The sequence below is a fragment of the Bombus vancouverensis genome, chromosome 10 (assembly GCF_051014615.1).
Source record: "Bombus vancouverensis nearcticus chromosome 10, iyBomVanc1_principal, whole genome shotgun sequence".
Lineage (NCBI taxonomy): Eukaryota > Metazoa > Arthropoda > Insecta > Hymenoptera > Apidae > Bombus > Bombus vancouverensis.
Genome location: NC_134920.1, coordinates 5,885,351 through 5,957,439, shown reverse-complemented (window position 1 = coordinate 5,957,439; position 72,089 = coordinate 5,885,351). Strand labels below are relative to the sequence as shown.

At 38.9% G+C, this 72,089-nt stretch overlaps 3 protein-coding genes and 2 long non-coding RNA genes across 9 annotated transcripts; 2 read left to right on the top strand and 3 right to left on the bottom strand.

Moving 5' to 3' along the window:
* Positions 1–17,777: 17,777 nt before the first annotated feature.
* Positions 17,778–27,648, bottom strand: spz5 (spatzle 5 Toll-1 receptor). 2 transcript variants are annotated; one of them, XM_033336033.2, is made up of 7 exons: positions 26,839–27,648; positions 24,499–24,653; positions 19,701–19,790; positions 19,099–19,251; positions 18,848–19,009; positions 18,456–18,701; positions 17,778–18,287 (listed from the first exon to the last, which is right to left on the bottom strand). In XM_033336033.2, the coding sequence occupies exons 1-7, from the start codon at positions 26,866–26,868 to the stop codon at positions 18,116–18,118; spliced, it is 1,008 nt and encodes a 335-aa protein (XP_033191924.1). In that variant the 5' UTR covers positions 26,869–27,648; the 3' UTR covers positions 17,778–18,115. The 2 variants fall into 2 exon arrangements, with proteins under 2 accessions (XP_033191924.1, XP_033191925.1); XM_033336034.2 differs by lacking the exon at positions 26,839–27,648 and adding an exon at positions 25,755–26,121.
* Positions 27,649–29,023: 1,375 nt separating this feature from the next.
* LOC117157778 (endoplasmic reticulum transmembrane helix translocase) lies at positions 29,024–35,263 on the top strand. The gene is made up of 18 exons (XM_033336031.2): positions 29,024–29,542; positions 29,757–30,022; positions 30,101–30,329; positions 30,397–30,550; positions 30,728–30,877; positions 30,960–31,142; positions 31,204–31,341; positions 31,421–31,541; positions 31,614–31,768; positions 31,857–32,032; positions 32,105–32,344; positions 32,421–32,636; positions 32,717–32,906; positions 32,974–33,222; positions 33,305–33,641; positions 33,716–33,887; positions 33,970–34,113; positions 34,191–35,263. The coding sequence occupies exons 1-18, from the start codon at positions 29,279–29,281 to the stop codon at positions 34,296–34,298; spliced, it is 3,492 nt and encodes a 1,163-aa protein (XP_033191922.1). The 5' UTR covers positions 29,024–29,278; the 3' UTR covers positions 34,299–35,263.
* Positions 30,752–38,621, bottom strand: LOC117157783 (uncharacterized). 2 transcript variants are annotated; one of them, XR_013059434.1, is made up of 3 exons: positions 38,429–38,621; positions 30,997–37,209; positions 30,752–30,881 (listed from the first exon to the last, which is right to left on the bottom strand). It is a non-coding gene; the product is annotated as an uncharacterized LOC117157783 (long non-coding RNA). The 2 variants fall into 2 exon arrangements; XR_013059435.1 differs by lacking the exon at positions 38,429–38,621 and adding an exon at positions 37,813–38,403.
* On the top strand, positions 37,087–44,611 carry LOC117157780 (sodium-coupled monocarboxylate transporter 1). 2 transcript variants are annotated; one of them, XM_033336032.2, is made up of 15 exons: positions 37,087–37,225; positions 39,356–39,558; positions 39,672–39,831; positions 39,905–39,970; positions 40,242–40,293; positions 40,366–40,433; positions 42,069–42,220; positions 42,302–42,442; positions 42,530–42,754; positions 42,827–43,010; positions 43,090–43,176; positions 43,473–43,642; positions 43,824–43,982; positions 44,047–44,158; positions 44,226–44,611. In XM_033336032.2, the coding sequence occupies exons 2-15, from the start codon at positions 39,371–39,373 to the stop codon at positions 44,259–44,261; spliced, it is 1,800 nt and encodes a 599-aa protein (XP_033191923.1). In that variant the 5' UTR covers positions 37,087–37,225; positions 39,356–39,370; the 3' UTR covers positions 44,262–44,611. The 2 variants fall into 2 exon arrangements, with proteins under 2 accessions (XP_033191923.1, XP_076478515.1); XM_076622400.1 differs by lacking the exon at positions 37,087–37,225 and adding an exon at positions 38,417–38,434.
* LOC117157782 (uncharacterized) lies at positions 44,605–49,832 on the bottom strand. Of its 2 annotated transcripts, none has more exons than XR_013059437.1 (3): positions 49,643–49,832; positions 48,103–48,296; positions 44,605–47,940 (listed from the first exon to the last, which is right to left on the bottom strand). It is a non-coding gene; the product is annotated as an uncharacterized LOC117157782 (long non-coding RNA). The 2 variants fall into 2 exon arrangements; XR_013059436.1 differs by having other exon boundaries at positions 44,605–47,304.
* Between the last annotated feature and the right edge of the window lie 22,257 nt (positions 49,833–72,089).

The following is a 72,089-nucleotide window of genomic DNA, read 5'->3' as shown; positions in this document are numbered from 1 at the left end:
TGAAAAAAAATTATTATTCCACCGCGTTACTACATTTCTAACATTATACGGTCATTTCCAGTTTATCCAAACAACATCAACTTCTTCACAGGGGACAACAACACAGTGTCCGTTCCTTACGGTCGAGCAGGTCACACTGAGGACAGCCGTGCGAAGGGTTAATCGGGATTTGGTAACCCAAATTTCGGAACGAATGCCCAACCACAAAGCAGACGAAAAGGACACGGGGCGTTTATCACGTGTCGAACGCGCGACACCTCCTTTATCTTGGTAATTTTCGGGTCGAGTGCGACGAGGAAAATCGAGCCCTGAAGGAGAAGGGTTGTAGCTCGGCTGTAGGACCGAAAAGTCGTTGATATCGAATCGGAGAGGCACGTCGAAATAAATCGTTAGCGACTAGAAGGGGAAACAGAGGAGAAATGTTGTATACCGCCGCTGGGATTGGCCGGAGCAAGTTCCGGGATAGCGAGACCACGTTTTACGAGCATTTTTTACGAGTCCCAGAAAAGAAAGTCGGTAGCCTCGCAAATGGAAGTCTAATTCCACGGCAAGTACATCGATAGCGAAATTATTTCCGAGAAGACTAAGACAAAATAACGATTCACGAGTGTAGAGAATCTTCTCCGTTTGTTTTCGAGTTTGGAAGAATTCTTAGATGGGATGACCGTGTTAAGCAGTTCATGAGGGTATTCGCTGTTCGTTATGGTGCAGTTAGATATTTGTCCAAGGTGTCGGCGTGGTACAGGCTGTGCATACGGGCCGACTTTTTTTTAACAAATACCCTTGTGACTCGTGATGGGTGCGGGTACATTCAAGGATTTTTAAACGTGCTAGTTGATAGAGACGTCGTTTGATTCTAACGTATAGCCTGTGCCGGTTACACGCGATCCTTTTTACAAAGTACTCGATGTACTTCGCCTATGGATTCAGACAAAAAAGTCGCAAATGTTATCGAGGCCAGGATGTTATTGAACCTTTTAATGAAACATTGAGAAATCAATCGGGCGCTATATCTATACGTTTCGTTTTAGTTTGCCATACTTTCCATAAAAATTCTATTTATATTGTGTTTGAACGAGTACACTGTACCGGAAAAGGGTCTACATCGCGCCTGAGGTTGTTTTTTTTTCCGATATATACAAATTCTGTCGATGGGGTCGCTATGACTGAGTTTCCTGATGGATACTGTCAATCTAAACGGAAGAAGTCCTCGAACCGTTCTCAATACGAAAAGTCCTACCAATCGATCCAGCAGAGAAATTTCATAAATTACATAAATCCACCATAATATTAAAATCCATTCTTCTTCCACAATATTTTCCTCCCTCTTTCTACTTGAAGGTTTTCAATCTTGGTTTGATAGATGCGTCGTGTAACAGCAATCATGACGCATTTAATTCCCCTTCAAATTGAGGTAATGCTGAATTGTCGAAACTCGAAAGGGTTGAACATCGTCAACTCCATAGAATTCTTTTAAAAGCCACCACAAACAAGGAAAAATCGTTTAGCCCTTAACGTTAAAGCGCTTCCAATCGAAGATTATTTCTGACGATTTTCCCATGCGAGAATGTCCTTCGTGGTAAATGATGGAACGCAGTTAATCGAGAGTACTTCATGCATAGGACGCAAAATGTCTGTTCAAAGTGAATGACGCTGGCACCCCGCATGATTAACATAATAATGCTCGGCGTATGCAGATATAAATTAATGCGTATTCTTCTTGAAAGGGTCGACGACGCGATGGCTTCTACAAACTGACAGGAGATGCATCCTTCTGCTGCCGGTGGGTCCCGTGAGGATCTTCCGTTTCTCAGGCAGCACGTTACTGTTAACACCAGCGTTACATCGTAAATGGGAACATGTATTATATCGTAGCAAGTATCGAATATGTTTACCATTTCATTATCATATTTTGGATAATAATTTTTCGCTCCGATATTTCATTTTTCTAATAAGCACGAAACAGTTCTTTTATTAAGTTTGCAAATACATAGATTTGCGACCTCGGAACCAACGAGAAGGTTATCTGTGTGTTTTGCAAAATGAAGCTTAAGTAGAAAAATGCTTTATCTATTAAATAGTGTAAAGGGTATTGTACTTTGAATATTTTATAGATTTTTGCATATTCTATGGACTCTTGAGTATTCTTGTGTCTTTGAATTTTCCATGATTTCATAAAAATTCTCAATTTAGTAATCATAATCGTCTGAATTATAACAGATCGTACTGTAAGAACTATTTCTGTGGCTATTGATGAAACTAACGTTAATCATACGCTATACATTAAAATTTCAAACGAAACCGTAATCTCAGGATATGATAATATCGAACCTATATTTGCTAATATCTACCTATCCTCTTGTTCTTGCAGTACAGAGTACTTACATATGTTCGCAAAATTCAGTGACAAAATATCGAGTTTCTACATAACATCGACTCCACGAAAACAACATAACGTTTCCACAGTTATTTATATACCCATAGAAAAACGGCTTTGAATCCAGCCGGTATACTTGATCGACGATATCGTGATAAAAGAAGCCGAAAAGACAAAAAGATGAAATAAGGCGGAAGAGGTAGAAAGAAGGATGTGAAAGGTCGGAACGAACGGTGTATATTTCATCGAAGTGTGCGGAGGTTTCGGCAATGGCACTGGGAATCATGGACTTCGCTCGGCTACGAAATTCGCCGGCACAGATGCGACTTTGGCCCGATACAATGATGTCGAAATAAATCAGTTTATCGAGACCAGGTAGGTGGGGACGTTCCGTTGTACCTACAATGGTCTACGAGGCATTGTGTGTTGCATCCGATCAGTGACTCTCAATCGTGCCGAATGAATCGACGAGTGAACGAGCCAGAAAAAATAAAAGACAGAAGAGGGATGGAACTTTTAACGCATGATAAATGCACGACTCATCTTAAAAGCGTTCCTTTGTACGGGAAAAAGAGCTTCTGTCTCTTCGATGCTGTGCTTTACGACGAAGAAACTCCGCTTCAAAGAAACGGTATTCGTTTTTGTTTCCCGTAAGTGCTACTGTACGTGGAAAACACCGGAGGTAAATGTTTCTCTTGCGTATTCGCTTGGGACAAACTGATAATCGGACTTGCGGATTTTTCTTTCACATTGAAGAAAGAATAGCCTGTTTTCTTCTACTTTTTGCTGTTACGTGCATAAGAGCACACGTAAGAGGGTATTTAAATATTTGTTTCGTAGGCTCTTGTGTTAGGAGATGACAGGTAGATTGATGCGCGCTTTAAATGTTTAAAAAGATAACAATACACAGAGAGAAACCCTGACGCGAGATTCGGTTTCGAACGTCCACCTGATATTTAGCTTCGACTAGTCCGATATTCGCCGTACGACGAAAATCGACAGACCGATCTTATCTATCCCCTGGATTCTTTCCAATATCGATCCGAACGAATCGTGAAGTAGCAGCTGCTGAGCTCATCGCAAACTTCATTAAGATCGAGTATCATTTAATAAGTTAGAAAGCGGCAGAATCACCAGTGCGTTGTAGTTTGCTTCCTTTCGTCGATAACTATTGATATCGACTTTATCAAACGTATATTGACCTATGGACAATCTAATACGAAGATTTCACTTTTCGTCCCGAAAGCTTCGTCCACGTTCCTATGTGACCAGGTGCTACTCGTGAATAATTTGTCGGTTGTTTGTCATCTAGTTGCATACCGTTTGCAAATATGTTCATTGAAGTGTCTCCATCAAAGTTTCTGTTATTGAGTAAAGCAGTGTTACAGTGGTTGCAAGATGTATTGGCACATACCTTTGAATCTTTTTTCATCAGATCTTACATTTCACTAAGAAGTGATTAAATAGATAATTACATTAAATAATATGGAATTTTATATATTAGTAATCTAATTATTAATTATCAAGTTATTAATGTAAACGCAATGTATATTATAATATAAATAATACATACAATGATGTGCCAATACTTCTTATAGCCACTGTAAATCCTCTGCAAGAAGGTATCGAAATTCCCAAGTTCAAAGTTTCTATAAAAGGTGCAGCCCTGCTGTGGAAATTCAGGCAATCTCCTCGATTTTTAATTCTTGCACTCGAGGTTGCTCCTTTGGATATTGCGATACATGTTCATCGCCCCGTGTACCATGTGTACAGCACAAATACAGTGGCAAAAGCAGCTGCAAGATCGTGACACGCGTTTATTGTCGGTATTCCGTGGCATCGAGACATGAAAAATCGCCTCCCTACCCTGCAGTCCTTTCCCTTTACGACTGGCCCTGTCGAGTTCTCGTTACGTTGGGGATGCTCACCTGGACCACGACGTATAGACGCTTTTTGGGAAAAGCCAAACGATAGCGAACTCCGAGGACAAAAGTGGCAACTTTCCTTGTGTTATGCGCATTCTGCCTGCATCACCGGCCCGTGTGAACCGTTCTCGAATTCCTTTTCAATTTGTATCCCGTTTACGCAATCATTGAATTAAATCGTATGGATGTAACGAGCCTTCCTGATGCTGATGTTTCATTTAATTTAACATCGATTCATAATCGATTAAATTTATCAAGTACGCGTGTAATCAGTCAGTATACGATGTACATAAGCGCGGATCAATCAGTCGAATAACGTCGGTTTCCCGACTTTGGTGCTAGAAAATATCATAATTTTTTCAGAAAACAAATTATGTGCGCGTACATCAATATCGATACAAGACGACGCGTATATGATAATAAATTTTCTACTTTGGTTATTTTACATATCTTTGCATATTACATGCATTCCATGCATTTTTTAAATTTTCTATAGATGCGTGAAAATCCATAGTCCAGTTACAATCAAACGAGGCTCCTCGTAGAGACTAATCGATTTGCCGATGCAAACATAACGGAGCAAGGGTATCAAACCGAACGGCAAACTCGTCGGATAGCAGGCTCATCGACATGAGCCGAATGACAAGAGCCAGATAACCGCGAGGCCGACGACGGTCGCGGTCGTTTCACCTAACCCTCGGTTGATTTTTCACCGCAAAGGGTGGTCAACGGCTCGCTACTGGAAGAAAAGAGCATTTAACCCCTTTCCGATAGGGCACCGTGGTAATTCAGAGAGGCAGGCTACTTGAGTGAAGAGGGCACGCGCTAGCTATCCGGGTGCCGACGGGACCCCCGTTTCGGGCGTACACCTAAAGCTAACCCCTGCACCCTCGCATCAGGGGCATTCCGTCGACGAATTCAGTGACTTTTCACCGGTCACGACACCCTCTTTCTTCACCCCTTGACGCAAGGTGCCTGCACTCGATGTTGTTCCGACGGATTAACGAAGAATGTTGCTATTGTGCACACCTGATTAACTTGCGGGTTCAGTTCGGAACGATGGAAGATCGGCCGTGTGAATATTCTAATTAATGAATTTTCCTGTGAAGGCAGAGTCATATTCTGGTGGAAAAATTATCGTCCCATGATAATTAACTTCTCATTCGATCACGTAATTAGTAGAGCGCAGGTTTTTACAGTCTCGTAGGAAATTTGAAAGTATAAGATCTTAGAAAATACACGTAATATGAACAAATTTGAAAAATATCTAAAGTAAAGTGCTTCATATGATATTTTCTGGGTAGAACAATCTTCCGAGGTTCTACTTTGTTTTAAATGTGTTCTGAAAAATATGAATCTGTATTATCAAATTCGCAGTCTAGTAATTAGTTATACGATTACAAGTTAGGGAAGAAAAATGTATTCTAATTAGGTGGATTTTAGTTCTCACATATGTAAATACGATATAAAGTGACATGTAATAAAATAGAAAATCCACGGATAAAGAAATTATTATGTTCAGAGGTTGAAAATTTGGGGACGTATCAACTCGTCTTTCTCGGATAACAAACTCAATTTCTATTAATATATTTTTATAGGGAACCTTAAACACCGACATATTTTTCTGCCAATTGTTGCATTTTTCTTTTTTTTTTTTTTTTTTGTATATAATATAATCTAACGGAAATTTCGTTTCGATCGCTTGATCTCGATCGTATACTATTAAAAGTATAATACTAAAGTTGCTGTATAATACCGAAGTTTTTATTCTTTTCTCACGAATGACGGCGCGTTTGTACATTCGAGGTCTATAAAGAACGATTCGAATCTGGCGTCGTCGCATTTCAGGTTACAATTAATGCCACCGGTCTGTAGTATCAGGATCAATATTTTCTCATACTTAGGCCGGCTCATCGTTCAACGGAAACATCTGCCGTGCCCGTAGCCTACGGGGCACATGCAGCCCGTCTGGTCGCGAGACAACTTCTGTGCATTGTTCCATCTTCGATTGATGTCCGTCTTCGCTTCCACACCTTCGTACATCGAGTTATCTTTCTCTACCTTTCTATCGAACAAGTAGTTGCAGTTAGTGCTTGATTAAACGAACTTTTTCCGGATAAACCCATTTACCTGAAAGTAAACTTCTACTATATGAACGAAAAATCATAAAGAAGGAGGGATCGTTGGACTTTCACAGGAGTTCATTGAACTCGTGACATTGAAAGTTCATTCGTAGTTAAATTCATTCGAACGAATGAATTAAACCACCAGGCAAAATAACTAAAATTTGTTTCAACCTAAATAAAGTCCACGTAAACGCACATCTACTACACACGATCGTATTCTCGATACAAATGATCAGACGAAATCTTTTCACCTTTTCTTTTCCCACGAACAAATTCTAAACCAAAAGAATCCAAAGCTATAAATTCCAATAAAATCTACGATTTCGAGCAAACGTGAATAATCGCGAACAATTTGGGGCGCGATTGTTTCACTGTGGCGAGAGAAGAATGGTTCGTCAGTGACAATTTTGTCCGGGTTTTCACACACGGCTGCCATGGGCAGGTATCCCCTAAAATTAGCCGTCTAGAAGGCCGAGGTCGATGATTTTTCAGGGTTCCCAGTGTGTCAACAGCTGTTCCAAATTTCCCTTCTCTTTAGCTTTTAGTCTACTGTTTGATTTTTCCCGCCCAAACCGTCCCCTTCTCCTATGCCCGATCGGGCACGCGCTCAATCCTGCAAAAACTGACCGACGGAGACGAGATAATCCCCGAAGGAACCCCAAGATCATCGACTTTCCCGCTTCGCGGGCCTCCCTTTTCTTTTCCATTTTTCCCTTCCTTCTTCTACTTCTATCTGTTATACCAGATAGAACCGACATTTCCTATTCGAACAGAGCGTGACATCTGGAAACTGTGCGCCTATTGGATCGTTTTAGATCGTTGGATCACAAGACGCAGTGTCTTGTTTCGATAGAAGGGAGCGCAGATGCGAGGAAGTCGCTCCTGGTGAATTATTGGCTGAGAGAAGAACGCTGCTATTTGGATATCGGTTTGCAATGCGTTTCCTCCGGCTGTGTATTCAGTCAGGCGATAATCGCGGTTAATTGCGGATGTGTATGGCGTGGATTGACGGAGGGAATTCGTCAGGGGGTGATCACAGGAATAGCGCTAACCGCTTCTGTAAGAGAGTATGTTTCTAAGTTTGGAAATTTGACAATACGAGAAAGTATGGCTAAGAAAATGAAAATAACTGAGATTTCGATGTTACGTGATTTTTCGAGCTGATTCGATTCTGTAAAATCGACGTGCTGGATGATTGAACGGTGGCCCAGTAAATCCACCATGGGGTTGAAATCGACACAAGACTTTCCACCTCTGTTCACTCCCCTATCCGTTTCCGTGAAATATAGATATTAACCTTTTGCGGTTCGATGAGCGTTTCCCTTTCCAAGAAATCGGAATAAATTAATCGGCAAAAACGTTTGTAGCCATACGCTCCCTCACCAACCCTACTGTAGCAAATATATATATGATATTGAGAACAATTTCTTTTATCAACGTACATAAAAGTAACTCTATCTACTTTCTCGTAATACAAACTCCTTCGAACGTAAACAGTAAGATTTAGATTGTCGTTTAAAAAGTATGTAGAAATTTTATAACATACACACGACGCTAGGAAAAATCCTAAGGACTCCTATAGCCCCGCAAAACACCAAACACCATACGAATTCCTCCATAATACATCGTTACATAAATTAAAAATAGAATTGAAAATTCAAGTAAAAAGTACTAAAATCAACTCGGTAACCTTCCGTAACCGTACACCAATTTCTATTTCTTCCTAATCATCTTCTCTTTACTCGCTAGATACTTTTACGTCGGTTTACATTTTTAAGCTATAATTGCGCGAGCAAATTTGAAATATTAATGCCTTAAACATATTTACAAGTTTCAAACTCTACCGATACGACCCTGATAAATCGAGTCTCGATACAGTGCTAATAAAATTTCAAAATGTTACGTACAGTAACGTAGTTTAGCTGTAGTACATTGATCACGAAAGAAGCGTGAAAATTTTCGTTGCCAAATACGGGTTAAGCGAAAGCACTGAAAAGAGAGGAGAGCCTGTAACGAAATAGATAGAAAACGAGGAGGAGGCAAAAGTCGGTTTGTACAGTAGCCAGCCAGCTAGGCGAGTCGCGCACATACATCATCCCCGAGCGCGTATCTCTTTCGTGCGTGCGTTCGTGCGTGCGCGCGCGCGCGCGCACCTACCTACGTCCCTTCTTCTCCGTCAGGAGGTTCGTCTCTACGCACTCGACTCGACGCACCGTCGAGCGGGAGTCTGCGATCAATGCGTGGCACTGGCACCGGTCGTCATGGTAACGGTGCGCGCCACGCACAGCGAACGAACGATCCGCCTCGATCGTGCGTAAGTGCGTGCTCGCGTAGCCCCGCTGGCCCCTGGTGCGCTCGCGCTCAACCACCGCACCGTCAGGGGTGTACACGAGCGGCCGTGTGTGCGTGCGTGCATGTGAGTTCGTACGCGAGGGGCACGAGTCGCGTCGTGCTACCTACCGCCGCTTTATGTGCGTAAGGATCCAGGTTGAGGTTTTCAGAAACACACTCGAGCCTCTAGGAGCTGGCGGAAGCTGCGAGAACTCGCAATCTGCGTTTCGCGAATCGAATCGTACCACGGCTGACATTTTTTACCGAAGTACCAGACTATTGCCTCTGCCGTTTCGTAACATTTTCATATCGCTCTTGTCGTATCGAGTTTGATGGATGTCTCGGAATATCTAAAGTCGGGGAGCATTTCTTGGAAATTTTTAGATGAAGATTTAAAGGACTGGGAGTTTGGAGGGGAAGGCAGAAATGGGAGGTTGGTACCTTGGTTGTTGTAACTTGATGTGGTTCTGACAAGGAACGAAGGTTTTACGCTTCTTATTGAGATATCAGCACGCCTTTGCACGATAATTTACTATATACGCGCGTAATAATATCGGCGAATTGACTAGTGGCAAGTTGTTGGTTATAGACACGTTTTCTATGACTTCATCGGTCTTCCTTAGGTAGGATAATCGGGTAACTTATAATTTGTAAATTTGCCAGGGAATCTTGCAAATCAAATGTTAGAACAGTCTCTGTTACGAACCATTTACTTTGGTTTTTTTTTAGAAATTCTAGAAATTTTTATGGTAAGATGATCTTCCAGTACAAGGTAAGTATTTGAATAAGCAAGGTATAAAAAGTAGACAGGAATCGATATTGAATTTTTCTACAGTCAGATACGCTGTTAAATATACTTTTAAAATCACTTGGTATTACGACTTTTCCTTTGTCAAGCAATGAAATGCATATAAGAAGAATACACATATAACGATGTACGTTTACACACACGCTACATCCTGTCACTTCCTACCTACGATCATACTTCGTCTCTAAGAGGACATTTACGTAGAGGGAATTTACGTATTTTAACTAAAACAACCCTCGAGATATATGGCTCAAATTAAATAATCAACTACCTACGAGAATTTTTTAGCAATCATGTCCCGAAACTTCTTAAGGGTATTACAAGAAAGTTTGCCTTTGGTATAAGAACCTTGACTTAAATTTCATGCGAGAAGCAATCACTTGAAAAAAGAAATTACCTACGCATTCGCAACTTAGCTTAGAATTGTTCATTTTCACGAACATGATAATTTCTTAAAACGAGAATATCGGAATGCTATATTTCTTAGCAAATATAAATCACCACACTATCCATCCCACAATCAACGATCGTTCGAGAAAACAATTTAACATTCGCCGCCTTATTTGCCTTACAATTAATTTACATACCTACAATTAACTTTAATTTCCTTGAAACCAGGACACTGAACACTTACGTATCTCGTGATCCGATCTAAATAAAACTCGATAACAACGAACATTTACTTGCAAATACAAAATCAAGAATCTAGGTCTACAGTCAGGACTCTGCCTTGACACATAGCTCGGCCAGAGCATTCTATAAATAAAAAAGAAAAAATCCACCCTTTTCTGCACGCGTGAAACGGCGCAACGATGGCCACTCACACACCGTCAGGGTGCGTAAGCTTAGTTAGGTGTAGGCGTGCACGTGCGTAAGCACAGAGGCGCAAGCGTACGGGGCACGCACACAGAAGAGGCTATCCTACGGGCCACGAGGAAAGTCGCATAGGACCGCGTGTACATGGCGCGGCGCGGCGGGCCGAGGCAACGATCGATGTCCCGCAAACTTCGAGCGGCAACGAGCACGTGGCACTTGTGTACGTACTCTATATATATTGCCGAGCGTACACCTCCACGCGGCCGAGGAAAAAACCGGAGAGGGAGAGAGAGAAACGGAGGGCAGGGGCATGCTTAGCTTCCGGGTGCTGGCATACTCCATCCGGGGTCCGTGAATTTTACTAGAAATTCGCTTTTACAAGAGCATCGATAGTTTGTATTTTACGCGTAATGATACGCTAACTAAGTTCCGTTTAAGTTTCAATTTTTATGATAGAATATCATCTTGCACTCGAATTTTCAGAAACCAGATAAGGGTAGAATTTAGCTTTTCGAATTTATATCGGTAAATTCTTAGACATTCGTGCGGGTTGGATTTTTAAGAAGAGTAAGGATGAAAGGGATGTTTCTGGATATCGTAAGATATGTGTGTGATGTCAAAGAGATTGGATTTAGAGTGGAATTGGAATAAGTAGTAACGCGTAACAAGAGACGAAGCGGGAGGATGTAGATCGTTTCGTGTAAAGTTCTGTAAGAAGCTCATAGAAACGTATAACGTAAGAATAAAGAATTCATCGAGCAGGTTTTTGGCAAATCAAATCAAAGTTCGCAAAATACGGAACTGCATCGCTTTTCTTTCCTATGTCCGCGCGAACGATATTGGAAGGGTCGAGGGCAGGCGGGACGATCGTCGAAACGCTGGGTGCAGACGATGTTCACGGGGTGAGACCGAAATGGCATGCAACGGAAGGGTCTGTGTCGGAGGGCGAACGTCGGAGGTGAGGAACAAGAGGCGGGAGGACCCTACCTAAAGCAAAACACAAGACCGCGGGATGTTTCGGCTAAGCGGAAAGGGTTTATGGAGAATTGGGGTATCTCGTAAACTTGACCTATCTGACCACGCGCTTAGGACATTGTGCAGCAGTGTCAGGCAAGCGGAAGTGGGTCAAATTAAATATTAACCAAACTCCGCCGAAACTCTGTGACCATGCTGCCTGTATAGGTATGTAAAATGACGAAATTTCTGACCCACGTGAGATCTAGACGCAAACGAGACACATTGCTAGTGTGCTTCTGTGAAATTTTTAGGCAACGCGCGTTTCTCTGTCAAGATGAGAGGAACAAGCAGAACGGGTATTAAGCACTTGTGAATATTTTATGTATACAATACAGCATCTACGTTTTTCTTATGTTTCAGCGATGACTCGAGTAGTACAATGTATCTGGATTTACAACGGCATTAGATGATTCGTGCAAACATTCGTGTTTCCATTCGTACTCGTAGAAGAATTCTTGGAAATGTAAGCATAAATTACGACCAGTGTCACGATCGTTAGTGATCGTAATAAACGTGAGTGACAATCTGATGGATTAGTCATCCTCGTGGTATACTTAGAAGTTTTATAGATCTCAGTTTATGAGGCCGAAAATTACTTTGAACGTGTTATTTCCTCCTCTAAACTTCCTTATTATAAACTATTCTATTTCATTAACTGAATCCATACAAGTATAAAGTAACCTACGATGTAATTATAATAAAATATCGTTCGTCGTTAGTAATTAGAAAACTCCGCAATGAAAATCGTTCGGAATCGATTGAAATCGATCTACATCTCGAGTAGGAGGTAAAAGGGAGGTGAGTACGAATTCCGTTTCCGGAAAAATCCGGTTGAAGGTAATAAAGGCCGCGCGTCGACGCGCTGGCAGAAGCGGCAATGGGTGAACGAAAGGGTTAGAGGTTCGAGATTAAAAGGAAGTCACCCCCTCTGCCCCACCCTGCCCCTTCCCCCTCGTCTCTCCATCAATCACAATTATATCCTCTCTCTCCCCAGCTATCGTTCATAATTACTGCTCGTGACTTTATCCCGACGCTGAACGTCGCTGGACCGGGGCCGTGCCGTCCGCTTCGTTCCGCTCCAGCCGATCAACGGGGATAGGTGATAAGAGCGAACGAAAGAAAGCCACGAATCAGAAAGGGACGACCCGTCGACTCGCGTTCAACGTTCAACCACGGAAACCCAGCAAGTATTTTCATCCTTCTTCTATCTGGTCATTTTATTTTTAAGATTTTGCGATAAGTAATAGTATTGAGAATTTCCAATTGGAGAAAGAATGGAGAACTTTGTGGATATTGAATACGTTGGGAAAACGATAGATTGATATTCTTGTCGTTTCTTTTCTTGTCCGTATCGATCTTCTTAAGATCTTGTGAAATATCTAAGGTAATAACATCGAACGTTGTTATTCGAGGAAAAGGTGGAGAAGTTGGTGGATATCGGATGCGTTGGTGGAACGTTTTCTCGTTTCTTATCGAAAATTGTTATTAGAGGGAAAGAATCGAGAGCTTGACGGATCCTGGACCCGTCGGAAGAGCGCTTGGTTGGCGCTTCGATCGAGAAGGTTTAAAGCGAGCGTAGGCGGATGCGAGGGTGAGCCGGAGTTCTTACAGGTTTGATTAACTGTAAATTCTCTCGTGGTATCTTGGTTGAAACTTGGTTTAAGAGACAGAGGTATCCTATAAAACGATGATTTCCATTCTCTGTTGATATTGTGATTAAAAACAGACGATAATATGAAAAATAATTTGCAAGATAAAATTTAATATTTCCGATTAGAGAAACGTATCTTCTACGTCTAAATTAAATCGTGCTCGTATTCCCTCCATTTGCTAGTAAATTTCGTAATATCGGGATGTAAATCGAGACACAGTTTGTAATTTCTTAACATTTCGTCTTTCCTTGAAGTAATAAATTTTCCAGATCGCAGGAAATTTATTTTGACGACGAGGATTTGTTGTTTTCGAATCGGTGGAAAGCGTTCGACAAAAGTTGAGTGTAACGAGTTCGCCGGATGTTCGGCTATAAAAATCGTTGGATAGAATTTCCGGCATCGCATAGAGTTTGATGCCGCGCAGTTTATTCCTTCGCCCGTTGCTGGAAATAACTGTACGTCTTACTTTCATCGAGACGTTGCGGTATAATCGAGCCCGGAGGAAAAGGAAAGGAGGAAGGATAAAAATCGAGCCGCGCTGTGAGACTGTCTTACTCGCCCTCCTTTTTCTCTGATTGCGTGGCAACGAGCAAACGACAAAGAGGAAGAAAGTAGAACAGGGAAATTGAGGATTAACGATGGAAGTAGAAGCGCAGAACAATTGAACATTTTGTAATTCGTTGTAAACAGCGTGCGCGGGAACAGAATCTTTCAGGTGAAATTAAAGTAGGGAAATTAAATTATGAATTCATTTTGGGGAGGGAAAAAAAGAAGAAGAGGATAATAATTCCTATTTCGGTGTAAAAATAAAATATTCCAAGCGCAGACCATAATTTATAATTGTAAAATATTAGACGAAAAAAAAAAATATATATATGTATATAATTAATGCGTATAATTAAATTATATGTAAATAATATAATTAATAATAACAATCGGATTGCAGGTAATGTTTTTGTTTGTATCGGTTAATGTTTGCCGCGTAATCCTCGAAGAACGATAAACAAACAGAAACACAAAAGACCTATTCCAATGACCCCCGCAGGGAAAGAACCTGAAGCTACCTACCCTCTAACCATAAGCCCAAAAGAACCGTCAAAACAGGTGTCCAACGTCATTTCTCACCTTTTCCCCCTATCTTACCCATTCCACCCTCAAAAGACAACAAACCTTCATTCCCAAAGGCTAACTATTTTACAGCACCCAACAAAAGTCATTCTTAAATACAAGCAATTTCGTTCTCCGCCAAATGCAAACTTCACTCTCCAATGGCAGAGACAATCGTTTTGAGTTCTTCCAACGATACGGAAGAAAATTTAGCTGAACAAAAAATCCCACTTCTACCAAAGTTCTTCAGACGATCTTAACTAAAATTAAACTGGACGAAATTAATGGGAAAAATTAGGAAAAACGGGTTTCTCTGGGGCAGCGGAAAGTCGCGCAGCAGCGCGCAGGATAATTGCGTGCGCCGATATACAGTTGGCCTATTACCACCGTGAACAGAGGAAGAAGGAAAGGGAGAGAAAGAGAGGGTGAATGTAATATATACTTTCCTCCAGCAGGCGATTTCAGCCCCCATTGGTCTGTCCTGCTCCGTTCCCGGTCGGCCGCTTCGTTCGCCCTTCGGAGCTGCGTGCGCGGAAGCGCGCGCCCTTCCACGCGGGGTGCGTGCGCGCATATAAATGGAATCCCTTCAAGTAGCCTCGGTGCCCGCGTTGCCATCCACCTCGTGTGCGTGTACCTCCCTCTGTACGCGCTTCTGGATTACCAAGGGGGCGGACGGGGGTGGCTCGGCGAGGGCTGCCTCGACGACGATAGTGCAACCCGATGGCTAGCCACGCTCGTTCCCTTCCCTCTCAATTTTACTCTTAGATTTGGAAGAATTTTGGCAACTTTAGGGTTTACGGTAATTGGAAGGACACAGTGGGGGTAGGTAATGAATGTAGATGTTATTAGGGAACGTATGAGATTTTGCACAAATAGCTTTTGTTTAATTAGCGGGAATTTTCGGATGAAAATTAGGCAGTTGAAATTTTCGGGACATTCGAGTAACCGGAGGTATGAAGGTTTTGAGGAGGACGTAGAGATTTTTTGCAATATTTTCGGAAAGTAAAATAAAGCAAATAGTTTCAGTTGGAAGGTAAAGGATGAAGTTGTTTCAACGACATATAAAGCCTCTTTGCGATCGTTTCAGAAATTTAGACGAAAAGATTAAAAGAAGTTAAACGGGGTTTTACTATCTCGTTACATAAAAGCGCTCGGTTTCGAACATAAGTAAATGTTTTCTACGATGTTTCCAAAGACTTCAACAAGAATTCTCAAAACGATGCATTTCCAAAATAGGTTGGCATCTTTGAAAATCAGTAAACAAGCAACTCGACGAGAATGTCTCTCCGGCATCGAACTCTCGAGTTGCGAGAACTCGGCTGGCACATCGCGAGGGATCCGAAGCGTCTTGAGGCCATCGCTAGTTGCAGGCACCGAGGGTAGGAAGCGCGTAGAGCACAAGTGCACGCGGATAGTGGATGTTAGGTGCGTTGCACGAGCGCTTACGTGCCTAGAAATTCACCCCTTTTTTTCTGCTTTCTCTCTCTCCGGCGCAGGTTGGCCAGGCGAGGGTGGCCGAGGGGATGGAAGGGGACCAGCAGGCCTCGAGAGTGAATACGGCATACAGGAGCAGCACGCACAAGTACACGGTTTCGCAGAGAGTGGAACGAAATCTATAGCACGCACTTACGCGGTTGTATATGCGTATACGCGTACGCGTACCGCCGCACCCCGAGGACACTGCCACCGAGGGAGAAAGGGAAGGGGAGAGGGAGAAGCTTTCAATTTTTCCTGCTGCCTTCGCGACCAGCCGGAAGCCGAGATTCTTGCGGAAGAATACGCGCCATCCATGGGCGTAGCCTAGCTCTAGCGCGATACTCCGCGCCGTCGTGTTAAAGGATGTACGAGCTTTCATGCGTCTAGTAATCGTTTCGAAGAATTTTTAATCTATCGCGGAAAATCGCATATTTAGTCCCTCTTCTTCTTTCTACTATTTTCTTTTTGAATACGAAGCGTTGCGACGAATATCGTTTATTGCTTTGCTTAAAAATTGTTTGATTCGACGAGCCGAATTTTAGACGCTATTTGCGTAACGTAGATGAATATCTTCTATATAAATCGAACGAAAGAATTTTTCACTTTGCGTCGCACTAGGTGGAAGTATTTCTTAATTTCGACTATGACTCTCCGATTTTTCGACAATCGCTATTATGATTCGGCGAAACGGACGATAAGCGCGAGGTTCGTGTATCCTGAAAAATACTTGAACCGCGTGTGTCACTCATTGATACTCGATCTAACATACAATTTTTTACGTTTCGCAAATAAATCGATTATTCTCGAGTGATTTTCTAAAACTCTTCGTCAAACCTTCATTTCTGTTCTTCCTCGTGATCGAAATTTTCTTTTACATGAATATAAAATTCGTAATTTTGGAATTAAGAGAAATTTCCCGACCTTGGTAGGACCACGTTGCGGAAATCGAAGGAACGGAACCGTGGCACCGCGGAGGGTTGAAAAGTCGAACGATCGTAAAAAAGCCGCGTAGAACGAAGGGTGTGCGTGGCCTCGCAGCGAGAAAATTCCGCGCATCCTGCGCGTGTCTGACCTCCTGGCAGTTATTTCCCCGCCCCCTGCCACTCAAGCGCCATTTCCACCCCCGACATCTCCCGCCGCCCCTGTCCTTCTCCTTTTAGTCCTTTTTATCGCGGTCGACGCGAGTCGAGATACTTTTATTTCATGGCTGCGAGGTCGCATCCGCGTTTCACAACGATCCACGCGGCTTAACCTATATCGCCCTCTGTCCTTGATAAACTGTTACGATCGGCCGTGAATCGCTTTCCGCGTGATATTCGCTAGTCCAACGACGTTTATCGCGTGTAAATTGGAAGTTTGGATCGGATTTCGCTGCGTCTCTATCGAAGCAGAAGCGAGAGATTCGTCGTTCCTCGATCGACCACGAACCTGATTATTTTCATAGAAAAGGATCTTGGCAAATTTAACCATAGAAATATTCTTTTTTCTCTTACCGATTTTTTCTAAATATCTGCGAGCATGCCGTATTATGTGTAAATGTCGAGAATGTTGGCCTTGAAGTAGCAACGCGTGCTGCACTTTAAGACCAGTTTCCAGGAGTTTGTTTCAAGCGACGATCGATGGCCCACGAACTGATGAATAAGTCAAGTGATTTTGTCGTACGAGATATAGCAGAGACTGCATTAATTATCGATGATAGCGATACAAAGTGAAGGCGAATTAACAGCGCGTAACAGGTACGACTTCGCGAAGTTTGTACTTCAGGCGCTTTGAGTAACAATTTGAATTTCGAGATAAGTAGCGACACCTGTCGACGAATCAAAGCATTATCCCGTTTCATTATAACGTAGAAACGTTTTTTTTATTCTCCCACTGTTTTTATATGTTTTAATTAATTCTTAAGATTTATTCCCCCTTATTATAAAATCGCGATGAGCATCGATTAATTTATGTATACACGTGTTCATCTATATTACCAACTACAGAAAAATTCGCAAAAGATATCTCGTGAAGATCTATAAATATCCGAACTACTTAAGTGCTACTAAATTACTCGTATTAACATTATCTGAAGTGAAACGACTGAAATAAAATTAAAAATGTAGAAAATATAAAGGTCGTGTAACTAATTAATACGTAGAATTAATAATTTAAATTCATTTTCCTTTTTATGTAAACTGAAGCTCCTTCGATCTCCTTTAAGAATTTTCCTTCGAAATCATTGATTATTCAATTATTTATACACGTACGAATCCATAAATCACGCACTTCGAGAAGTTCTTTCTTCATTTTTTCATCCATTGGCTATCATGGCGGTCCAATATTCTTCTGCTTTTTAATACCAAAGTATGACAAAATAATTTGTCCCAAAAATTCATCACGAAGACTTTCGTAATACTGCATTTTTTGCTGACAAGGATATACAATTTGAGTTTGTCCACAAGTGAAATTTCTTCAGACTTCGTGATTCATTCGTGTTTTCAATAGTTTGCTATAATTTCACAGGCGCAGCCATGGGGGAACCAGAAAACGTCGGTGTACAACTGGTTTCCGCTTCCTTCCAATGCCACCAATCGCTTTTGGACATACTGTTGCTGACATCTACTGGTGTATCCCGCAGGAACGGAACAGATACCGTTGCAAACATCCATCCTAAGGAAAATCAAAATATAATTCGAATTATCTTAGAATCTTATTGAATCGCAGTGAAATATACCATTGTCTGTCTTTCAATTCCAATTTAAATTTTCATATCTCAACAGGCATTTAAATTTTCGGATTCGAAACGTATCTAACAAAGTTATAAATAAATCTACTCACGTGCATTTCTCACTCTTCACTACCTGCGAATATTTCCGGTCGTTCTCTTGAAGATTCACCACGTACATCCAGTTCCCTTGGTTGTTCAGAGCCGCTCTCGGAGTGATATATTGTGTCTCCGTTGGGCAAAGTGGAATTGCATCGAGATTCGACTGCCTCTTGTTGCGCGTCTTACTCAATTTGCTGTATTTCAATAACGGATTTTCGTAGGACGTACGTGGTGCAATTTTACTGCTCCTAGCGTATCTGAATAAATATAAATATAAACATATATACGCAATTATAACAAAATTTACAAAAATTATACCAGTTCAAATTTATATCAAAATTTACAGCACTACAATTTGACCAATATCGTTACAATCGAAAAATTCAATATTAAACATGATCACCTGTTTGACCACCACGCTTGACCCTGTCCAAAGTTCAAAGTCTGTGGCTGAGCGTAAAAAGAACGATCCGGCGTGACTCTTTGCTCTGTAGGATGAAACTTGGCGGGCGCCGGTTCCTCGCGTAAAAACGGATTCCCTTGGGCCGGTGTCGTGTACCTGTATCTATAAACAAGAGCACGAGTTACTCGTCCAACGGAAAACGGACAATTTAGTTGACAATTCGGTAGGCGCAAAATTAGCATCGAAATTACCCATTCTGCTGAGTGTCGTTCGTCGGGGTCCCGTAAATGAGCGGCGGCTGCCCTCGAACGGGATACTGAGGCGGCGGCAAGAATGGTAACGAGTGAAACTGACCCTCCCCGTGCGCCTGATAATCATATCCCTCGGAGTAATCCGGCACCGACCTTGAACAGAAGCACTCTGTCCTTGATCCATTCCTCGTTTAATATAGTCTAGGAACGATGCTGATATTTACATTAATTTTATTACATTATTTTTATTATTATTACATTAATTAATAATAATTGATTATTATTACATTAATTTTATATCATATTATGTATATATGTATTATTATTAGCATTTTAATTATTACACTTTAACTTACGTTTTAACTTGAACTTATCTCATTACGACTTTCTTATTGACTTTCTTTCGTCTCAATAGATACATTATAAAATTGCGTTCTAAATTTTTTATGGACGATTTATGCTATTACAGCATCTTTTTCTTGACATGAAAAACCTAGGATAACCTGCATTCTTTCTTGAAGGATAACGCAATGTACGTTGTTAGAAAAAGCTTGGGTAATTTCTGATCTATAAGTGGATACAATGAATACAGAGGTATATACCTGTAATCACCGAAGTCCTCTTTGGACTCGTCCTTTAATACAGAACTGAAGTCGAAGCTGCATTTGTCCACAAGAAATTTAATTAACTGTCTGCAATAGAAATCAAAGAAAGACAAAGTATTAATAAAAAAGAGAGAATGCAAAAGCGTAGGTTTTCAATTGCATCCTCGAAATGATCTTTGACCCGTGTCGCGCTACTAAGTGTCGCGTATGATTTCTTGACCTAACTTTTAATAAAATCGTTTCAGAAATGAATAAAAAATTGGTTATCTATCTCATGGATTATTCATGAATTCGCGGAAGCCGGGTTCCACGACCTGTGGTCGTTCTTCCTATATCTCGCAACTGTTTTCGAGCGAAATTAGAAAATTGGATAATTATATTCCTTCATATCTTCCTCTACCATAGTATTCTCATTCTTCTTTAAAAAAAAAAAAAAAAGGTGTAAAATTTTAATTTCTATTTTTCAAAGAGAAACTTCAGAAAAAGATTACATACATTAACGTCTCTCTCGAAACTTTCAAAAGCCTGTAAAAGACAAAAAAAAAAAAAAGAGAAAGAAAAGAGAAGAACGAAAGAAAACGATAAACATAATTCGATGTTTCACGGTTCTTAAAATAAGTTGCTCTTCGTCGGTAGATTTTAAAGCATTCAATTGCAGAGAAGAAACAGGAGGAAAGGAAAGATTTCGATGTATACTTAAATCATTATCACGTCACGAGATAAGTAAAATACAAACGAATTGAAAAAGTCCGCGACCCATAATGCCGCGCGAAGTGTTCATACAAACACGCGCATGAATTTCGTGCGTGGTCGAAGGCCCGCGAATCTTGGAACTTTCTCTACCGGTGAAAGACACCGGCTAGAAGATATGTCCCGATGTTTAATTCATGGTCCACGCCTAAAAGCTGTTTTCTCGCGGGCTGCATCTCGATCAGTGTCGTGGTGCTTCCACGAGCCCGGCCAACTTTCGAACGTGTGTGATTCGTCAATGGACGACGGAAATCGGGAGAGACAGGGATTGACCTCGAATCCCAACACAACGTTTTAACTTACAATCTCGATACCGTCGTTGTATTTGACCAACGTAGTTTCCAACGTTTCTTCCATGCCGTTCATCCGTATTCTTCGAATTGTCGTTTGACAGGGGAGATGGTAAAAAAATGTTACGATTTTTTGTTTTTTTATATCCATAGCTTTTTATTTTTGTCTTTTGTATTATGTTTTCTTTTATATCTTCCATACATATTATATTTTCGATACTACTGTATTCTCCTCGATCATATTGCATCGAGTAACAAAGTCGTTCGTCTTTCACAATGTTGTAAAAATTGTTTAGAAAATTTAAAGATGCGTATGTATATCTAAAGTTTTTTTTTCTTATAAAAGATACGAGGAAACTTTTTTATTAGCGTGTCGTCGCAGCAGGTAGGAGAGAAGTTCTTGAGTCGATAGACGTCTTGTGGGGAAAAACTGAATCGGATGAAAATCCGCGAGAATTGGCGGGAAATAGCGGACAATGCGAGGTATTAACATTTCCTGTTATGCAGGCCGCATTACCACGCGTCTGCACACAATTGCAGCGGCATGCCGCCGTCGTGCCGCGCAGTCGAGAACTCGTTCATCAACGATAAACACCAGCAATCATCGTTTCCTTAAATCTTCCGTAATCTCTAGTGAGCGCACGTAAATACCAATTTGCTGTAATTGATCGCGTTCATTTATCCAGATTTATGAGACAGTGTATGGTGCTTGTATTGACACGATCGCGTTATCTAGAAGCGGTATCGATCAAAGATGATGAATGAAACGACGAAGACGAAAAATTGTATAGCAATTACGATATCAATGACAAGAGACAGAAAAACCTTTTTAACATTCGTGTAACACATACATTGAAGTGGTTTAAGAAACACGCGACTTTCTAATTTAACAATTACCTAATATCTATAGAAATTCTGTAAATTACACAATGTAGTTTCAATAGAAAGTATTCAAAGTAACCGCTGTTCCTTGAATACGTATTTTGCATGTGTGCTGAAACAAGTCTGAAGCGTATAGGATTCCTTTCACGTCGTAACAAGCATCTTCGTTTTGTTCAAGCTGGTCAACACTTGTCAATGCGATCAACACGCATTTTCGTTATTCTATGACACTTATTTGACATTTCTGTCTTCAGAAGGAAAAATAAATTCTCTAATCGTTCATCGTCGATCGATATTCTCAGTGTACGATAAATTAATTTCTGAAAGTAGAGAACAGAAGCACGAGCACGGAAATGGAAGCATCGTGACGAACATAGTATCCACAGCACTGTATGGAAATCCATAGCGATGACTAGCAACGATCGTTCTCGTCGATAAATCTGTTACGTTCCACGGACAACCTCACAACGCATAGGTGGAACTTCGAATCGCTCCTAGTATCAATTCGATCCGTAACGGTTCCGATAATTATCTAGCAGGGCATGACCGCGTCAAGGCCACGGTCACGCTACGCTGATCGAGAAATAAAACGTATGGGAAAGACGTCGGTTTTTACGTAATCGTTTGTCGCTTTCGAATCGATCTGGCTCCGGCGCAAAAAAGAGGAAAGATCGTGAAAATGATACGAACGAATGAATTGTATATAATACGATGCTGCTTTCTGTTGTTCTACCTGTTTAGTTACTTTTCTAGTTAACTTTTGCAATCTCGTTCTTCCTCGTTTACCAATGACGTTTTCATCCGTTAACGAGCAATTTAAAAGCAGAAATAATCGAAAGAAACGATATAAACGATGGAAAATAGAAGGATACCGGTAGTTGACACATTTAATGAAGATACAAGATATAAAATAATCCTATCGATTATTGTAGTAAGTCTTCTGTACTTCTTTAGCGAAGCTCTTCTTCGTCACACTTCCTGTATCGACTAAACTGTTTACGATGGAACACGAGCAGAATAGAAGTCAGATGACGCAAGAACGCGACGATCTCCAGGATATCGTCGGGGTAATTTTAAGCAAGTTCACTATCCTGGAACTTTCCCTTCCTCAAATTCGTCTCGCCACGCACGATCAGCTGATTCGTATGCGGGAACGGTAACGCCCGACACGCCGGGAATATTAATGACGAGACGGTGAACCATATTTTTACAAATTCCGCAGACGCGAGACTTTTGGAAATTCGAGGAAACAGCTCAATCCACCCACGAAATTCTTTCTTTCGATACTGTCTTACATGATTTCAAAGTCTAACAATTTCATGTACATTTGCGGAAAAAACTAGCTGTCCTAGAAATCCGTTTCGCGTATCACAGCGTCCTTCCCTATTTTATTCGCCGTTATTTTTCCAATTATTTGTATCCTCAAAAAAAAAAAGAGGAAAAAAGAAAGGAAAAGACTAAGATCGTAAAAAAGAACTAGAAAAACATAATTAGATAACTAAGATTTGAAAGACACACAAGTTTCTTATCGAGTTTCTTATCAAACAGTCGTCAAGTATATCAAGTCATCTAATTTTTGCAGTTACTTTGATTCATACTGAGACTCTTCATTTTACATCTCACAAGGACTTGCTGCAAACTCAAGGAATCGGACGAGCTTCTTAGCGAGTCTCGCTCCTCGTGCCTCACGAATGATCCAATTTTTTCGATCGTTCCGCGCGATTAATTGACCGAGGATAAACGACAAATGACCAATACCTTGGAATGATAATGTGCAATACTCGCGCAACTGTTAAGAGGCAGCATTATCATGCAAATACGATTATAGGCCTGACATCATAGATCTGCCATGCGGTATATCACGAACATAGTGTACGCGTAAGTAGCACACTACAACGACAGCTTTTTTCGCGAGTCTTGCAAAAACCCATCCGGCATCTGTGTTATGTCATTTGTTCGTCATTTTCGAAATCTATTGCTCACGAGCGAAAGAATGTCTTTATCATCTGAAAGAAGGTTGTCCGATGTATACATTTCAAGAATCGTTTTTAACGCGAAATAATTTTCAGTGGCTATGTTTCTTTTTCATTTCTTAGAAAACCCCGTTTTAAGATGAATGTCCGTATATCTTGATCATTATCTTTTTAAAAACGTCTCTTTTAAGATGTATGCACATGTGCCTACAGATGATGTAATTTATATTCAATAGATACATAGTCTTCGACAGAATCTTTTCAAATGATGATCACCGTGATCTCTTAGTCTTTGATAATTATTCAATAACGAAAGAAGATCATGAATGATTATCCCATTCCTTAAATTTACTGTAGTTTGAAAGTAACAGCGAAATAGGTAAGCGTTTAACCTTCGAACGATATAATAAAATGAGAAAGAATTGGGAATAAACGTTTCAGAGAATGATTATCGGTTTATTCTCCAGATTTTCTGCATTTTCAGTGTCGGATGCATACCCATAATTTTTTTTTTTTATAGAAAACAAATATTAATAATTGGCTCGAACCATGGCGTTTAACCTTCGAGCGGTACAATAAAATGAGAAAGAATTGAAAATGAACGTTTCAGAGAATGATTATCGGTTTATTCTCCAGATTTTCTGCATTTTCAATATCATAATTCTTTATAGAAAATAAATATTAATAATTGGCTTTATGTATAATGATACTACAATATGAAACTTATAACACTATATCTGTTAGTTTTCTCAAACTACATTCTTTGCAGGGTTAATATCTAATAAGTATTCAACATTCATCGAAAGCTTCTTAGGATATAAATCACGTTTTCCTGCGTATAGAGAACTCGTATCTAGCAATTGAGACTTCCTCTTTTATTAAACGAAATCGTCTTCTTACCGAGGATAATGATCGAGACTTTCACAGAACGTTTGTCCTGGCTTTGCGCAATTTGGTGTGTGCCCCGGAGGTGCAGGTACAAAAGGTTCGTATTGTGGTCGACCTGGACATCCGTACTCGAGGCAAGGCTCGCCATGAGCGTTCACCAAGGATACCTGAAACCAAATCGAGAATAACGTTCAAAGGGCCTTGATGAGACAATTAAAACAGCGATTAAGTGCAACGGGCTGGAGCGTACGAAACGTTTACCTTCTTTCATCGCAACGTAAATACATCGCCCGTAATGAATTAGAAGAGCATCTTCATTGTACAATTCAAAGAAATATTTACTCGATATTCCGTATGAACGAATGAAAATGCGTTCGCGAATGTGTTACAAAATACATAAAATCTTAATTTAGATTCTGCTATAGATTTGATTTAGATACGGCGGGAAGAACGATAGCGGTTAAAATATTTGCAATATTATCCATCTAATGAGAATAACGTTTCCACTGATGAAACGAGATCGTCGAGATACTAACGTAACTAGAACGTTATTTGTATAAAATTTCTATAAAGATTATTAGGAGAAATCTTCTACTCGGTTATTGCGGAACCCCGGTGAATCATGCTTCTCTGAAATGGTTCCATTGGCTCGCGGCGCTATATAAGGAATATTAAATCTACGCTCTCCTAGCTTTTATTAAAACTAAAAAAAAAAGGAAATATTATTAACGACCTATCTCGTTAGCGTTCGCAATTGTACAGACTTCAAATAATTTATCATGTTTGCGCAAAGAAAAAAAAAAGAAAGATCAAGTTCTTATTCACGAGCTTGTTTTCATTGCTGTAGAACCGCAGCCGGAAACTTTAAGGTTATCCGAATTATTTGCTTCAATCAGTGAACGCATTTAAACCTGATGTAATATTCTAGTATTGGGTTGGCAACTAAGTGATTGCGGATTTTGTCATTAGGTGGTAATAACAAAATCCGCAATCACTTAGTTGTCAACCCAATAGAACGTTATTTAGGAGCTTTCTTATGCCACTTTCAATTGACTCATCGCATGGCACGGTTGGTGTCACTTTTTATCTATCTCCGAATCACCCTAAAAGTTCATATACCGCGAAGCAACTTTCGTTTCTATGATAATACAATTGGGACACAAATGTCTTATAAAAAGAAGAAAAGCAATTTTTGAATATCGTACATGTGCAACCCTGAGGAAAAAAAGTGGGTTAAGTTATAGGTTATAAATGAAAATGGTACTTACTGTTTGAAACATTATTATCGTAATAAAATTACAGTATCCATACAGTTTCGATAAAGTTAGGATATTGAAATTTTCTCGTAGTCAAGAATCATACATTGAAAGTAATTTTAATTTCGATCAACAAAAATGAATCATCCTGTATACTGTGATACTATGATAAGGCGTTTACACAATTATGGCCGTTTTATGATCATTTACACATATACTTAATCGTTCCTTTATTTTCACCGAAGTGTGCATCCGGTATTACAAAAAGCTTGAATTCAGCGGCAACTGACGCAATCTTACAAAACGTAGAGAATCTTACGCCAGATATTACGATACACGTCAGGCTTGAGTTTTACATTTCACTCGTAGCTTTCACGGTGTAAGAAACTAACTCGTTCTACGGATCCGAGCTAGCTACGATGTCTGACACAGAGTGGTCACGTGTGCGATCGTAAAATGCGTATTCACTTGTAAAATATTCGATTCGAAATTACTTTCATCTTCGATCGGTCGATAAAAACGCGTAACGACGACTTTTGAAATCCGAGATTTTTACATTAGACATTTTTACAGCACAGGGAATTTATCTTTAGTTTTTAAACGTATTAAATTATATACATAAGCTTTCTATGTTTAGTAAGACCTCTTCAAACGCGTCTCATACGTGATAAGTTTTGTATTGTAGCGAAATGAGGTTTAGGGCGATTCTTTATATCGGAACCGTTTCATTCACCGGCAGGCTAGAAAGTTACTCGTTATCCTTATCGTTTCTAACCACGTTGACTTTAAACCACGTACAGTAAAAGTTCCGCCTCGACCGTGAGACACATGCACACACGCTCGTGTGTTTAGAACTCGATTGTTCTACATCACTGCATCCGCTAAACCGACTGGAATAAACAAGCGAACCATATCGCACAAGTATCCTGTTCGTATTTTTTATTTTGATTATATGTTAATACGAAGCATACTTGATTAACCCCGGCTAAAATCAATAATTACCATATCTGTAATTTAGAATTACCACGGACATAGAAACTTGCGATACTCTAACTCTTTCTAATAACAAAAATAATAAAATCATGTTTCTACTTACGATCGTTAATAAGGAAAAGATCAATTTCATTTTCGAAGGTGTTAGAATAGCGATGCTGGCCACCGTAACAGATTCAATTCGAAAACACTTCACCACGTTCAAACAATCGTATCACCACTTTCTTTCCTTTTTCTTTTTTCTCTTTCTTCTTCTTTTTACCGATCTGAACCACACCGCGAGTCCTTTCGCGAGGGCTGATATTCGATCAGAAGTCAAATCACATAATTATGACATTACGCGAGCCTCGCGGAACGGGATTACTACGACACGATAAACGATTATCCGTTCAGTGAAACACGTGCCGGTAACCGCGGATGCGCTTCGCAAGTTAGACGGATCGCGGAAACGCCGATGTGCAATCATCGAGTCATGCGTGGTGCGAGCGTTGACAAGTATCGTTGGCCGCGAAAAAATACGTCTCGCCGCGCGAGTGATTAATCTTCCGAAGAGAACAACTTGTTAAACATGAAATTTACTCAACTGAGCTACAGGACGAACATGAATCACTGAAACGCGATTAAAAGCTTATCGAAGCAAGTGAAATGTTCCTTCGTTCCGTATACGAAAATTTGATATCCTATTTAAGTCACGAGTAACTGCGATACAAGCACCACTGTATGACGATGGTCGAACTGTAGAGGACGAGTGTGACTGTCGATACCTTAGTCACCGCCACTGTCACTCGTATATATGTATTCCGTGGCGTTAGGTCCAGATTCCGTCGGGGTTTGTCCTGTGCGATTTTACGCGCGGCGATCTTACCTAGCAACGTGGGTAACTCGGTGTACCGATACCCATACTCGCGCTCGTACCCCTTCCTCTTGCACGCGTGCACGAGTTCCGATCGAGCAACCATGGGTGGGATATAGTTGCACTTTGCTAACTGACCGAGGTTTTGCCTTGCTAACTCGCCCTCCGTATCCCCACCACTTGGAAATGTCCCTGCTCACCTAAACTAAAAACCAGTCGTTATATCTTTCTTTTCGATTGTTTCGAGAGTGGACGTTTAATTCTTTTACTTTTATCTTTTTTAACATTGGAAATAGCAGGATAAACAAAATACCGAGCAATTGTTCGTTCTTCATATTTTATTAATTTGCAATTTTAAGATCATTTTTAAGATGTAAAAAAGTTTACTAATTACTTTACTTCAATTCTACGAAACGGTTCTGGTATGGATCTTTCCTTGCTAACTGGGTAGATTCGTTCGCGACTAGCGGCCAATTACCAAAGCACTACCGTACTTTCACTGGTGTCCGTGTTCCCTAGTGTTCCTCGTTCGACCTTACACGTTGACAGAGATCGTGTCGCTAGAACGGGATCAATGAAATTGCGTAAAGAGACGAAGGTCGACTTCTTAATAGCTTTGCTTTTATCTCTCTATTGACGACGTGAGAGTCGAGTCTAGTTTTATACACGATTTCTTTGTATGACGAAGCTAAAGAATAGCTTTAATAACAATGTGTTTTTCGTTTGACATACATTGAATGACTGGATGAAGAAGGATAAAAATTGATTTATGATAAGAAAGTATTTGCTTTAAGGCAATGTCTTTAAAGAGAATATTCTTTACAATTTGATTCTATTGTCGTTTCCATATATACTATACGAAACGTCTTTTTATGTCTTTTTTTGACAATATCATCGTCAGTTATAAGTTAAAGATAACATTCCGAATTTTGTTAAATTTCTGAAATTTGAAAGCGAAGCGCTAGTTTTGAAATGAAATATTCTGTCACGCGCGCTTTGTCGAATATGTAACAGTGCCATCTAGGTATACCATCAAGAACTTAATATTAATTTGATAATATTTCCACGAGTTTATTCACCTATGGTTGAAATATAGTACTGTAATTGAAATTACTTAAACGATCTTAAAATTAATATTTTAAGAGCATCTCGACATCTTAAAATAATTAAAAAATTCAATCACTATCACCAAAATTCAAAGACCACTATCTCATCTATATTATATACTGCAAAAATCAAAGTTAAAATCTAACGTTTCAAATGCCATGATTAACGCAATGATTAATGGATTTTCGTGGGAGTAATGAATTATGACAAATGAATCTTAATTCGTAGAGCTTGAGTACGTGATGTATGAAAGTAATCTTATCGGAAAAAAGAAGAATAGTTCAAAGTATGGCCACAAGATGCCACGAAAGTGATCCGCATAAAACTCATTTTTGTCTTGTTATCATAAATTGGTATATACATATATAGTGGACTGTGGAAAGGTGCGAAAGGTGAGAGGGGTAAACATAATTTCAGCAGACCAACCACCTTTTGTACGGGTCAGTTGCTATGTATACGTTTTGCTGTGTGAGTTTGTTCTGTTCGTGTTATTGAATTTGATGTGAAAGGAACTAGAACCTCTCGATACTAAAGATCATATACGCTCCTGTTACGGCATAAGCGGCATAGCGTAATCATAGCCATGGCGATTGCCTCGTCGCGAGTAGACGAACTTGTACAAACTGTTACTCTTCATAATCCTCGAAAATTGCTATTTACGGGCTACGTTCTGCCCTCTGTGATATTACACGCTGTGTGGATTTATAGTTGGATTTTTGTCTATGGAATTGACGAATATTATGATGCGGGTTTAGTGGGTATTGCAGCTATCGGTGTACTACAAATTTTCATATGTTTGTGTTGCCAGTGGTCAGTGCATATACACACTTTCCTTAATTGTAGCTCGGTGAGTTGACAATCGTTTACCGTAAGGTACAATATATGCTAATTAAATAATTCGCACGTGTAAGTTACGTTGTCCAATATGTTTTGTTAACGTGGCAGCCATTCGAACCGGCCTTCTGATCGTACGAATCATATGGCTGATTGGCGGGAAATTTTAAATTATTAAAATGTAGCATTTGTGGTTTTACGAATACGGTCATTTGAAATCTTTTCAGGAAAAAGATCCGTATAAAGCGAAAATAGCAAAAGTAGTGCCTACTCCCAACAATGGAAGTTCAGAGCTTGTTAAACTACATCATTCTGAACAACATGAGCCGTGGTTCATATTTCAAAAAACCAAATACTATTGGAATTCGCATGAAAAAAGTTTCGAAGGCCTTCATTTTCCAATTAATCACTCTATCAAACATTATTGCGAATGGAGAGGATACTTGGATGAGAAAGATATTGCAGCAGCAGAAGAAAAATATGGGAAAAATAAGTAAATATATCTTTTTATATGTACTGTTGGAGAATCACATAAATTGCTTTATTTACTTTTTTCATTACTTTCACATAGGCTGGATATGGTGGTACCAGAATTTAGAGAACTATTTAAAGAAAGAGCAATTGCACCATTCTTTGTTTTTCAATTATTTTGTGTAGCATTATGGTGTTTCGATAAATATTGGTATTATAGTATCTTTACATTAATTATGCTTATTATGTTTGAATGCACACTTGTGCAACAACAACTCCGAAATATGGCTGAAATTAGGAAAATGGGAAATAAGCCATATACTATAATGGTTAGTAAACATCATAAGTAAATAAAATATGTTCCAAATATTTCCAATAAAATTGCTTTCATCAAAGGTCTACAGGAATAGACGGTGGCATTCCATGTTTACTGACCAACTAGTTCCTGGTGATATTGTATCCATAACAAGATCTCAAAATGATAATCTAGTGCCATGTGATATGTTACTTTTAAGAGGACCTTGTGTTGTTGATGAGAGTATGTTAACAGGTAAGTCATTAGGAAGAATCACTCTTAACACTGTTTGAGTCTTTTGAGTAGAAGCTGCGTCCATAAGGAATTTCTTTTTTAAAAAGGCTGTGAAAGCCTCGACTTTCTCCTTAGGAAGAATATTAATTTATGGTTAGTGTATCATATATTTTACATTCGTCCATTATGAATAAATAGGGGAATCAGTTCCTCAAATGAAAGAGCCCATAGAAGAAATTGATGGAAATAGACAGCTGGATATAGAAACTGATAAGCTTCACATACTTTTTGGGGGCACGAAAGTTGTACAACATACTCCACCAAGTAAAAGTGTATCTGGCCTTAAAGGTATCTAAACAGTAAATAATAAATTACTATATTTTAATATCATGTATATTTTGTATTTATACATATATATTAAAAATTTTAGCTACTGATAATGGCTGTGTGGCCTATGTTTTACGTACTGGTTTTTCAACGTCGCAAGGAAAACTTTTGAGGACAATATTATTTGGAGTCAAATGTGTTACTGCTAACAACTTGGAAACGTTTGGTTTTATCCTATTTTTGCTAGTTTTTGCGATTGCTGCAGCATCATATGTCTGGATTAAAGGTATATAACATATTAAAAAGAATAAAGCTGTATTTCTATACTAATAATTTATTAATTATAGGAAGTGAAGATCCTACAAGAAATAGATACAAATTGTTCTTGGAATGTACACTTATTCTTACATCAGTTGTTCCTCCAGAATTGCCTATTGAGTTATCATTAGCCGTTAATACTTCATTATTGGCCTTATCAAAACTAGGTATTTATAAAGTGAAGATGAATGAAGATGATATTCAGTTCTATATTTTTTAATACAATAATATATAACTTCTGCATAGGTGTATTTTGTACTGAACCTTTTAGAATTCCATTTGCTGGAAAGGTTCAAATATGTTGCTTTGATAAAACTGGTACTCTAACTAGTGATAATTTAGTCGTCGAAGGTATAGCGGGGATTGAGTAAGAATCAAATAAGTTTCAAAATATTTTCAAATGTAAATACTTATATTAAGATATTGTTTATTATTTTAGAGGAAAACCAGATGTTATGCAGCTTTCTGATGCACCTATAGAAAGTATTCAAGTACTCGCAACGTGCCATTCTCTTGTACAATTAGACGACGGAATTGTTGGAGATCCCCTTGAGAAAGCTACGCTGAAAGCTATTAAATGGAATCTTACAAAAAGTATACTTCTATTTATTGATATTCTTATTCTTATTATATTTTATTTTTTCTTTTTTGACGATGTTGTAACAATTTCAATTTATTTAAGCTGATTCTATGATACCAAGAAAAGGACAATCGCCTGTCTTAAAAATCGTACAAAGACATCACTTTTCTTCCGCGTTAAAGCGAATGTCAGTTGTAGCAGGATACACAATGCCAGGATCATCAGAAATCAATTACATGACCACTGTGAAAGGTGCTCCTGAAATTATTAAGGACATGGTGTGTGGTAAATCACAAGTAATTTCTTTTCCTCTCACAATGTGTTGTAAATATTTTAATTTTTTCTTCCAGTTGTTGTCTATACCAGATAATTATGAATCAACGTATTTGTCACTTTCGCGTCGCGGAGCAAGAGTATTAGCTTTAGGATATCGAAAACTTCCTGGACCTCTATCTTCGCAAGATTTAAGGGAATTAACACGAGAAGACTTAGAAAAGAATCTCATTTTTGCTGGATTTGTAATCATAAGTTGTCCACTTAAACCTGATTCTAAAGCTGTTATTAAGGAAATCGTGAATGCTTCACATTCGGTAGCTCTTTCAACAATTTAATTTTATTTCTAATTATTCCATTTATAAATTATGCAAATTCACGTCGCTTTTACAGGTTGTTATGATTACTGGTGATAATCCTTTAACAGCATGTCACGTTAGTCGCGAATTACATTTTACAAAGAAACCAGTTACGCTTATATTAACTGCAGCTGATGGAAAGTGGATATGGGAAAGCGTAGATAGAAAAATAAACTTACCTTTGGAAATGAAGAATATTTCTCGGAATAATGAAATTTGGCGAGAATACACTCTTTGTGTAACGGGAGAAGTAAGTTATAAAAAGATATAAAATACATACTCATACTATAAAATACAATGTACATTAGATTTATAAGATACAATTTTTAGGGTTTAACATATTTAAAAGATAACGAACGAGATCTACTTCGTAAATTGTTACCACACATCGTAATTTTTGCAAGATGTGAACCAAAACAAAAAGAATTTATAATTGTCTCGTTGCAAAATTTAGGATATACAACGTTGATGTGCGGAGACGGCACTAATGATGTTGGTGCTTTAAAACATGCTCAAGTGGGTTAGTAAAAGCTTATTAAATTTATATATAAAATAAATCATACATATTAATTACTTAATTTATTCAGGTGTCGCCATTTTATCAAGCCAACCTGAAAGAGTATCTGCCGAAAAGCAAGATAATGTAAAGAACGAACATACCGTCTCAAATTCAGCAGTAACAAATGGTCCAAGAAACAATCCGAGAGTTTCTGCTAATACCAAGGCGAGAATACAAAAGATATTAAAAGAACTCGAAGAACAATCTGTTATAGTTAAGTTAGGAGATGCTTCAATTGCCGCACCTTTTACAAGCAAAATGTCATCAATTCAATGCAGTAGGTTCTGTTGTATATGATTTATAACAGTTCAAAGATATGATAATATATTAATGTTATGTTAATATTTGTTTTATTATAGTATGCCATGTTATTAAGCAAGGTCGATGCACCCTGGTTACCACCTTGCAGATGTTCAAAATTTTAGCACTTAATGCATTAGGGCTTGCATACAGCCAATCTGTTCTTTATTTAGGTGGAATAAAATTCAGTGATGCACAAGCTACCTTACAGGGTGTTTTATTGGCCACTTGCTTTTTATTCATATCAAGATCAAAGCCATTAAAAACATTGTCTAAACAGAGGCCTCTTCCGAACATTTTTAACTTATACACGATTGCTACCGTACTCCTTCAATTTGCAGTACATTTTATCTCTCTTGTCTATTTGGTTAAGGAAGCTACTTTATTATCTCCAAAGTAAGTAAAACGATTAAAAGATTATGTGTACAATGATACTTGAATTAATATTAATTTTGTTCCAATTTAACCAGGAGTGAAAAATTAGCAGCAATACTAGCTCCAAGTAATTCATCTAATGGAAGTACAGCTTTAAATATGAACTTGACTGACGAAGAAGAATTGTTTGAACCCAATCTATTAAACAGTACAGTTTATATTATTGCCATGGCGATTCAAATTTCTACTTTTGCAATTAATTATCGGGTAAAGTGCTTTGATAAATAAAATATTTATTAATGAAGACTTTATGTATTTTATTTTAATTTAACATAATTTTATGATACAGGGTCATCCATACATGGAGAGTTTGTTACAAAATAAATCTTTACTATACAGCCTTATAGGCAATGCTACTGTTATATTGGGATTAGCATGTGGATTTTTACCCGATTTGGCAGCACAATTTGAAATTGTGGATTTCCCAAGTGATGTAAGTTTATGCAAGGAAAATGTAATATTTTTCATATTTGTATAAATATTAATTTTTTAAACATTTTCTGCTTCTAGTTTCGAAGTCTTTTAGTTCAAGTTTTAATAGCTGACTTTGTCCTTGCATATATAGTTGATAGAGCCTGTTTATGGCTTTTTGGAGAAGGAAGACATCAAAAACTGTGATTAGTACACAATTTCTATACTCAACTTTTAACTCCAAAAGTGCGAAAAATTGAATATACAACTTTGTTTTCTTGTTTCACAACAAACGAATGTTATCTTGGTTTATTAATATCTTTCTACTTCATGAATTATATTACGATTCATACGTGGAATATAATGCTTTTAAAAATCTGACCAATAATAATTGAGAAGTTATTACTTAAAAACACTCATATTGTTTAAGAATTTGCGAATAATTCTTTGTGGAACAAGAAAAATCAACGTATATATACTTATGTGTGTATATAAGTATGTGGTATGTATGTTTTAATGAATGTAATTATTGCTATACAATGTGAAATAGTAAAAAGAGCATGCAATGTGAGTGTGTACAAATGATAAGTAAATAATACATAATGTCATAAGTATTACATATATCATTGTTTAAAAGCAATGTAAGTGTACCTTGAGAACCTGATTTATGGAAATTTATAAAAGAGATTCCTGTATTGTACCACAAACTTATAAAAAACTGACTTTGAATAGTGTGTAAAAAAAAATAATTGCATACTAGTAGAAGTTTGAAATTGATGGTGGAATTTCACACATACAATGATATGACTGATTATATGCTGGATTATGCCAGCAAAAACTGTTATGTTGTAATTTTACAATTTTGTACAATTAACATGTCTGTTTTAAAATAATTATTTTCACTAACATCGTAAGATATGCACATGGTTCATCAATGTTTAAGCTAACTCAGCAGTAAATGTTGTCAGCAGTTATACTTAAATTTCAGGGTTTGTATCTTTTCTTTACTTTTATACTATTTTCATGTATAATAGAATCAAATTTAGAGGAGCTACTAGTAGGAAGAATAGATTTTTAATTCCAACATTCCAATTTTTTTTCTATCATATATTTAGGAGGATAAGTAGAATATAAATAAATGGAATTGTATATGGTTTTGTCTACTAAAAATATTTGTGTCCCTCTTTGGTTGACAAATAATGTGTACACACTGAAATATTGGGTGTGGTTAATGAATGTGTATACCTTGGTTAATAATAATATCCTTACAACAATTAAATGCAACAGAATAAACTTTACGTTATAGAAAATATTCAAAATTTAACAGTATGTGGTTTTTGCGAAAAAACGGTATGCGAATTTTTAAAGCTTTATATCAAAAATCCTGCAAGCTGATTGTATATTGTTGCCTTGTAATTATCTATAATGAGAATGGTAAAATACAGTCAGTATAAAAATTATTTGTAAAGTACTAAACTTTAACAAAATTATTGCAGAACATCGTTTAGTAACAAAATTTTAACAAATAAAAATTTATGCATATTCTTCCAAGTTTCCAGAATAATTTTAAAAGAAAAAGATATGCGATACCTATTTGTTTTGTGAAAATATTAATAAACATCTTGCAAATGGTAAAAATATATGCGTAATAAGTATTCGTACAGTTACCGTTTCACAGGATAAAATGTACATAGATATTTAAAAACATAATCTGCGTCAAACTGCAGAAAAACTGGGTTTAAAAGACAATTTCATTCTGATGCAAGGTAACGATCATAACGTTATAAGCATAATGTTATTAATACGCGAGAGTGGATCTTGTATGATGTTCGGAAACACATAGAAATATCTCCACAATCGCAATATAGATATTATTGAAAATATATGGAATACCTGAAACTGAAATAACTTAAAGAGAGTTCTTTTAGAAGAATGGAGAAATATTTCGAGTAGAATACTCATCAGTTTGATAAATTTAATGCCTCGACTACTTCAAGTTATAATAAAATCAAAAAAGACCCAACTAAATATTAAAATAATTAAACCTAGTAATTTCATCTTCTGGATATTAGGTAAGTCTTATTAGTTTTTTCTATTAAATTGTAACTACGAATGCGTACTTATTACGCATATATTTTTGCCAGTTTTTAGATATTTGCTAATATTTTCACAAAGGATATAGATATCCCATCTTTTTTTATGAAAATTATTCTGCAGACTTGTAAGAATATGGACATATTCTTTATTTGTTAAAATTTTGTTAATAAACGATATTCTACAATATTTTTTTTATTTGTTGAAATTAGATACTGTACGAATATTTTTTACACTGATCGTAATTTGCTGTAAACACTTATTTCTGTTTTATTCTACATCTTATATACTTATCTACCTTACATCATTAATCAATGATGTGCAGGAATATACACATAGATCTATCATGTCTCAATTGAGGAAAGCAAAAAAGCAACAGGATACCTGAGTAGGTTAAACCATATTTATTAAGAAGGAGGATATTTATTTACATCCATGATTAGTATATTTATGAGATTATTATTTTAATTTCAAATTGTGGAAGTTTATATTCTTAATTAATATTCCTTTATTAAAATTTGAAGTGACATAAGAATATTTCCATGATTATTCTGATTCAATCGCCTTTTGAATTTTGTGACGGCCTCAGTAATAATTACGGTCTTTCCTGGAATTCGCCCTTGTTCAAAGATCGATATAAGGATCGATCGAATGAATTATGTGTTTAAACTTGTTACTGCATGCTTAATGCTTGGAAAAAGTTGAATGACTTAAGTCTATCGAGGAAACCGGTTGCTCTGTGTTGAGTCTCTGACTTCACGACAGTTGGTTGTTGATCACGGTACATGGTTGTTCGTTACGTTATTCTCCTCGTTCGACTATACTTATTCGTTGTGTTATTTTGTCTAATTTTTTTTTTTTTAATATTTCGATCGTATGAACCTATCGATGGAAATATGTATATCAACATTAACATCACGGGCCGCGTAATCGTACTTTCTCATTGTAATTTTCGCGGTTTTGTTTGACGTTCTATGTCATTACTTGTGTGAAAGGAACGCGCTTAATTTCCTGATTGGTAGCTCTGAAATATTGTTACGGTATGTAAGTCAAGACAAATAAAATATACAAGTGAAATGATCAGCGGCACTTTATTTTCTCTAATTGTTTTCGATAGATTGTGACGTGACAAAATAGATATCAATCCAAAATATTTGCGACAAAAATAAACAATATTATGTCACATCATTTCCCTATGGATATCGTTTCTGCCCTACGAATATTAAGTTGTTTTTTGTGTGGCGATTTATTCACATTCTATTGTATGGGTATTTAAATTAGTGGTTGATATACATTTATTCTCAATATTTGAAAATGTTTTTTCGAAGCTTATGATAATTTTATTTGCTATCATATGGAATTTTCGTAACGATATAATCAGTTTCTATAATTCCTTTATATTTCAAATTTAATTTTTCCACTTTTTTGTTGAATTTAAAGTTAACTATGCCATGCATACTTTACTAAATACTTTACTAAAAAAGAAAGCAAATAAGAAAAAGATCGATTGCTTTCTAACATTACTCTCTAGAAGCAAATTGTTTCGTGGAAAGTATCTCTTGAATAACGAGGCAAGAGAGAGACAGAGAAGATGGGGATCAACTCAGGTAAAATAGAAGCAACTTACGTCAAAACTGAAGAATTCAAGTTATTTGTTTGCACACCTTTTACCGATTATCGATCGACATCAAAGTGTCCCTGTCAGAAATATAATTAACCCTTTTTGTGAACGCGAAATAGATGTGTCCGTAATATTCTCATGACGTGAATGTGTAGAGGACAAAAATTTAGTCGTGTAAAGCGGATACTAGTGCATCACAAATTGTTACTAAATATACAGAAAACTATTTATAAAGTTGAATAGCAAACGTTTATCAACGATCGGTCTCTACTTCATCGTTTGCTAATTGTCCGGTTCAGTCGGTAATATCATTTAGTCAACCTTCACGTATGTGCATATTATTTTTGTATTAAGTTGCATGCGTATAATTGCATGTAAGTAGTAACGAGAAAAGATAGTTATGTATCAAGAAAGCATATGAAACCGAATATTTTTTCCACTAGCACGATTCACAACGAACCGATGTAATTAAGAAAGATGTGGATCGTGAAATATATTATATATTAGAATTCTCTTCAATGTAATGGTTAATATGATCAAGAATTATGTCATCGCCATAGGATAAAAAAATCTCAAGAAGCAATTAGACTTTTGTTTTGTGAAGAAAGACGTAAAAACTTACAATGAGGTGTAGTGTTTACGCAAGTCTATATCCGTGATACGTAATTATTGCTCGTATTCCTGGAATGGTGTTTCATTAAATCTTTTAGTATCTTTCGCTTTGTTCTCCCATGATTTACTGACCCCTGACTATTCATATTATCCGGTAATATGGTACACAGTTCACTTTCTTGAATTGAAATTGATTTCCGTATGGCTCTGACATCTGTGACTCATCAGGTGATACTAATGCAAACGGCGCCAAATTCAAACATTTGATATTCCATAATTGCTGTTAAATACATTAGTAAATATGTAATTATGATAAATAAATGTCTCGCAAATGTTTCTATCGAAAAAATGTGAATAGTGTAGCAAAATTAATTTGCTTATTCATCGAAGGAAAACATAGAGAAACGAGCAGTTTGTTCCGATACTGTGTTCAGAAAGTGCAACGTTTAGGAAGTTAACAAGCTTTATTGAAACACTAACAGCTGCGAGTCGCATTAAGGTCGCATGTGTCAATTACCAATTAGGGATATACACGCAATAGATACATGCAATAGTGTAAGAATTCCACAAACTCATTGTGAACTATGGACCTCTGTACGTCTGCTACGTTCCGTTAACACTATGCGCATCGGTATATTTTTGTTTTTCAAAACTATATTATATTCAGGTTCATTCTGATAACAACAATCTTTATTTCTTCAAAATTTCAATAAAAGCTACAATTTATTTAAGCTTATTTATTAGTAAAAACGGATTTTTGCCTATTACTACATATTGCATAGTAGTGAGGGCAAGTAAATGGCCGTCAAAGATCCATTATGCGTATCATCGCAAGAGCTATTAAGCTTTCATATGTGTTACTTGACTTCCATTACGTCTATTATCGGTGTTATCAAGCAAATCTGGCTTCATAAATCAGGTTTTCGCTCGTTTCCAGCTTCCCGGAGCCAGAATGCTGGAAACACAGGAGAGGGGATACTTTCATTGGGCAGATTGGCTGGTGTTCGCGCTGATGCTAGCCGTATCTGCCGCCGCAGGATTATGGCATTACAGGCGAGCGCAGAAGTCGAGCACGGAAGATTATCTCTTAGGAGGAAAGAGTATGGGTCTCTTTCCCGTGTCCGCTTCCCTCATCGCCAGGTAGTTTCTCCCTTGAATCTTTCTAATTGCCACTGAATTAAATCGTCAGAAATTTGATCGTGATTGATCCGTGAAAATATAAGTATAGGAAATGGAATTTTTATTCTTTCCAGCTTCATATCTGGCGTGACGATTCTTGGAACACCCGCGGAGATATACAATTTTGGAACACAATATTGGATTACTATTATCTCAATATTCTTTTCGGGCGTCGTCGTGGCTTTTATTTACGCTCCAGTCTTTGTTTCGCTAGGATTGAATTCCGTTTACGAGGTATATTTACCGGGAGTATCTAATGAACATGCTAATAACATGTACGCATAATTTATTTATGATTTTCTTGTAGTATTTGGAAATGAGATTCAATCGTGGTGTAAGGATTCTCATATCGGCGATTTTCCTCGTTGATGTGGTAAGTGCGACTGTATCGATGAAGCTGCTATGTAGCACCTATTTATCCTATCAGCTTGGGTATAAAATTCGATAGGCACAATTAAGAAATTCGAAAGTTCGAAAAATATAATTTATTAACGATTTTAATTCGACGAAAAATGATTAATAACAAAGTTACATCACGTTACGTTACGAAAACACGAAACTTTAATTTGCTTCTCTTTGAGAATGACCAATGGTACCGACTGATCCCATGTTGCATTAATAATATCGTAATAAACCAATTTTAGGTACTTTACCAATCGATCGTGGTCTACGTTCCAGCGTTGGCGCTAAATCAAGGTATTACGTGCCCATATTATCTATAATAGAATATTAACCGAATATTACCAAAATCTTTCTGATTAATTACAGTCAGCGGCATTGATGTACATTTGATCGGGATCATTGTATGCCTTGTATGCGTGTTCTACACTGTTCTGGTAAGTTCTCGTTTTGAAAATTCATCACGATATACGTTTAGCCGATTTGTCGTTAATAAAACGAAATAATATTCTACAAAAACTGTTCCTTTGTTGTCCAAATGATCTTTGTGTTAGACTAGAGTTATATCACTAGTGATTTTCGCTTACTTTGACTTTTTCGAAACTCAATAACTCGCAATACCTCTATATCAATAAATTCGATTTTGCTTCGTGAACGTCTCGATCCCATGAATTCGTATAAATATTGAATACGTAGAAAACTGTGTGCGCTGTCGTACACAAAAAATTCTGGGGTCACGTATTTGAAGTTAAAAATACTCGGGCAGTGCGAGGCAAGGACACGTAGCTTCTACGAGCTGTAAAACTTGCATGCCTCCACAGTATTTCGTGTGAATTTTTTTTACCTGCCTTCCTTCCTCTTAATAATAGTTTCATGAAGCTTTCTCTTTGATCCTCGCCAGCTTTGTTTATAAATATCCGAAGAAACGAGATTAAACTCTATAGGTAGTTAATAACGATATATTTATACATAGTGACGTTTACCGTATTGAAAATTATGTTGAGGGTTCCTAAAAATTCAGGCGAATTGAAATGCCTTTGAACGAGTTTCCAACAAACTTGATATAACTTTGAAAGGCACTGATCCAAGTGGTAATGATATATTTTTCTATGTCTTTGCAGTCTTGTTAAATATAAGTAAAATAGAAACACCTTCGTAGAAACCATGACGATAATAATGATCCAACGATTACGCATCGAGATCTAAAATCGACAAACGTATTTAATTAGGAGAATGTGATCGCGTTGAATTATCGTGACGAAGCTGATTCATCGTGAACCCTCGAGGACTTAACAAGACGTATCGCGGTGACGGAACACATGTAAAACGAGCGTAGGGTAGACTAGAAGTCCAGCCCCGACCGGGTGACTCGGTGTCTAGGTATATGGCAGCTAATTTTCCAAGGACGCCGGTTCAGCGAATTCTCCCGGGGATAGCTGGAGTTCCTCGGACGGGAGGATGCCGGTAGCTGGTAGGAAACAATTTTCGGTGGACAATGCCGCGAAGAATCTCTCACGCGGACCCGGCTACTGGAAATGTTTATGGACGGAAACTGAAAGCTCGACAATGGCCCAGCGGAAACAATGGCGCGGAGCACGTCGAGTGCTCGTTCCCCGTGGTAGCAGATCACAAAGCCAGCGCCGAAGTGATTAATCGCATGCTCGCGCGCGCTTGTAATTATTCAAGCAATTTGTTGTAGCCCGCGAATTAATGAAAATTTATCGCGGCCCAGTGACTCCTTGGAAATTTGTTTATTACCGCCATGGTCGCTTTCGCGTGTCTGTAAGCTTGTCTTTCGCTTAACGATCGCGTCTACCAAGACTGTAGTCCGCTTTTTCGTGCAGCTTTTGAGGCCATTCTTTCATGAAGTTTGATGGTTCTTGTTGTTATGATAAAGGAGCTGCGCGTAATGACGCTTTGCAGGTTGCAGGTGGCATATACTATTTCTTGTAGATTTAAGTGTAACGATGGATGAGACGGAATTCAATGAAAGGGTAGTTAGTCACGATTGTTCATGGCTATCGATGGATACATAGATGAAAGGTGGGTTAATTGGAGAATGTGATTACTAGGGTGGTATCAGGGCAGTAGTTTGGACGGATGCGCTTCAGGTCGGAGTCATGATTGCAGCTGTACTAACTGTTAGTATATTGGGTACTTATCAAATGGGCGCCGCTGAAATATGGAAGATGTCATTGGAAGCCAATAGAATTGAATTTTTAAAGTAAGAAGTATTCAACATTACGTTAAGAAGACAAAATAAGTTTGCAACTCCATCGTTTTATGTTATATTTCCTTTTTGTAGCTTTGATACGTCTCCTTATATAAGGCATACAGTATGGACCGTGTTAATTGGTTCGTGGCTCTATAGCACCGCTTACATTGCTGTCAATCAAACTATGGTACAGCGGTATAGGTCGTTGAAAGATTTGAAAACGTCCAAACTGTAAGTGAGTACAATATTCATTTCGATATATGTAAAATTATTTAATATATTATTTGTTTGTTATTGTATATAAATGTGTGATTTCAGATCATTAGCGATATTTACTATCAGTATTATGTTATTCATTTCATTATGTTGCTGGTGCGGCCTCGTCCTTATAGCCTGGTGGTCTCCACCTAAGTGCGATCCTAGAGCTACCGGTCTGATAACTGCTGACGATCAGTTATTGCCCGCTTATGTAATGGAAATTGCGAAAAATTTACCTGGAGTACCGGGCCTCTTTATTTCTGGAATTTTTGGAGCAGCTCTTAGGTAAGTACTTATCATGAATTTATCCTTATCTATAAATGATTTTTTGTTAAAATATGTTTTATCTTGTCTCAGTACCCTGTCTGTAGGCCTTAATTCAACGGCCGTAGTGGTCCTGGAAGATTTCGTGAAGGGTTGCTTCGGCTTGAAACTGACCGACCGATGCTCCCACATCTTTGTAAAATGTCTGGTTGTCTTGCTTGGTTGCATAGCTCTGGGTTTGCTATTCCTGGTCGAGAAACTAGGAGGAGTTTTAGCTGTGAATATTTTTTCATTTATTCTACATATAAATTAAGTATTTTTTGATAAGATTGCATGATTCTCTTATTTTGTCATAGATAACTGGAAGTCTAGCAGCAATAGCTGCAGGCACTTCTTTCGGAGTGTTCACGCTAGGTATACTCTTCCCATGGACGAATGCTAAGGTGAATTATTGAAAGGCTTGAATTTGCTTTTTTTATATTTCTTTCCTACATGCCTTCTTAATCTGATACCTCGACTGTGGACATTTATGGGATGTTTAAAAATGAGATCTAAGCAGAGACTCGTGCCATCTATTAAATATTGTAGCAAGTACCGTATTTTTTCACATCATGTGCATTTTATACATTTTTACGCCATTAAATTCCCTATAAATGCATAAAAGCGGTCTATTGATATCTTTCGTCAACATTACAATAGACAGATATAAAAATTTCAATACTTTTGTTCCGTCGAATAGGGTGCGTTTATGGGTGCTATCGTAGGATTCGTGATCGCTGGCTGGGCGAGCTTAGGTGCAAATTGGTCTATCGGTGCTGGGTTGCTGGTTCCTAAGAAACTTCCAGTCCCCCTTTCTCATTGCCCAGGCAATATCTCCGAAAGTTTCCTGAAACAGTTTGATCGTCCGAAGTAAGTTAACCTTAGCCTTGGCTATAATTATTAAGTCTTTCATAATCAATTAAATCCTAAGTGGCCACCAGCGTCATCGTTGAAACGTATGATCAGAGTTGTAAATTGTTTTATTATCTTATTTGAAACTGTAACGATACTGGTTTATCCTCGTATTGAACAGAACTCTCCTTTGTTTTAGCGAAGACGATGTGTTTCCTCTGTATCGATTATCGTACCACTGGTTTACTGGTTTAGGCACGTTAATCGTTATCGTCGTAGGCAATTTCATTAGCTGGTGGACTGGTCCTACGGATCTTTCTTCTGTTGACAAAAGACTGCTTTCGCCGTTAATTCATTCGTGAGTTAAAAATAATATGTTTTTAACTACTCATAGAACTCCTACAAAATTTTGTATTTTTTAGATTGTTACCGGCACCAAAGGACGAAAATATTGTTCCTATTGGAAATAACGCTGGAAATAACGATTTGGCAACAACAGCAAGTCTCTTATTATATGATCTAAAGAAGAAAAGGGTAAATGTCAAAGATTAAATATTAAAAATATTTTCTAGTTAAAAATTTCTTCTGTTTTGATTTACAGAGAAGTCAAAATTTTCCTAACGGGGTCACAACATAATCCATGCATCAGGATTGAATAGCTTGCTGAACATTTATAAACACATTGGAGCTAAACCACTGCTATGATGCTGTGGATAATGCAATACTGAAAGTAAAATTTTCGGGTCGGGCGCATGTGAAATTTTACTTCTCTTGTTTGTCCCTCTTTCGGTACTTATTTAGGTTTAAACACCATTGTAGACAATAGTGTTCACATCGTTATAAGTCGTAGATCGACTTACTCACATAAAGCAAGGTTTCGTTAGTGAGGTCATATTAAGACGCAGTTACTAGAAACGTTTACGAAATGTTTTATATAACTTTTAGAGTATATGCAGAATAAATTTTTATATTATATTTTATGAGCCATGTCATGTCATGTATTACTTTTCGTTATATACAACCCTACCTTAATTTTTTCAATCTTTTTTACTTCAATTTTATAGAAAATTATTTTACAGAAAATTGCACTGTGATTGTCAGTAAAAATGTACAATCTTTCAGTACAATCGCCGCTATTAAATTAATGATCGCCCAGGACGAAACAAAGTCAGTCCATAAACGTGGCAAGCTGCGTAAGAGAATCGTGGATGCGGAGAAGGATGAGTTTTGCCGGCAGGTCCGGTTGCTCCTCACACCGAGTTCTCTAACTGAGTTTGTTCGGTTTTCAAGCTTTGGTGATTCCCGACGGTGTCCGCCGTGCGGAAGGCGAGCGAGTTGATGGAGAAAGGGAGACGAAGGAACAGAGGGAAGGACAGAGAAGGTAGACCAAGGGGAGCCAAGGCCCCGGGATATTAGCCGTCTTGTTAAGGGAAAGCTAACGCCGTCAAACGTCCTTATTAAGGCCACGCAAATAGCTGGTACGCTTCTCCATGCTTATCTCTTGACTCGGCTTCCTCGAAATTCAATTTTCGCCTGGTCGAAATACGCCCGGTCAAAAGCGACATCCTCCTCCAGCTCGATATTGTTCCTGACGCCGATCGTCATGATCGATATCCGCTGTGTCGTCACAGTTTTTGCACTGACGCTTTGAGACGTGTCTCACGATTGGTCGGAATCGCTTGAAAGCTGGACGAAATGACGACAGGTGATTCGAGAAGAATTTATTGGAAAGAGGAACGGTTCATCGGTGTACGTTCCCAGGGTGGTGGGGATGAATTTATGGCGCAATGGTACGAGAAGCGATTTCTTGACGAAAGTAAGTCAAAAGTTTAAGCTTGATAGAGACCATTTTGTGGGAAGGTCCTATAAATGTTATCGCTTTGAACTTGACCATTAAAGATAGAAGCAAAATAGAAGTTTTGTAATATAAAGTCTTCTATTTATAATGGGAATAAAAGAAAATAGTTCTTAAGTCTTTCATTTTATTTATGCGATATCCATAAAGTTTATTAGATAATAGAATTTCCGTGATTTACTAGAAAAGTTTTATTCTATGGAACTTGTATTCTTATGAACGGATCTCTTTCTACAAGGGAGTTGAAATGGTCCTCGTTCTCTCCCCTGGGCCGAAGCTTAACGATCCCGAGTGCGTTCTTTTTCTAACGGTATCGCGGGACGGAGATGCGTGTAGAATAGGAGCGTAGCCGCGAATTGCGCACGGTGCATGCGAAGGTTTCATTAAGAGGAGCGTGCGACACGTAGCGTCGAAAAGAAAATTGCGAGTTGCGGGCCGCGTGCGAGGCTTTATTAAGCGCGCTTCATGCGCGATTTGCATTCGTCTGGGTCGCTGATAGATTTGAAATTCCCACGTAGAACGTGCCACGGTTATATAGGGTCGAGAATTCGAATCGGGACGAATACTCGGTGACGCCTAGCGGAATGTACCTACGTAACCATGCGTGATTGTGTCGATGAATGAAGCAGGTCGAACAGAGACCGAGAATGGAGATAAGGTACGTCGGGGGAATAGGTTGAAAGAGGAGAGGTAGTTGGTTGCGGTTCGAAAGGGTAGAGAGAGAGAGAGAGAGAGAGAGAGAGAGAGAGAGAGAGTGAAAGATGGACGAAAGTGAGAGAGAACATAGATTTAAGAAGCAAGAAGGGGGAAAATGAAGCAGTGCTGCATAGTCGAGAAAAAGAACGCGAAAATCAAACGAGTGAGAAGCGGTGACGGTGGAGCAGGGAAGAAAGTGCATGTAGGGCTTACATTCTTAAAAGGAATGGCTAGAGGCGAGAATGTATGAATTTGCGAAATAGAAAACGACGGAAGTCGAGTTAAACGAGATGCACGATTTAACGGATGAAAAGAAAGTGGGAACATTAGATGGACGGAAGAGCAGATAGCGGGGCGAATGGAATCGCCGGAACCTCGAAGAGAAAAACTTTTTTTGAGAGAGTTGAATAGAGGGAGCGAGGTAAAGGATGTTAAATGGAAGGCAAAACATTCGATCCGCGAGGTGAGATTGAAAAGAGATGAGGCTACGATTGTATGTGTATGGAGCGAGCTATCGCATTAGGAAAAGTAAAGCGAATGAAATAGAAGATTACGTGTGTGGCGAGAGAGCCGGTCGAAAATTAGAGAGGGATACAGGGCGTGCAGAAGAAACGTGCGGCAAGAAACGTACGTCGAATTCGAACGGCGAATGAGGAAGTGAGTTTTCACCGAGTAGGAGGGAAAATCGTCCTGTGAAGTCGGTGCAAACGAGACGCGAGTTGAGAGCAACAGAGAGGCGAAGTTTGGTGATGAACGAGACGCACGGGTACCAGGGGGAGGGTGGCGGTGAATGAGGGTTGGAACGAGCGAGACACAGAGGCTGGGCTGGTAGATAGAGACGGCTAGAGAGAGGTCGTGGCGGTTTGAATGGGGCTAGTTTGAGATAGTTAGCGGGCCTTCAGAGGCACAATCGGCCGCGATTGGCGGGCCTACAATCACACGTCGCATTATATGTCCATCAGCGCAGCGGATCTTGCAAATACGTTAGCGCGTGAGCCAACGAGTTACCGTCCGCAAAAATCTTCAATTCAAACCGTCGTCGATGCGGATACGGGTTTCTGTGGTCAGAGACGAAGGATTCTTAGAAGCGTTGCAGTTCGCATGAGATGTTGGCCATTTTGGACGTGACCTGTTAGAAAAAATATGGAACTCGTGAACGTTGGAATTGTGAAAAAAAAAAATAAATTCAATACTAATTTAAATATGCTAAAGAATTGAATGGAGCGATTTTAAGGATTATCCTAGCCTCGATTTTTGTTCTATCTGTGTAATACCCACGTCGCAAATTTCCATTGTAAGGGAAGACAAATAGTAAGCGATATTAAGTGAAGGCGCATCTGCGATTAGACGCAGAAGCACCGAAGCAAATATTGTCTTTTCTAATCTGCTGTTAGAGTCGTACTATCTTAGAATTACCATGGGATGGGATGGAATTCTTAGAGAGTTAATTGGGTCCTGGCTAGGGATTTCGCGCGAAGATTCTCTGGATGCAAAGACAAACGAGAATGGTCATAACCCTTAGTCTTGTTTGCCCAAGAGTAGAGTTACATTCAAAGGATATACTCTGGAACTGTTATCCGATGATAAACGGGCCAGCTACGCCCACTATTAAAGCTTTTCCGAATAATTTATAACCTTGTATAATCTCTAACATCTGACATGTATCAGATTACATGTATTACATCAAATTATGTCAGTTTCACGGAAAAATATATTTTTTGATTCTGCAACATTAGATCGTCACAAGACCTGTAGTCCTTCATTTCTGAAATCAAGAAAGAACAAAAAGAATATGATCAGAGAATATTTCCATCGAATTTTATCCCAGTCATCGCGTATATGTACTTAGATAGTCGAACGTTGGGAAAGCTCCAAAGGTCTTCAATATAAATAGGCATGACTATTCGAAACCTCAAATCAAACGTACCTGGAGGAACAGCAGCAGACGACTGACGGAATAACTAATTTATCAATTCTTCGCTTCGGTTGGCTCCGATACCTATGGCTATATTTGCGAACTCGTGTAAACAGACCTCCGAACTCCCAGAGCATGTTGTCGCGTCGTCGTCGTTGTATTTGGCTACGGAAGATCTCCAGAAAGCTTAGGATTCCGATGTTATCCTGTTGAATTACGTATATTTCTATTTATTCGATAAAATTTTTTACAACGCGTTATTTTATAAATCATATTGTATCGTATTAAAAAAAGGTATGATATTATATTTTTAAACGACAGCTGAAATCGTTACAATATTTAAAAGAGAATAGCACCAAAGTAGGATCATTAACAAAAAAAAAGAACAAGGGAGAAAAAGGCGGCTAATTACAAGTTCGGATTATTGTTATTACTATTGTACTCATGGATTTAAATTTCCACGTTTTCGATGAAAAATATTTTTAATGCTTGAAAAAACAGGGTTTTAAGAAACACCACTCGAGGCAAAAAGCGTAAAACAAGCGTGCACCGTATAATGCGGAACAAGGGACGGGAAATCGGTTTATCCCAAAAAATGGGCAGCGCAGTAATGATGCCAATTAATGCAGATCGAGTAGCGCCATCATGGATTGTGGCGGGCTTGTGCTCCGAAATATTGTTCGCGATACGGCGAGATTGTTAGGATAAAAATTTCGCGCGCAAACGTGACGTATTAGCTGGACGAGCGAGGCATAAAGGCGTATAATTACCAGTAGGACGTTCGATAAATTGTAACGAAGATAGAGTGACACACTCGTGAAAGGAGCGTGTTTAAAGGGAGCCGTTTCGCTAATTGAAGAAAATTGCACACACGAAAAGGCTTTTAATTAAATTGACCGATTCAGCGAACGAGTTGTATTTATCTACCGTTTTATCGAAATTAAAAAGAATTGGTATTGTCAAGAGAGCCTATTTACAATTGTCAATGCTACTTGTTACTTTTTTTTTTTTCGAATATGTATGACGAACGAATCGATCAAATTCCTTTGCATCGTAATTTATTTAAAAAAAATTAAATGAAAAATTGATCTTTTTTCAGTTATCCGGCAGTTCGACGTTTTGTATAAAATTCAAGTTGCTGCTCGTAGTAACGGTTACGACTTATTAAGGGAGTTTTCGCATTTACGCTGTCGAATGGGTACAAACGTGTGCGCGACGTGTTGAAAATTATAATTCCCTTGCGTATACTTTACAGTGTTGCCCGTACGAATTTTAAAAGGTCTCGATGTTCAATTTAAAATTTTTTAACACGTAACACGCGAACAGTGTTGTGCGTGACTATTATTAATAGGGGTAGGAAAAAATCCAATCGAATCGAGTGCGGTTGTAGCGGCGATTTTATCGTTCGTCAAGATGAAATTTATAACAGCCGTTGCGCTTAATTTGTTTCGAGTGATCGAATGGCGTTCGAATTTTTTTTCCTACGTGCAATTGTTCTATTTTTGGCGTGACCGTTTAGTAAATTTTTCCACAATCGTATATATTTACTTACCGTTTATATGTTTCCGTGTGTGCATTCGTCTGTTTCATTTCACTAACGATGATTGATGCTGTTCGTTTATTAGCACACAATAATCCGATGATAAAAAAAAGTTTCCAATAAGACACGTGAATTTATCCATTAACCTCTAATGACGCGAATTTATCTACCGACCATGGGAATCGAGCGTGGAATCGAGCTAACGATGTCTCGCATCTACGCTTCTATTCGTTAGTTGCGTGACGTCACGATGCAAAAAGGCGGCAACTGTGGAATCAGGCGTTCGGTGTGTACATTTTTTCGTACGGCGATGTTTGGATCGTTCTGTTGCTATTTTTGTTGCAATTCTTTCAAACAACTGAATAAATGTGTGTTCCCTATAATGTGAGACGTGTAAATGAAGCCGAAATGTGGATGGATGATATATTCAATAATAAAAGATGAATCGCAGTTAGGTAAGTACGATTCCAACCTTACAATTTCATACGAAATGACACTATGCATATTGGTATCTAAATATATGCTAATTATGAAATTAATAAGTATCAATTTAATAAGGGTCGACATTATAATATCATGACACTCAATAGATGCCCTGAATGTCTATTAAATAAATATAATTAATTTTGCTATGTAATTGTCTATTCGATATAAAAGTTCGATTCGATATAAAAATTCGATTGTCTATTCGATTGTAAAAATGTTAGGCTATGATTACAATGGGCACAGAGGGATCGTCCAGAAAGTAATATTCGTTTTGAAATAACAGCAATACAAATATTATACATTTTAAACAGATTTCTCGATCTATATTTATAATTTTAGTATATATACTAAGTTATTTTTCAATATAACCGCCAGCTCTATTTGAACACTTATCGTAACGTTATACGAGTTTTTGTTATCGTCATACGCTACCGCCGCCAATTCACATAACCATCGTCTTACGCAATCTTTTAAATCATCGTTTCTTGTGAAGCATTATCGACCAAACAATCCTTTAAGTTTTGCAAAAAACTGCGATGAACATCATTTGCAGCAAAATCGCAGACACGTTCTTGAGCTTCTTTGTAGTAAGAGATGAATGTTCGCAATCACGTACAGTTTTTCTGTCCCTATTGAATTCCCGCATCCATGATCTTACCAACAGTTCATTCATAACTCTACTACCTACTTTAATTGCCATTTAATTTATTTAATAATTTACTTAATTTAATTCAACAAAACCCTCCATTAACTGCTGTAATCTGGCAATTCCTTTGGTAATTCCTGTAATTCCTGTAAACTGGTGAATTCCTTTTGGAAGAATTTTTTCAGCGTTCGAAATTCGCATCATCATTTCAAACGTATGATACAACGACAATATTAAATATTTAAACACAAAATTTTGTATGATTTATGTCGATACTTGAACGAAGCCAGACAACCCCCTATAAGTACATTCTATCGTTTTATGTGACTTCTATATATAAACGGGTAGTTCTCTCTGGACGACCCTCGTATATTCGATTGTTCTGACGTATTCGTCAGAATGACAATTTGTCAGGACACGGATCCACTGTAACTACAGGTTTGTTAGACGTGAAGTATAGAGTGTGCATTATTCAAATGACAAGTCAAGGTTTTACGAAGGACATAATTTTCATCTATTTCAAATAACTGTTCGAAATGTCAATCGAAACATGACACATAAAAACGAATTGAAACAACAAACTCGATATCTTGTGTGTTGATACAAAGCACAGGTGGTTAAACGCACATGAAAGTAAGGCATTGTTTCGAGAAATGTATACCATGCAATTGAAGAATCAGATAACCGTGGTTCCCTTTTTTCTCTTTTTACATAAAGCTATTAAAGTTTATTCATCGGTTAAATATTAATCCCTTCTATATTTGACATTTCCATCTTGTAAACGATCGTTTTTATTGGTCGTACATATTGCCAATTTCAGGGTTAATTTATATATGATTTCGGTTTGAAACGTCCATTGTAAACAACCACAGACGTAATTAGGACGGTTATACGATTGAAAACGTGTATTTTGTTGATATTTAATTTACGCTAGGTCGATCAAACGAGCGCGTTATATCCATGAATTTTGACTTCATACGCCAGGCGAGAAGGAAACGCCCCGAACCTGAAACCCAATTGCGTGTTTTTCATTTCCAAGACAATTGATGAATCAATTATTTTATCGATTACTTGTCCCATTCATTTCGTTTAAATTACCACTAGATCTTTTCCTCTAAATTCGTTTTATTTGTTTTTGACATATTAAAATTAATGATTCAAAATTCACTGTAATATAAATTAAATAATAATAATGTAAAAATAAGTAATAATGCGAAATAAATGGAAAAAAACTATTTCAATTATTTAAAGATTTAAGTCGTTAAATTTAAACCACGACCTAGCGTGTGAGATCGCGAATGATCTTCCCTTAATAGAATCTTCTTTCCAATTGAATTCTCCAATTACTCAAACCGTTAATGCACGTATTTCAACACATATCTTTGCAATCGTAGTTGCAACATTATCATTTCCTACGTTCGTTGGAAACTTTCACGTTTTCATTCGGCGTAATCCCTCAACACGCGCCTCGGTGATCGGTAAAAAGGATCGCGGACGAGGCAATTAATCACAATAAACGTCATAATTACTTAACGCGTGACGCAATAAACATGGCTCGTCGTTGGCAAAGCGAGAGGCTGACAAAAGGTTAGACGGTTTGAAAAGACGCGGCCAGGTGACTTGTCGGTAATTTTTTAACCCGCCCCGAGTCCTCGGGGATCCAGGACATAGAGGTTGGCGTCATATCGAGATTACGCGAGGAAACGCTGCCTATCAAGCATCCACCAATCTCCGGCCGCGAGTTTCAATGAAGGTCCACTGGGATCTCGTGACTTCGTATTGAACATAATGACACTGAATACTTTTCCCTGGCATGTGGATTGTCCTAGGAATCCACGTGTCACCCTTCCAACAAAAACATTCAGTTTCGTCGGTCTGTTCGTTTTATTCCCTCTTTTCACGGGTTTAAATACACGTCGACGATAATGCAATGTATTCTATGAATTTCGTGATTGGTAGAGATGTTCGTTAATTTTCCGTGTTTTGTTAGTTTTTTAGAGTGAAGTGGTGCATTTAGTTAGACGCCAGGGAATATGGATTTGCAAATGAACGTTTGAAATTTACGGAATCGAGAATTGGAACACGGAATTCAATATCGGGGATTTTTCTTGAAATGTATTTAATGGCAGGATTTATGGGGGAAGAAGATCGATCAATTCGTCATATTTATGAAAATTTATACCTTTATAAACACTATCAGAAAGATTGGATCTAAACAGAAAGCTGGTTTGCTTATTAAATATTATAACGAATATTCTACATTGATTATTTTAATATTTTACGTTATAAAACACATATGCTGAAATGCGCGCGCTAAATATTAGAACGTGTCCTAATACTTCTGGTCGGTTGCGTGCATCCCATGCACTTTTGCATTTTTAAATTTCTCAAAAATATCTAAAAATTCCCACTATATATAGTTATATTACTATTTCACAATAATTAATAAACACAATAACTTACTAACAATTTTATACTTAGAAACATCATCTCTTCTTACAATCCATTTTCTCATTAAAACTGCAACAAAAACGCCTACAGAATAACGTTAACTATGTATTTCAAGATATAAGCAATTCGTCTCCTATTCTCACTAAAGCGAACAATCGGCATCAATTAATCTTACAATTATTCGCGTAGTCCAATAAAATAAACGAGCGAGGAATATCATTACAAGGATCAAACGGCATCCCCGTGTACAAGCGTCTAACTAGGGTCTGCTTTGTTAGGAGAAAGCAACGAGACTCCTCTTACTGAGAATGTCTGCGTAGGTTCGTGCTGGTGGTCGTAGCCACGGCCGTGGTCGTGGTCGTGGTCGGTAATATTTCACGGTAACGGTATTTAGCGGAACCGTCGCGACTGTCATCCGCGATGAAACGGTGGAGGCAGGGAAGACATTAAGCGTAATGAATTACTAGCCGGGAGGAGTAATGTGTCTTAATTACGGACCCGCGGCACAATAATTATGTAATTAGGCATTGTTTGCCGACCAGCCCCTAATCACAATCCCGATGTCGCAGCCTCGTCACGGCTCGAGGTGCTGCACCGCGTTATCGACCGGCTCCGTTCCAACGTCGTTCGTCCGCGTCTAGACGCCGACGCTCGCCTCCTGTGTGACCGGCTTTGTACGACCAACTTACTCCCCTAACGAACTTCATCGATAAACAACTAGAACATTCTTATTCATTTACTTCTTTTTTTTTTCCTTTTTATACAATTTTGTGTTATACATTGAATGTTATACATTGGAAGATGTTCTCTGGGTTAAGGAGCGTGTGGTAATTTGTATTTAGGGTGGTAACTTCTTTAACGATGCGCTTATTAATTTGTTAATTTGGATCATAGATCAGCCAAAAAGATCCATAATCATGGTATTAAAAGTTGGTATTAAAAGACAGATCAAGTTTAGTTAGGTTGATTTTAATCCTTTGAAATTTAAGTATAATATAATTTATCAGTAACAAAAATGAAACTTTATATTGAAAACGGTTTATTGAAAAATCGAACGAAGATCTATAAATAATGAAATCACTTTGTCCAAGAGATTAGGAATTCGTGTGACGAGTTAATTCGTCTTCTTCGGTTTCCATTGATATTTTTTAAAAAATTGTATTTATAAATATATAAGCAAGACTATATATAGAATATATAGAAAATATATTGGATATGTGGCTATTGTATCTTCGTAGATCGTAAAGTATTAACTACATATGGGACAAAATGATGTGGCAATACAGTTTCTTTTAAATACCACGGCACAGTTAATGAACGTGAAATCACGCGATTGCAGATATTTATTAAACTATTTCTAGTATAAATACGGCGATATTGGAATTTTCGATTCTTATCGCCTTATGTTGGCATAGCAATTATAAAAGGTGAAAAATGCTACGAGTTTTAATACCAAGTCGTTGAGAGACATGTAGTAATATCCGGGCTTTTTTAGATTCTCGCGATACGATACACGTTAATTATACGCCTATTCCTTCCTTTTCGCCTACGCTTGTCAGAACCGCGTTCGCCGTGGTTAGGAACGATTATGTCGAGTTCAGCTGTCCTTTCCCCTTTGTCAACATAGCGCCTTCAGATTCAGCCAGTCTGCACAAGTCATCTCTTGGATTGCTATCATAACCAACGTTTAACCAACTACAATTGTTCTTTGTTTTACCACCGTAATCGATTAGAATGAATCGAAACGAATAATTTCCTAGAATGATATCTTTTGATAAGTAAATCTAGTACCCAGATTTCACCAACCTGTTCAGTCGTCGCTCTTAGGCAGAATAATATACATGTATAAATTTGTGTATAGATTGTATTTATACTTGCAAAAAATAAAACAAACGTAGGTGGAGAACATGATAAGTCAAACTTCTCTTGTAGAAGAATAATTTAAAAATTCAATATATTGTCGATCAATTCCACTTCAATATTATTTTCTCATGTGATTTCGGGCTGAAGTATGTTTTTGTATTAACGTAATAACTAAACTGACGTTATCTATTTTTTAAAAAATTACTTAATTTATCGTACTTCTGTCGTGCAGTCTTGAAGTTTTAATTCCGTGATTAGAAGTTTCTGATTACAAGACGACTAGATTAATAGGTTAAATCTCTCTCTGGTAATCAAATAATGGAATATAATAAAATTATAGAACACAATCTAATTGCCGAAATATTCAATCGAACTTTTTTCATCTTTCGTCGATGCAGTCACACAGCATCCATCGACACTTCCGGCGCACAGAGGCCAGGGTGATCACGATGCATTAATATTTATGCGCGAAATCAAATCCGTAAGCCGTGAGGTCTCGACCTGGTGGAAACGTAAGCACAGGAATCGAGTCACCTAAAACGCAAGACAAACACGATGGTATGTCATGGGCTTCGCAGATTTCCTGCAGGTATTTGGGATACCTTCTCCCCCGTCGTCGTCGTTCTCCTCTTCATCGTCTACAGTGCAAACCGTTCCATTCCAAAATTTACATCGTTCGTCGTACTCGCGCTTCCCAACTTGGTGTCGTCGGATTTAGAACAGTCGGATTAAATTTTCGGCTTTGTATCGAGCGGTGCGTAAGGCGCGTGCAAAATACCGTGTTTGCCTATCCGTGAAATAACACCAGTTTAGCGGTGATATCCGCTTAGCCGTCGAAATCTTCGAAATCGATGAAAATAAACGATGTTTCTACTGGGTTGTTCATAAAGTTCGTCGAGAAATTTGAGAGCAAATTTGAAGATATCGTATCTTTATAGAGTTATCAGATCGTTAAACAATATATGCAGCGTATCTTCCGGTAGCTTTTTGTTATTTGTCGAGTAGCATAATGATCGCTTTTCCCAAAAAATTATTTTAGCGATGAATTAAAGTATTGTAGTCTTCTTCAGGTTTGTGAATTATACAATTTCTTATTATGAAAAAAGCTTTGAAAAAATTGGAAATCTTGTTAAAAACTCTCTCGATAAATGTATTTCCAGAATTTCTCAGGCAACATTTACATACGTAGATATCAAGTGGTAATATGTACGTTATAGCAGAATATATTGCTGCTTTTCGAACCACTCGATACTAGAACATCCACGAGATACGGCTATCTTCTTTAATAAATCGAACGACGGTTACAGTGTCTCATTGTTTCTTTAAATAATAATCGACGATGAGAAAACTGTTTAAGTTACTTGGTACTTCGATCGCGTAATAGACTTGCGTAACGGTGAATGAAAATAAGAAAGATAGCTATAAATTGTATCGGTCGAAGAAAACAAAAGAAAGAAAGGTTTGTAGGGAAAATTTAGCGGAACGATAGTTAAATGAGGGACATTCTGTTTTCTAATTTATTTCCTTATCTCATTTGGTATAAACCGAGGCCTACACGCTCAATTATTCCTCTTGGAATAACCGCGTAAACTGGTTTGCAGAGTTAAGGCTACAGGAGAGGCAGCCTGTACAAACCAGTTTGTGCAGTTCAGTACGCACGGGCAACACGGCGTATTTAGACGGTTCTACATGCTCGGCCTAATCCGTACAAACCAGTTTGCGCAGTTAAATACGCGCGAGCAACACGCTCCAAATTCTTGATTATGTTTTCCAACAATGCCGCTGTACTTTTGATATACCATCAACTTTAATGGCATCCGGGAAGAACGGAACTTTCTTTCTTGCGTCAGGAGTACGATATAGTTCAAACTAATCCCGTTAACGTTATAAGATGATATTGTAGTAAAATCGTTCGGGAGATATAAATGGTAAACGTGGAAGGTATTAGTACACTTTAAGATAGAATTTCTACTTGAAATACGTAATACGAGCATTCTATATTGTCGCGAATAAATCAACCATGAATTTCGGAGCCATTAATCCCGAAAACAGCTTATTGCAGTTCGAGATCGAACTTTTACATCGGCCTCCTTATGGCTGATTCATGAAGTCCGTTACTACTGCCATGAATCTATTACGATTGGCTGTTATTCAAACGGCGCGGCGGCTGGACATTGGAACGGCAACAAAAGATCATCCACGAGCCTTACATGGTCGTTATGTTCGATCTATTCCTAATGGTCTCGGCCTTCACGGTTCTTGACCCTGTTCGCTATCATAAATCGCTCCAACATTGGCGAATAATCGATGACATAGAACCGGCGGTTGTAGGGCGTTCGAATAGTCATAGAGAGATGTATGTACACGCGTTTCACGTGAAAGCCAACGAATTAATCTTGAACGAACGAGTTCCTCGAATTTTTCTTCCTAAAATCGTCTAAGCTGATGGAGTGCTACGACTTAAAATTATCGTAGCAGACATTTTCGTCGAGTAATCGATGTTCAATAGCCTGTTTACTCGAGCACGAGCATTGCGATAATTTACCGAATATCAGCGAACGTATCGAATATGCCGTATGGAACGCGAATTCTCGATGACATCTTCATTTTCTTGGTATCTCGACGACTCTATCGTTCTTCCGGAAGGGATAGAGAACGGGACGACAAACAGGCTTCGCCGGGACTTGTCGCGAACGCGAAATAGATGGCACGCTGCCATAGCGGAATGATACAATGGCACGGAATTATTCATAATTTTCGCAAGTTGGTTTAATAAACTTAAAGCGAAGGTGGGCATTCATCAGGACGCAGTGAGGAGCGTAGCTCGAAGGAAGGAAGGAAGGAAGGAAGGGGTTATAAATACGTCGCGAAGACACTCTTTAGCCGACGGAGAAGGAAGAATGAAGAAGATAGGGGGAACGGGTTAGTTACATACACTTCTCTGAGTCCTGATTTGCATGTCTAAAGCTTAAGTTTAACATCCACGGAGTGTCGTGGTCTCTGGCGGGAACAGCTCATTTAAACGTAAAAAGGAAAAGAATGTAGAGAGAAAGAAAAGAAAGGTCGAACGTTTTACGCTTATGGCGATAGAATGCTTTCGGCTATATTTGAACGATTAGGGACACGCTAATAGAGGAATAAAGAAAAATTACCGAATGAAATATAAATGAAATAGTTTCGGGATCGGCATAGGAAAACTAATTAAAGTTATTCGTGAACTTTTGCATTCCGTAGAAAATAACCCCAAACTTTTAAAATTCTCTAGAAAGTAATTTTCTCGTAACGAACTAAATTAAAAATAATGGATTCGATGATATAAAATTTGTTTCTTCAATTGGATAGCTTTGATAACTCGCAAAAGCTGCTATCGATTTAGGCAATAAACTGTGATGTATGGTAATAAGAACCAGTTTAATCACGTGCATTTATACAGTTGCCATACTCGGTAAATGTTTACCATAGAAAATTCATTACAAGTTTGTACGGAGCGTTCTTCTTTCTCCTGTTAATGCCCAGTTGTATCAGTTTCATTGAATATGCATAGTGGTGATCCAGGCTAAAGCGAAAATAGAGATTTCGTGGGATAAAGTGGTATTGATTTATGAAGGTTTCCAAGCATCTGTCAGGCCGAAACAGGTATCGTGAATCGCAGGCTGTGGAATAGCCTGCGATATGAAAACGATTTTTTCACCTAGGTATATCCTACCTTTGTTTAGTTTTGATACCATTTCCATGATCGAACGTACGATTAAATCGCGCTCGTCATCGAACTATCCCATAAAACTACTTGTATAAATCTTCCTTTCTTTTTTATAGAAAATCTAACAGATTAAAATCGGCGCCGAAACCTTACCACATCTAAAATAACTTTCTCCGGTTCTTACACGTAACTCGGTTTAGAGCGTAGGTAGATTACTTGATGAAACGAAATTCACTCCGTGGAACAACTCGGCAACTTCTGCATCGGATTCTGTCGGTGCAAATGGATGTTAGGGAGATCCGTCACTCTCTCACCGGGACTTTTATAACTTTTCTACTCTTCGAGTGGGCCAACTTTTGTTTCCATAATGTATTAACGAAAACGTTTTAACGCGATCGAAGACAGACACATCGAGATGTGTATCTTTCTGGATCGTCCCGTATATCGAGCACCCCTTTAAAAGTAGCCTCCGTCGAGTCGATTGGGGAGATAAAATTGAACGTGGCTGCCGCTATCCTGGTTAACCAAATGGTATAACGAAATTCAAATGGTATGCGATAAGGAAGTTGCTGGAATTCGAGCTATTAGTCTTTACGATGTGTAATAGTCTCGTAAGTGTATGCTACCGTGAGCGGAAAATCATATAACGTTCATAAATAAGGCAGTGTCATGGCTCGATGTAATGTAATGCAATAAATCTGTGCGTGGAGGAAGTGGAAGTGGAAGTGGAAGTGGAAGTGGAAGTGGAAGTGGAGGGGTGGAATAAATTCAGATTTGCCCAAGGCTCGGCGAAACTGGCCAAACGTAAGAATGCATGGCGTGGAACCGACACGCGGTGTAATATCATCGATGTAATTGTATGGAAATAAAAAGCACACCTTATCGTTTACATCTACGTGGGTCGAACTCGTGTCGAGGGTTTAACACAGGGCGAGGGGATGGGGAAGAACGAGAGGGAGGAAAGACAGGGTCAGAGTGGTGTTGGTGGAAGCCGATGTAACAGGACGAAGGTGGAGAAAGGGGGCGCCAGGGATTTATGTCTCGAGTAATACTACTCTTAACCGTAGCTTATTATGGAAATTTCCTTAAATTGTCGGTTGCCTCCGCAGAGAACAATGCAAACAGAAAATGGATAATTATTGGACTGTAAATTGTGGCGGGCATTCGGTAATTTATGTTAATACCGATCGTAAAGTAAATTCCAGTGTAGCGTAAGTGATGCGCACGTGGTACTTTGTAAACCAGTGAAAGTACAAAGCCGTTCGACGAGTAGCGTTTTTAGAATGTTGTTTTGCTGGCAGAACCGTCCGACAGAGAGGTAAATCGCGGCCTTCCATTAGCTACCCGAAACGCAGCCAAGCTTTATCGCTTCGTTTACTGATCTAACGATGCGTTTCCATTATGACCGAAAATCTCCATAATTACGAACTACGTTCTTCATTTTTTTTAACAAGTACAATTACGCTCGAATACACAATCCTTTGTAAATATAATAATACGGATAATGGACGAAAGAATGTGCCACTTTAACCAACAAATATCGCTGGAACGTGTCCACTTGGGGGGGAAAAAAGTTGCACCGATTTTCACGAACGGCGTTTTTGACTTCCCTTTTTGCCCCGACCCGAGTATAGAAATTGTCGACGCGCGGATGAAGGACCTCTTCGCGGGGTGGTCGTCGGGTTACGTCGATTCCAGCCGACAATCGCAATTATCCAGTAGATAACGATTCCCGGAGGGCCGCCGCTAATTAATATAACCGGCGACGATTCGTTCGCGATTGACAGGAAAATGCGCGGAGGCCGACATCGTGGCCACCGGCTGCTACCTCATAGCCACCGTTCGAGTTGGTTCGCCTGGTGGCGCTCGCTCGTTCGTTCGTCGGTTCCGCTCGCGCTTCCATTCGTCCGCTTCTGTTCGCTCGCTTCCGTTCGCGCGCGTCGATCGTGTCGTGGCAGCCTGTCGGCGTAGAGGGAGTTCGTCACCGAGTACGCGGAAGCGAAGGGGTGGCCGGGGGGCTCGCAATTTGTCAGGTGACAGCCGAGAGACTGGAATAAATGGACAATTACACAAATACAATGTTTGACGTCATTTCAATGACGCGAGAGACACCTGTGATTGATTGTTAATTGCCTCGGTTTGTTACCCCGACCGGCGGTGCTGGTCGGGGCAAGGGAGGGAGGAGGGTGGTGTTGCGGACGAGGATGGGGTGGCGTGGCGGCAGGGGGTGGCTTGCCAGGAGGAGGTGAGAGAGGTAACACGGGATGGGCGCGAATAATTTAATTGAACCGATCGATGCGCGGCCTGTTTTCACCGCTTTTTCCGCTACTTTGCCGCATTCTTTTTATTCAAATCGAAACCCGTTCGTCTTTATCCGCGCGCAACCGACATCGCTTTCCGGCTCTATCGTTTCCATTATCGGTCCCGGACGGGAATACCGAGGGGTTTTTTTTCGATTCGTTAGATTTGCTTCCTAAGTGGTAACTAACTGAACGGCGCGTGGTCATGATATGTACCGTTGGGTTGTTTCTCCGGTTCTTAATATTAACTTGCTGGCGTTATCATGGCGTTGTACGTACGTCTTTATTTCTTTCGTTTTCTTTTTCCACTCTTAACGCGTTACGAGCACGGGAACGAGCGCGAGAAGAGGCGCGACCGACACTTCGGTGGACGTTCGGCTGAATGTTTCAAAGCGGCATAACTTGCTGGCTGAGGGGTGAATAATGGAGAGGCAATAAAGTGCGCGGGCAAGAGGTTAAAAGATACTACGAAAATTGTATCTTCTGTCCCTTCTCGCTCTCGTTTCGATATAGTAGTATATCGTATAAGCATAAACATACGCGTTCAACCGGCCGATCGAAATACGGCGGCGTTCGTGAAACAAATGTTTAATTTCCGAAACTAAGTTATTCATATCCGCGTTTTCAATAGCAATGAAATTTATTAGCGGTGTCTTTGTTTGTTTCTCCGTAACTTCGTGTATATGAAAGTTTCGGTTATGTGTAATTACGAGGATACTAAATAAATTATACAGTTATTGTTTCTAACTCGGATTTTCAATGTAAAATGTACTCCCATCAAGCGTTATTATTGCCTCGTGCGCGTTCGACCATTCGGGAATTCATGGACCGATTACATCGGTCCTCGAATGATTTAATTCGCTGATTTTACTCGATCGATCAACCCTTATCCCTTTAGACTCTGGTCCTATGTCTGGGCTTGACATTCGATTCTACTTGACCTTTTCAATTTTTGATATATGACAAATATTTTCTTGTAGTATTATAATGTATTAGGTATATTATTACATTTTTTAGAATTGCGTGAAATTTGGAAACAGTTTACCGACTATGAACTAATAGAGTTAAACGTTGTTGAGACTGTAAAGGATTTGTAAATTCAAATATATTTAAAGAGAACCTACGAAAAATTTGCTTTGCACTCGTCTCTTTTTTCCATCAACTTCGATACGTAGAATCGTGGCTTTTTGCTGGTATCGACCGTTAAGATTCGAGATACGAACGAATCCGGTAAATTAATTCGTCGGACGTATCCCATTAGAGCGCATATTCGCCGGACTAACTTCGTTAAGAATGCATCGACTTGCTCTATCGTTCGCATCAGAACCGTGCAGCTGCTCGTTTAAAACTGCCAAACACACGTTGCTGTCTGCCCCACGAGCTATCTTTTTTTCCACGTAGCGTTGATATCAGATACTTATAACCACGCAAATTAAAAGTTTTCATCGCGCAATGGAAACTTTTCCCGCCTTTCTACACAGCACGCACGCAACTTGTAGCACAACATTTCGATCGCAGTCTGCTTACTTCTACGGATTTTCGACTCACCTGTTTACCATTCCGTTTATTCACTCCGTTTATTCACTCCGTTTATACACTCTGTTTGCCAGAGATTTGCTTTTAATTATCAATCATTTGATAACACTATAGGATTTAATTCTATTCCAAAATATTTTCATTTCCCTGTGAATATTTTCGCACGAGAAGTACCCATTAGAGACTGAAATTAATCAAATCGGGAAATGTCATGCTATAAATGCACGAATTGTAGCATCTTGTTCACTTCCACTCGCAAATATATGGGAAACACAGCAAATTTAAAAATTTCCTAGGAGATTATTAACACCTTTAATAATAGATGACCCCGCTGACCTCACTAAAGAAATAAAATAGTCAAACTCGAAGATGGTATCCCGCTGGGGGTAGCCATTCACATGTTATTTAGTTATAAAGCTAGAAAAATTTACCAGCTGGATAAATTGTAAAGTACAAATTAAATAATAATAATAAAAACCTTTAATAATTACTATTCCGTAAGAAACTTCAGGCTATGAAAAAGATTTCATGTATTTACTGATATAAGTAATATGAAGTAATATCGTTATAAAATCAAATTCCCTCTCTCGGAGTTTAGATAAACTTCCTTAAGTCATGCACAATTTTCTTAATAAGATTTCAATCTAGAAATTGTCAGAAGCAATCTATGATTTTGAATACATCCTGCTCCGTAACTCCTGCAACATTGTTGCACGCTTTGTATCATTATTTTCCATCAGTACAAAATTCTGGTCTGTTAATCGCTTTCTCCACACTGCAACTCAATTTTCGCGTTTCGTATAAGATCAGCAGCTGTCCTAACATCTATGAACGTACATTCAGTTTCCCATTAAAATGCATGTACAGATACACTGTGAACTATGTTTATTCGCCTCTCGACTAGAATTTCGACTCATACAGCTGGCTCGCGGCGCGTTATTACGCGTATAAGCGCAACGCTCGCGATCAGCCGGTGTTTGGAGCGTAAACGAGTGAGGATGAGTGTGGATGGCTAGCGGAAGGAGATACAGAGGGAAGCGTAGGCTCACGTACATCGCAGACTCCTAGGTACGCTGGCAAACATAGATAGTGCGTCAGCGTGTTAATGGAGCTATCAGTCAACATACACGTTTGAGCGACGTCTCAATCAAACAACGATGCACTCCTGACCTGCGCTATATCAACGGCTCTGTTTTCGTACTGTGCTCGATTCACCGTCGCGTCGGCCAGATTCTCTGTGCTACCTCTTACCTCATTATGCTCGGTGATTAGGCCTCCAACAGCCAGTTAATTAACGCTGGATTTCCTTAACTTTTAATTGTTCAATCCCCGCTTGAACAGAAAAGGAGGTAACGACCGCTATTCGAATACGTCGAATGCGATCCAACAGCCGTGGATAGTTCGGTTTTCGACGATTAAGTCGAAATTCGAAGTTATATGTTGAATAGAGGATTTTCTTTTTTTTTTTAATTAGCGATTTGTTTTCAACTTTCATCTTTGGTTCTCGTAGACCGCAAAAGCTATTGACCATTTAGTAGCGTTGGATCAGTAAACGTATGGCGTAATGTGTTTGATACACATCTAAGAACATGTAAATATCGTACAAAGAAAAGAAAATACATAGATTTCGTAGAAAGTAATATGTCAGATGAGAAATATGAGAATGGAAAGAAAGGATAGCAGTCTTAATTGATAGTCTTCTCAAACGTTGTGCGAGCTTCGGGTGTTTACAAATACATTTTAACGGACACAGACCGATCATTGAGACGTACAGAACGAAAATCGACCTGCCCATCGTCGACGAGTACAGCTACGCGAAAAAGACGCGAGAGCGACCCCGGGGAAAGGAGAAAATTAATTTTCCACTGTCTGTATTTTACAACAGACGCTGCACATCGGGAAATCCTATTTAATCGGTCGTATTTCGACGTCACCTTTATTATCCGATTTTATAAATCGCCGTAGAACATTCTCTGTAAAATTAATTAATACACACGTACAAGTAAGTACAAGTCCTGTCTCGTGTATGTATATTCTTGATACGAGACAGGGGTGTGGCGAGAGGGAACCGATCCAGGTCCGTTTTAATCCGCCCCTCGACAATTTTCTTTCCACGTTTTCCGCCGATGATTTCGACCGGTCTGCCATCTATCCATGGAAAATTCTCTCTGTCTCTTCTGACAGAGAGGACATCCGTCCGGGGACGAGTTGTCCCGTATGCAAATTCGTTTTATTGTCGCGGCACAGAGAGTCGACCAGACGTGGACCCGTGTAAACGGCCATCTTCGCTACCCGCCTTAATTTCATTCATACCCTCTGCACTGACCCCGTCCGCCCCCGGCCACCTTTACCTCCTCCCCGCTTTAATTACTGCCAATTGCCCTTGCCGCACGCGAATTATGTCATTTCCACATGAGCAGCACTTTAGCGAAATTTTCGCCAGGTAGTCAGGAACGAGACGACCTGCACACATGTGTATACGTACATGCATACACACGCACCCATACACATTCACGGATATAGATACACATACATACACACGTATACATAGTCGCTTTCCTAGCCTCCTCTCTACTTTTCCAGAGAAACCCTTCGACCCCTTACCTCCGCAATTCCCTACCCCTTCTCCACCAACCTAAACCATGCCCCCATCTCTTGTGTGCCCTCTCGTAATAAGGGAATAATTAATTAACTGCACTTTCGTGCTTCGTTTTTGCGCCGGTGAGCCTTGCCAGGAATAAAATTTATGTGTATCCGGGACCTTAATTAAATGGTACAATTTGACGGAACTGGCTGCATGGAAGTTTATGTTAATTTGCGAACGTACTTGCACTACTCTGACCCGTCGCCCGACCGTAGTCCTCCACGGGTGTCGCTACTCTAAATCGTCCCTTATCCTATGCTTTTAATTAACGCGCGATTCGTATCTCGCCGATAAAAGGGCACGCGTGACTTACGATTTTCTAACTTTTCAATGTTTCTAAAATTTTCAAAAAATCAGCTAGGTTCTCGCGCGAACGATGGAAACACACGAACGCCAGTTCCAAACTTTCCATTTTCGTTGCGTTTCTATTGAAACGTATTTTACGAGGGCCGCGCGCGACGTTAATGCAGCGTTTCGAAGCTGCGCGAGATGAAATAAGGCGCGGGCTCGTGTTTTTTATTCGGGCGCTGGCTACAAATCAGTAGAGCGAGCAGTGTACTCACGCTGCCTAGTCGTAGAATACTCGCGCACGCTCACCACGGGGGGAACAACACCGCTAATGGAGAAAAATCACCCAGGTATGATAACATGCCTCCGTACTAATGCAATACACGATGCTACAAGCGGCGTTGGTGTGACGCCAAAAATTTGTCCGACGCGCTTCTTGTTTTTCGAAAAAAAAAAAAAACGTGGTGCGCGTACGCGTACGCGTTGCACCGGTTCCCTGTGAAAAACCGGGGCTAAATTTCGGCCCGTCGTGTAACCCACGTTCGATTTTCCACTGAAATCTATGCGCGACGAGAAACTGAAACTGGTAGCTGCGACGACGGACAACGACAATATGTTCCTCGAAATGGTGACGTTGTCGTGCGATCATTTTCAAAAGTAGCAGATATAGTAAATCCTACGCCTTTTTGCGGGACAAAGATTCGAATGTTTATTAAAACTTTGGATTTTTTAAAAAAACCCTTTCTTATTAATACTTCCGAGTATTTTAAGAAACTTGCAAATTTTTTATATTCGGAGATTCGCATATATTTGGAAGCTTAAAAATTTGAAAGTTGTAAATTTTATAAGTTTGAGAATTTGAAAGTTGTCTTCCTACATTCCGAGACGATTCGCGAAGTTCGCGAAGAACCGTAATAAAAAGACAGAGTTTTAATAATCCAGCGCGATAATTTGTCTCTCCCAGCGTTGCTTGTCAGAAGTTGTTAAGTATCGAAGAGGAGGGGATGGACTTTGACAAGTATTATATCATTCGGTCCGTTTACCCTTCTGCGTCTGGTCGGGGGTTAATACGACTGATTTATCTAGAATGGCGAGTGCGTGGTAACCATCCATCTAGGAAGAGGGATCGGGTGACCTGATTTTCCGCGAAATTAGCTTCGAATTCACTTTCGAAATTGTTTGACGGTCGGCGAATCGAGCAGCCATGAACTCTCGACGTGCGCTTCGACTGGCATATATTTTTTGGTTTATTCCGTGACCGGTAAAATCGACTGGTTTCCTTTGCCGATTAAACGTGCACGACGTATCTAAAGGAGGGGATTAAACAGGGTCGAATCGGGACGAAGTTTAGGCAACTGGCAGATCTTTCGAATTGGCCGAAATCGAGAAACGTGAAACTTTTATGGGTTCTCCCTTCGGACTCGTTGGAAATGTCGAAACGTCGCTACTGACCGACCCCGTTCGCTGAAAATTCACCCCTCTGCGCATCCGCGTTTAATAACTCGAACTCGATGGGGTGGTTTGTGCCCGCGTATGTCGGTAACAAGGGATAACTGTATCAACGTGACTCTTGCAGTTTTTGTAGATTAAACACTCAAGTTATTTTTCTCCTCGAACCTTACCCTTGTCGTTAATTTCTTCGAATTTAGTAGCACGTCGGCCATCGGAAAATTTATTCCACAGGGAAACAGAAAATTAAAGGATTACGGGAAAAATGGCAGGGACTGTTTCGTTTAATTTGCATCGAATCGGCCCAGTTGCAGGAAAGCGAGGATAAGAAAGGATTTGGCCATGGCTGCCATTAATTCTCATCTTCGGACCTTACCGATTGCTCTCGGATTCTCTTCTTTTCGGGACGCGGCAGTTTAGTCGTCACTTAGTTAGTTACTCGCTTCCTTACGTTCCTTAGACCACTTACTTTAATCGGGCGCTCGTTCCCCGCCGCTTCAACCCGATTTCCACTTGTTTTTACGCCTTATCCCTTAAGGCTAATTCATTAATTAATTCCGTTAGTCCTCGTACCATCGCTTCTTCGTGTTCCACGTCCGCCTCCTTCGTTGGAACTGCCACGAACCTCTTCTCCACTGAGCATGGTTGGGTGCTCACTAATTAAAGTAATTACTAAATAAATTGCAATTACACTAATGGATCGGGTACGACGACGAATACAGTCATCAGGAACTGTCGTCGAACTTTTCCAGGGTTATGTTGCCGATTTACACGCTTTCTATTTTCCACCATCACCCATCCAACCCTCTTTCCAATTCAACGATATTTGCATTTAAACGAGATTATTCGGTTTTATTGCACGATACGTTCATTGTCTTACATTAATGTTTACGGTCGACTAGGATTATGGATTTTTAATTAAGTCAGTTTTTATATAATATTAACAAATTCTACAATTAGTCGTGATATTTCTTTTACATACACTATCGTCCATAAGTATCGAATCAAATTGAAATTGAAACATTGAAACCTATCGCTGCTAGACTAATTTTGGAGAACAATTTAGCTAGCGATTTATATTGTCTGGCGTTCCAACGACCGTAAAAAATGAATCCAAATACGGATTTAATTAACGAAATAGATAGTCGGTGGACGTGGCGATTGACTGAAAGCTCACCGGAAAAGACATTTGGATATTTCATTACGACCGGTGCCAGGATAACGTCAATTATTCAAATTATAGGCGTATCACGGAGGTTCGAAGAGAAAAGCTGAAAACTTATTTATTATAAGCTTTTTTTAGAACGAAATGTTTGTCAGTTAATCGTGTTATGTATGGCACGTTAACGTTCGATTATCCTGCTAAAATCATCTGACCTTTTTTCAATCTTTCACTCACTTCGATATCTCGCCGTAAATTCTTCGTTTCTTCAACGACATACGCTTCTGTTCACAAGTATTAGGACATTCAGGAAAATTTAGATAAATCTGAAGAATCATTAGGAAACCCAGAATGTTTGAGAATTCTTATCTCATTCGAAACGATCGACTATGAAGAACTCGTACATTCGATATTACGATAACAATTCCACGTATTTGGTATAACAAAATTAATTTTCACTACGTAGGATACGTGTTAAGCTTCGTTTACGAGATTCTTGGTCACGGGCAAAGAAAAAAGCGGGGACAATGCGCCGAAATGACAAAACGTAAAAGAAGGATAGTGTCGCTGGTTTCGAATGGAATTATAGTTGTTGGTCATCGAATAAACGTTCTCAGTGGTAACGTGATACAGACTTCAATCGCGTCCCTTATCCTATCTACAATTTTCGAAATGGAACGGCTCCGCTTAATGAATTGACAGGTAAAACTCTATTATCGGGCCAACCAAATATTTCAGTTTGTACGCGAAGATTAAAGGCAATCCATTTTAAAAACATTGCGTATCGCGCGCGTACGCTCTTTTTTTGTTTCGGTTCCGTTCAAATCTCTCGAATAGCTCGAAGTTTTCCTATGATGCGCAACAAAAAAAAAAAAAAAAAAGGAAAAAAGATGGAAAAGGGAAAAAATTGGAGGAAGGAGAAAAAAACAGAAAAACAAAATACAAGGTAAAAAAATCGGGGAAAAATAAAAAACAGCAAAACATCAGACTCGCACAAAGAATTTCACGCATGAGATTTTGCCTTTCGGTGATCAGTTTTTCAATTATTGGCGTGTACACGAAGACTGGGCTAGGGCCTTTGATCGCGTCGTGTTGATTTCCGTCCTCCGCAGGCGATAAAAAAGAGAGAACCCCAAAACAGAGAGAAATAAATCGCCGCTGTCCACTCTGTTTGATTTCGACTAAACAATAATGATCAGTAATATCGACTTGTTTATTGTTCCATTCCATGGCTAACCCAGCGCGCCGACGTTATTGCGGAATTTTTCGCCGAACCGGCCTTCATAAAAATGAATAACCATCCACCTCGGTTCCCCTGTCCTATCCACTTCGATAGAACTCTGTTACAGAGATAGCATGCTCGTCAGAGTTTCGTTCGGAACAATATTGTTATTAAGTCTTGGCTGTCCTACCGGTTCTGTATTGCAAAAATTAATACGTACGCCCCGCGTGTTCGTCTCTTTTTGCCCTGCGAATCTTGCGATTCGTTGCGTATCGTTACGCGATCAGCTAGTTAAATCAAAATAGACGATACACACCTTTGATCCAGTCTATTGCACCCTTCGGCCCATTTTATCAAACAACAATTGACGTAGAAATATCCAATGTTTAAAAATCGAACGTTCCTCGAAAATCGTCTAACTTTACAACTCTCTCGTCGGCACATATTTCGAAGCTATAGTACGATAGCGCTATTGGAGTCACCTAAGCATTCAATCGAATAATTCAGTTTTGAATTTTGCGCGTGGTAATCAACTTCGTTGTAACTTGCGAGGCACCATTAGACTTTCATATAATAACGAAAGAATGAGAATACATCGTGTATTTTTGATGCAGCAAGAAAGTATTAAAAAACGAGAAAATTGTTTCATTAACGCTATGGTAGAGTTCTTTGAACCGGCGAGGGAACATTATATGAAAATTAATAAAATAGAAAAGAAAACAACTTGCATTAATAAAGTAATGTACGCAGTAATGTACGATTTTGACGGATTAAAAAATAAATTATTAGGTTGTCCGAAAAGTTTCTTTCGTTTTATAAGGAAATAATAGACGCACAATGTTTTTTGTTTTACATTAGTTTATTGAATTATGCACGAACGTAATAATAGAAATAGAACGAAATGGATCATACCTAATTCAATAAAATAATATAAAACCATATATGTACCATATAAATAAACATATAAATAATATAATTCAATAAAATAATATAAAACAGAAATTGTTGTTCATCTATTATCACCTTATGAAACGAAAGAAACTTTCGGACAACCTAATACTTATGTTGACTCAAATATCTTTCTGATTCAAACAACCCTATAGTATAAAGATATCCTTGTTACAAGACCAAAGTCCATATTTCGAAGAATAATCCGTACGATAAAATATCCAAACGGTAGTTTATTTTTGGCTATTTTTAATACGAAATTGCTAGTTTGTCCGTTTCCGAGTGCGAGGATGCGATCGTCCGGATATTTCATGGATGCTTAAAATTCAATAAAAACCATGTTCCGCGCGCGTGTGTCACTTGGCCAGCAGGGTACAGGGCCGTTTTCGATTCGTGACAACGATCGCAACGTTTGTATTTCGTGATCGTTTCGCGTTTCCCCATTGTCCATGACACTAGCCGGTTCGCGCTTTGTGACGGCAAATGAACTGGAAATCAGGAAATATGTTGGGTGTTCGGGGTGCCGGCCGATTTTACCCGTGTGAAAGGTCGTGAACAGAACCGCCCCCTTCCCCCACCTTTCGTCCCGCATGAATCGCCTGTATTATCCGGAAGGAAGACGATCGATTTGTACATGTATCTCGTGGTTTCGCGACCGTTTTCGAATCGTTTTTCCGTGCGTGCCGCTGCACAGCGTTCCGCCGTATTTCGCGCGGAGAGCATTTTATTTTATTATGCCCGGCTCTCTGTAATCGGTATCGCGCGGCGTGATCGGAACCGTAGAACCGTCACGGTGCGCCGGACCATTTAAATCGATTAGAAACGTTGGTGGAAAATACAAATTTTAATAATTTATAGTGGGCAACAGACCGCACCAGGAGTTTGGTTTTTCCATTCTTTTTTCCCCCTACTGCAATGTCATTCGCGCGATTTTCAAGGCTCAAATATTTTAGGCCAATTAACTGCTCCTCTGTTTCACAAAAATTAGTTTAAATTAATCTTTGGTTTCCACAGAATTTCGTCAGATTATCAATTACTTTTAAAAGATTTGTATCTTTTAACCTGATACGTCCATTTGGATGATGGTTCTCATTTACAATTATATCACATTTATATCATATTTATATTTAATCGTGAAGAACATTAAAACGAAAAGATGGCAGGATATTAGAATGAAAAGACCAACAAGAATGCAAAAGTAAGCATATCACATTTTTCGCTCGCAATCTTTATATGATTTGAGATTTGATTTTCTATGGTTGCTGATGAAATTTCAGAAGAGGCTTAAGCTTGATATTCTTAATATTCTACCTAAACTGAAAACGACTCGATAAATGAAAAAGATGCGTGTCTGCACTTTGAAACACTTTGATTTTACTTAGCCCGTCGTGGCAATGTATCAAAGAGACGCGAGAGCATCCGATCGAGCTCGTTCGACAAACGACAGCCTATTACTTCGTTTTCCCAATGAAAAGATTCCCCATGTAACTCTATTTCTATTTCTCTCCATTGAAAACTCGGTTTCTCGGGATTCGATCTCTGGTGCGAGGGGGTTCTCTCCTCGGCTCGAATCGAAGGTGCAGACGGACGCATTGAAGAAGCATTTGCGTTTTGACACGCTCGGTTGCCGTAAGCCAACTTCAATTGAAAGGTAGGGAAACGGAAGGTGAACGAGGACGGACGATGTGAAATGAATCGGGCAAACGGACAGACGTGACAGACATAATTCCCCCGGTAAGCAGTACTTATCGGGGGGAGCTACCT

Bases quoted from the DNA above. Each gene is read 5' to 3' on its own strand.
- spz5 (XM_033336033.2), bottom strand. From the start codon at position 26,868: ATGAAATTGATCTTTTCCTTATTAACGATC. The intron at 24,654-26,838 runs GTAAGTAGAAAC...ATTTGGTTTCAG, and splicing joins TCTTTTCCTTATTAACGATC to GTATCCTTGGTGAACGCTCA. The intron at 18,702-18,847 runs GTGATCATGTTT...ATATTTATTCAG, and splicing joins CAAGCGTGGTGGTCAAACAG to ATACGCTAGGAGCAGTAAAA.
- LOC117157778 (XM_033336031.2), top strand. From the start codon at position 29,279: ATGGCGATTGCCTCGTCGCGAGTAGACGAACTTGTACAAACTGTTACT. The intron at 31,769-31,856 runs GTATACTTCTAT...AATTTATTTAAG, and splicing joins TAAATGGAATCTTACAAAAA to CTGATTCTATGATACCAAGA. The intron at 32,345-32,420 runs GTAGCTCTTTCA...TCGCTTTTACAG, and splicing joins TCGTGAATGCTTCACATTCG to GTTGTTATGATTACTGGTGA.
- LOC117157780 (XM_033336032.2), top strand. From the start codon at position 39,371: ATGCTGGAAACACAGGAGAGGGGATACTTTCATTGGGCAGATTGGCTG. The intron at 39,559-39,671 runs GTAGTTTCTCCC...TATTCTTTCCAG, and splicing joins TCCGCTTCCCTCATCGCCAG to CTTCATATCTGGCGTGACGA. The intron at 40,294-40,365 runs GTATTACGTGCC...GATTAATTACAG, and splicing joins AGCGTTGGCGCTAAATCAAG to TCAGCGGCATTGATGTACAT.